This window comes from Prionailurus viverrinus, chromosome C1, assembly GCF_022837055.1.
Source record: "Prionailurus viverrinus isolate Anna chromosome C1, UM_Priviv_1.0, whole genome shotgun sequence".
In the NCBI taxonomy this organism is placed as follows: domain Eukaryota; kingdom Metazoa; phylum Chordata; class Mammalia; order Carnivora; family Felidae; genus Prionailurus; species Prionailurus viverrinus.
This window is the reverse complement of record NC_062568.1, coordinates 204,998,031-205,069,071: the sequence shown is the minus strand read 5'-3', so window position 1 is coordinate 205,069,071 and position 71,041 is coordinate 204,998,031. Positions and strand designations below refer to the sequence as shown.

General features: G+C 51.8%; 1 protein-coding gene across 1 annotated transcript; it reads right to left on the bottom strand.

Moving 5' to 3' along the window:
* Positions 1-22,125: 22,125 nt before the first annotated feature.
* Positions 22,126-57,380, bottom strand: LRRC38 (leucine rich repeat containing 38). Its single transcript, XM_047872066.1, has 2 exons — positions 56,720-57,380; positions 22,126-23,732 (listed from the first exon to the last, which is right to left on the bottom strand). The coding sequence occupies exons 1-2, from the start codon at positions 57,378-57,380 to the stop codon at positions 23,476-23,478; spliced, it is 918 nt and encodes a 305-aa protein (XP_047728022.1). The 3' UTR covers positions 22,126-23,475.
* Between the last annotated feature and the right edge of the window lie 13,661 nt (positions 57,381-71,041).

The window sequence follows — 71,041 nt, the reverse complement described above, 5'->3', positions numbered from 1 at the left end:
GAGCCGTCAGCCCAGAGCCTGACGCGGGGCTCGAACTCATGGACCGCGAGATCGTGACCTGGCTGAAGTCGGACGCTTAACCGACTGTGCCACCCGGGCGCCCCTCCCCATCTTTCCAATGAGCTTAAGTCCCTGAGGATTCAGTGAGAGTGTGTGTGGTCAATTCTTACTATTTCTGGCAGCTATGTTCCATAAAGTCTACAAAATGTTGAACTGGTAAATACTGAATCATTGCCCCGAGGGGAAATACAGGGTTAGGTTCCTTGAGACTTCTGGCCACAACTTTTTTGCCAACTTATCAGTACAAAACCTTGTTTTACATCTGTCACTTTCCAAAGACATCTTAGTTGATAGATATTGTAGATCCATAACATTGACCTCATGGCCTACCCAGGCCAGAACAAAGCGTATGCAACATACATATTTTCTGTGAGGTTCATCCCAAACCCTCGCATTTAGGAACACCGGATGGCACTTCAACATACACTTGAGAGCCATTTTAAACTGCAAAATCACCAACAAAATGTGCAAAAATGCAAAAAATGTGGCAGTCAGTAGACTGTGCAAGGGTTGAGGTGTGAGAGCTTGAAACGAGAGGGTAGAGCATCCCCCCATCAGACGTCAGCTGGGAACCCGCGCGTCGGGTGACTCAAACTTTTGACCACTCCGGGCACAGGCAGGTCTGTGAATGACTACAAAAGTGCTGTAAGCCCTGATTCGGGGGTTTCAAATAAATTTTAGCAAGCGGAAAACTTGGAAATATAGATCAACTGAACCTGCGCATTCCCTGCTTAGAACTGCGGTCCCAGGTGACACCTGAGGCAGAAGTTGGTGGGGGGTGGGGTCAGGGAACTTTCCAGTTGCCTCCGATACCTATTCTCCCTTTCTTCCCTGGGGAATAAGACAACATTTTAGCTGGTCATGTGACACTCCCCCCAACCCCCCCACCTCTCATTTCCCAGCTTCCCTTAAAATAGTTATGGCCTGGTGACCAGGTTCAAACCAGTAAGAAATAAGCAGAAGTGTGTGGAACTTCTGACAAGTCCCCTTAGGAGGCAGTGGCGTGTTCTTCCCTCCTCCTTTTCCTCCTTCTTGTTGGCTAGGATGCTCAAGTGATGGCTGGAGCTCAAGCAGGCATCTTGGACCATGAGGTGGAAGTCAGGTGCTGCTGCTGGCCGGGAAGGAGCTGGGATTCCTGGGATTGTGGAATGGCCAGACGATGCTCAACTGACCGGCCACCTGATCCGACACAGAAATAAGCCACTCTCTTGTTCAAGCTCCTGTTACTTGTTTGTTGTTGCTGTTTGCCTGTTTGTTGTCATATACAGCCCAGCCCAGTCCCGAACCTAATCCTAAGTGACACAGGAAAGTTGTCATGCCTCACCATTGGCCAGCTCTATAACTTTAACGTGGTCCCTTCTCCTCTCTGTGCCTCAGTACGTCCGCAAAATGGCAGGGGAAGAAATTGGTAGAAATGAAGCAAATTTCTCATTTTAAAACTCTCCAATTCTAATCAGTCTGAAATATATGCACGCATGGGGTCATTTTCCTAAGGTAGGTAGACGTGGAGACGGGGTTCTCGTGGAGACGCCCCAGCAATGCTGCCCAGTGCCAGTCAGCAATGGAGAAGATGCTTAGTGAGCGTTTGATGAACAAATGACCAGACCCTGTTCCGGGAGGGAGTGCCAGCTTGTGGTTGCGAAGTCCCTAATAGGCTTTCCAATCAGTCAGAAGAGTGGGAGCCTTGTCATGGCCAAAGGGAGCCACTATTGCTCATTTTTTTTAATGTTTTTTTTTTTTTTTTTTTTTTTTTTTTTTTTTTAGCGAGAGAAAGAGAGAGAGACAGACAGTGTTCTTTCAAGACTTGGTGCACACGTTTTGGAGAGGTAAGCTGGCTGCTATTTCTGCGGGGACCGTGGGACCATCAGGAACGGGGTTTGAGGGTCGCTCTGCCTAGGAGATACAAAAGTGCTCCTTGTTTTTGTTTGTTTCTGTCTTTTTCTTTCTTTCTTCTTTTTTCAAACATATTTTGTTTCTTTTCTAGGACAGGGGCTGTACCCTGCTGTCTCTCTGATTACCCACTGTACTATTTATACTCCTCACCCAGAATCCTAGCAGAAAGGAGGGCAGCCTGGCAGCAGATCGACCCTGAGATTTCGATTGATTCTTTCTGAGTTTGCAACACTGAGGTGGGATTCTGTTTTCAGAGCCCTCGGGTGCTCAGGGTGATGGGCATGCTGGCCGCTCCCTGAGCAGGGTCTGCTGTTGGGGAGGTCACTCAGCGTCGTGGAGGGTCCCTGGAATACTGGAGTCTCAAATTTCTCTCTCTTCTTCTTTTTTTAAAGCTTATTTATTTTTGAGGGAGGGGGAGGGGCAGAGAGAGGGGGGACAGAGGATCCAAAGCAGGCTCTGTGCTGTTAGCACAGAGCCCGATGTGGGGCTCAAACTCACGAACAGTGAGATCACGACCTGAGCCGAAAGCAGACGCTCAACCGACTGAGCCACCCAGGCGCCCCAAAAGTTCTCTCTTTCTATAAATTAAAAACTAAGACAGATTTTTCAGACTTAGAGGCAGTTACCACCCATGGAAAAAAACCCAGGCATCTAGTACACAGGCAAGAAAGTACTAGAAGAGTGTGCTGGGTCCCAAAGCCCAGGAGAGAAGATGTGGAAGTTAGCCAGGTAATAGTTCCCAAGGGATCTGGTGTCTGTTTTTTTTTTTTAATGTTTATTTGTTTTTTGAGAGAGAGAGACAGAGCATGAGTGGGGGAGAGACAGAGAGAGGGAGACACAGAATCTGAAACAGGCTCCAGGGTCTGAGCTGTCAGCACAGAGCCCGACGTGGAGCTTGAACCCACAAACCGCAGGATTATGACCTAAGCCGAAGTCGGACGCTTAACCGACTGAGCCACCCAGGCGCCCCTGGTGTCTGTTCACCCACTAAAGAAACTGAGGCCAGAGACACTGAGTGTCCTGCTTAAGATCAAAGGGTGTTCAGGACAACTCATCAACCAAAGGCATGACCTCTGGTACATGCAACAACACGAATCAGTCTCCAAATGGACATGCTGGGCGAAGGGGCAACCCAACCAAAAAGAATTCCTAGGCTCTGGCTCTGAGAGCCGTCTTGCCCAACCATAGACCCCAATACTTAAAACCAGAAATAGCCGAGACAGCTTTACTCACGCTCTAACTAAAGTCCGTTGTTCTTATCTCTTATCCCACTTTCTTAAGGCGTTGACGTGTTTTGCAACGACGGGAATATTCCAGTCCAGATGCCAGAAAAGCCCTGATAGCAACAGAATGCCTGGAAGATCACACCCCACACGCCCCCTTCCCTGCCCACCATCCGGTGCCCCTGCCTGTGATCACGCCCTCTCTTCCTCCTCTCTCGCATGTACCCCCCTGAACCTCTGCCTAGAAAATGCTAAATGTCCCTCTTGTAGGCAGAGAGGTTGCTTGTTAAGGCTCGAGCCTGCCACCACCCCCAGCTGCCTGTACCTGAAGTAAATGTCTCCTTTTCTCGTCTCTTGAGTTACTGGCTTCTTTTGTGATGTCTTTCCAGCACTAATGTTGGCAAAGTCAGCCAGGAGCTGTGCCCTCGATTCGTCCAGCCCCTTCGGGATGGCCGCGGCAGTGCGCCAGGACTTACCTGCCCATTTCCTGAGTTAGAGGCTGTGATCGATGGATTGGTAATGGTTCTATTTATTACAACTTTAGAAAATGCAAATTAGTCTCTGGGGACAAAGCAGATCATGGTTGTCTGGGCATGGGGAGGGGCGGTGAGACGGAGGAAGGCCACGTTCACGATCTTGATCATGGTGATGCTTTCATGGGGATGGATAAGAACTTTTCAAATTATATTCTTTTTTAATTAAAAAAATTAAATAATGTTTAATGTTTAAAATAATGTTTAGTGTTTTTATTTTATATTTGGGAGAGAGAGAGAGAGAGAGAGACAGAGCATGAGCAGGGGAGGGGCAGAGAAAGAGAGGGAAACAGAATCCAAAGCAGGCTCCAGGCTCTGAGCTGTCAGTGCAGAGCCCGACGGGGGGCTCGAAGCCATGAACAGTGAGATCATGACCTGAGCCGAAGTCAGACACTCAACCGACTGAGCCACCCAGGCACTCCTCAAATTATATTCTTAAGTTTGTTTCATGTTTATTTATTTATTAGAGAGAGAAAGAGCATGCATGTGTGCCCACAAGCAGGGGAAGGCCAGAGAGAGAGAGAGGGAGAGGGAAAGAATCCCAAGCAGGCTCTGCACTGTCAGCACAGAGCCTGATGTGGGGCTTGAACTCAAGAACCACGAGATCATGACCTGAGCCGAAATCAAGAGTTGGACACTCAACCGACTGAGCCACTCAGGCGCCTGTCTAATTATATTCTTTAAATGTGCAGTTTATTACATGTCAATCGTACTTGAATAAAGCTGCTTACAAAAAACTCTGCCCCCATCCCCCCCCAATCACATTCGGATGGCAGATCTAAAATTTGATTTATCCAATCTCTTGACACTTAGGGCTTTCTGGCCAGGATGTCTTTCTCTTCTTAAGTCACTATATATTCATGTGCCACAAAGAATGGCAATTACCACAAAATTTAATGGTTTAAAGCAGCATAAAATACCCATTTATCATCTCTGGGTTTCTAGGAGTCTGCGCATGGTTCAGCCGGGTCCTCTGCTCAGGGGTCTCTTGAGGCTGCAGTCGAGGGGCGTCCAGGGCTGGGGTCTCAGGTGAGGCTTAGGGTCCTAATCCAAGCTCCTGTGGCAGAATTCATTCCCATGCTTCCTCCAGGCCAGCGGGAGAGTCTCTGTCTTCAAGATGCTCCTTTAAAGGCACGCCCAGGGCACTCTCCCGTGTGATCAACCCAAAGTCAACATCTGCAAAATCCCATCACCTTTAGTCTTGAGATGCCACCTAATGGCAGGACTGAAATCCCATCATTTTTTCGGTTCCACCCACACTCAAAGGGAGGGGATGGACAAGGGTCTGCACACGAGGGGGTAGGAATCTTGGGGGCCATCTGAGAGTCCTGCCTCCCTGTAATATCTCTGTCCAGCAATGCACAAGAAAACCAGTAAATAAGATGTACAGACAGGCTTTGGAGGGAAGGGCAGAGCAGCTTGGAGTCATGATCTAGTGGCCCCCTCAACCCCCTGCTTGTTTTCTACTTCCTTCTTGGTTCAGTGTTTTCATGAGCTATTGTATTAAAGAACACCCCCATCATTTGGGGGCCCCACTGTGCACAGCTGGCTTGGAGTAGCCCTTGGAACTTCCATTTAGACAGGAGATAAGAAGCCCGGGTGAGCAGGTCAGAGCTGGAACAGCACTGGAGATCATAATTCTGGGAACAACGGATATAAATGTCAAATTTTGAGGAAGCCAGGGATGTGGCTGGGGCTTTAAAATAAGGAGACTTTTTAGCTACTCTGACTGGTGTGAGTTGGTATCTGAGTGTGGTTTTGATTCGTATTTCCCTGATGAGGAGTGACGTTGAGCATCTTTTCATGTGCCTGTTGGCCATCTGGATGTCTTCTTTAGAGAAGTGTCTATTCGTGTTTTCTGCCCATTTCTTCACTGGATTATTTGTTTCTCAGTGTGGAGTTTGGTGAGTTCTTTATAGATTTTGGATACTAGTCCTTTGTCTGATATCAGGAGACTATAGATGCTGCAGAGGATGTGGAGAAACAGGAACCCTCTTGCACTGTTGGTGGGAATGCAAACTGGTACAGCCACTCTGGAAAACAGTGTGGAGGTTCCTCAAAAAAGTAAAAATAGATCTACCCTGTGACCCAGCAATAGCACTGCTAGGAATTTACCCAAGGGATTCAGGAGTGCTGATGCAGAGGGGCACTTGTACCCCAATGTTTATAGCAGCACTTTCAACAATAGCCAAATTATGGAAAGAGCCTAAATGTCCATCAACTGATGAATGGATAAAGAAATTGTGGTTTATGTACACAATGGAATACTACTTGGCAATGAGAAAGAATGAAATATGGCCTTTTGTAGCAACGTGGATGGAACTGGAGGTTATTATGCTAAGTGAAATAAGTCATACAGAGAAAGACAGATACCATATGTTTTCACTCTTATGTGGATCCTGAGAAACTTAACAGAAGACTATGGGGAGGGGAAGGGGGAAAAAAAAGTTAGAAAAGGAGAGATCCAAACTGTAAGAGGCTCTTAAAAACTGAGAATAAACTGAGGGTTGATGGGGAGTGGGAGGGAGGGGAGGGTGGGCACCTGCTGGGATGAGCACTGGGTGTTGTATGGAAACCAATTTGACAATAAATTTCATTAAAAAAATAAAATAAAATAAAATAAAATAAAATAAAATAAGGAGCCTTGTGTTTGGAGCCAGAGGGATATAAGATCAAGGAGTTCTGTTTGGGGTCAAACAGGTGGAGAATAGGAGTGGGCAGGGGCTACATGCTGACCTCAATAAAATATATTTTACCCTGCCCTAGTTTCAATGTCGTTGAAATCCATGTAACATAAAACTAACCTTTTAAAGTGTATAATCCAGGGGCGCCTGGGTGGCTCAGTTGGTTAAGTGTCCAACTTCAACTCAGGTCATGATCTCACGGTTCATGAGTTTGAGCCCCGCGTCGGGCTCTGTGCTGACAGCTCAGAGCCTGAAGCCTGCTTAGGATTCTGTGTCTCCTTCTCTCTCTGCCCCTGCCCTGCTCACGCTCTGTCTCTGTCTCCATCTCTCAAAAAGTGAATAAACATTAAAAAAAAAAAAAGTACATAATCCAGTGGCATTCAGTACATTCACAGTCTGCACGACCATCACTTCTTTCAAGTCCCCAAACATTTTCTTCACCCCCGTATGCATTCTTGGGCTGCTGTGTCATGCTGGGACAGGGTGGGAATCCGCCCAAACTAAGGGATGTGGGCCCACCCCCCAGCGATGGGGAAGGCGCAGTCCGCATAACACTTTCGAATTGGATGCCACCTCAGGGTTTGAAAATGACAGTTTCAACTACCTTTTTGAGTAACTGATTTTAGAAAAGCAATCTGCCAGCCGAAGGCTGTGGACTTGTATAAACCCCTCCTGGGAGGATCATATTTACTTGGATTTAGAGACTCAGGTTATGAGAAAAGAAAAGAGAGAGCAACGGGAAGGACTTATGAGTCATATTCTTTGTTCGGTCTTTCATCCCAAGATGGTTTGAAGAAGCATCGCCGTCACTCACGAGGATTCAGTAAAATTAAGAATATGCCTAGAGAAAGGCTGAGATTTCCTTCCCAAATCCTCATCCAGAGCCTTATGTATGCCTGTCTCCTTTTGGTTAATCTGAGAAAATCCTCCTCTTACACAAGACAAAATCCCTGGGCTCCATATATCAGAGCGCTTGGAAGCTGCTGGTTCAATGTCAGAGCCTGGCTTACAAAGCTGGTGCGGCTTACAGCGATGGCCGGCCAGCCCGCCATAGTCCAGACAGGCCCTGACCATGAGGGCCCATCAGTGCTAGTAGTACCCATCTGCTAGATGAGCCTCCTGCTCCCTCAGCACCCCCATTGCCAAGAGCATCCCCCCCACCCGCCCGATTATTGTCGGATGGCTTGCTGTAAGCTGGAGAGACATCAGAAAGCCTGGAGGTTTAGCAATTGTCAGGATCCTTCCTGTGTTGTGGAATGTTACTGGCGCCACCACGCCCTTACTCAAGAACTTTCAGTGGCTCCCTAGGTCACAACATGGTGGGCCCAAACTACTCTGTCTGGCTGTCAAGGGCTCTATTAGGACGTAAAGTGACTGCTTACAAAGGACCATCTTTTGAGGGCTGCTGAATATTCCTATCTCTGGGGCTTTCACCCACTCTGCTCCCCTTTAGAAGGACCCTCTGGACCCCACCACTCAGCTGGGAGCTAAGGAAAATGCTGTGCCCCTGATGTGGTTTGGTTATGAACCTCTCTCCCAGGGGCAGTGGCTTGCCTCCCCATCCCCGCCCCCGGCCAACATTCCTACTTTCTGCTGGTTTCCCAAGCCCTTCAGTCCCTCCTAGGTCCCAGAATCTCCCTAGATCTTCCAGGAGCTTCTGTTGACAGCAGCAGTGACAGAGGGACTCAGAAGGGACTGCTTCTATTTAAAGATAGCTGCGGGGGGGGGGGGGGGTGCTGCCTGGGTGGCTTAGTGAGTTTAGCATCCGAGTCTTGGTTTCTGCTCAGGTCAAGATCTTGCAATGTGTGGGTTCGAGCCCCATGTCAGGGTCTGCACTGAGAGCACGGACCCTGTTTGGGATTCTCTCTCCCTTTCTCTATGTCCTCCCATCTCAAAATAAATAAATAAACTAAAAAAAAAAAAAAGATAGAGGTGGAGAGGGGACACGGTTACGAAGGGGGGTGGGGCAAAGCAAAATGAATGTGTCCGCAGAGATAGAATTAGAATTGAGAGTAGTTTTCCTTCCCCTCACTTAAAATCAGAATAATGGTAATAATAACAATAAAGTTTAAAAAAAGAGGAAGTATATTTAGACACTGTATGCAAATATAACTGGAAAATATCATGCAAAAGGCTTTTTTAAAGTATAAAAGGGTTTGTGTGGAGTCCAATCCATGGTTTGATGGATGGCCGTGACATTTCAAGGTTCATGGGCATAGATCTTGAACCAGGGAGCGGGGAGGGGGTGATGTTGCCTACCAGGAGACATTTGGCAGAGTCTGGAGATATTTCTGATTGTCCCAACTGGGGAAGGGTTTACGGGCATCTGGGGGTGGAGACCGGGGCTGTCACTCAGAGGCCTAATGCACAGGACGGCCCCCTTGACAGACAATGATTGGGTCCAAATGTCAATAGTGCAGAGGCTGAGAAATTTGCCCTCGAACCATGATTTCCGTGCTCACCTGGTCAACAGATGTCCCTGAGGCATTTTTAAATAAGAAGCATCCCAACCTGGGCACAATGAACCAGAGATTCCAGGAATGGGGCCTGACCAAAGTTTCCAAATCTTCCAGAGGTGATGGGGTCCACACCCATGCTTCTCCTTGTCCAACATGGGGTAGACCAAGCAGAAGGGCCTTGGCCCCGATGGGTGGTGGAGTCGGGGGCCAATTTCCTGCTTCCTGGTGCAGGCTATTCTGACTACCTGCAAAAGTCAGGGGGATGGTCACGCCCTCCCTCCCGCCACTGTCAGAAAACCCATGTGCACTATTTGGCAGAGAGGCCTGTCCTGGGTCGTGTCTGTCGGAAGCCGAGGCCGAGACCAAGGATCTGCGGCACGTGTGATTGAGTGAGTGAGAGTCCTCGGAAGACACCACTAAGGAGTGAAGGAAACAAAAGAAACCAGGGGAAGAAACGGTATGAGGCTGGTTTCAGAAGGCTGGCTTTGGCTGGTCCTGCAGGGACCCCCAGAGCATGACTGGTCTCCCAGGGCCTGTCCCACCTTGGGACAAAGGAGAGCGGTTTGGAATCCCTGATACCTCCCCCATCAGTCACTGGGGGAATGGGGGACTCTGGGCAGGGCCAGTGGTGTGTTGTTGCCTGCTCCCATCAGTGGTTGAGACCAACTCTATGCATCTCTTCCCAGCTCCAAGTTCAGTGACATCACCTTGGTGGCTTGAAATCCACCCAGGGGGGCGGTTATATTTACACCCCAGGAATCGGCCAATGCTCCACTCAGGAACGTTTTTCTGTGAGCCGTTGTGAGCCAGCACACCACTTCGGGGAGGGCGGGGCAACTCCCGGGTGGTGGCTTCAACCACCCAAGGCCAAATGCCAGAGAAGGTTCCAGAAGGTTCCAGAAGGAACAGAAGGTTCCTAACCTTCTGTCAGGCGCAGTCCCTGCGGGAGTGCCAGGAGGGGCAAAGCCTAACCGGAAACTGCATCCCAGCTGCTTGGGCTTCCAGAGACACGCATGCATGCCCCACACCCCTGCCCCAGACGTTTCAGTGAAGGCCAATCTGCCTTTATCAAGTGACTCAGCTGCCCTGTTGGGAGGCAAATGTACATCTTTCTAAGTCAGGGATTGTGATTTTGAGCGAACATTGGCTCCCGCTCCCAAAGTGGAGCTGCATCCCAGCAAAAGGTGATGCCATCTGCCGAGAGCAGAGAGCCGCAGGGAAGGAAGAGCCCGTCAGAGTCTGGACAGCCTCCCTTTCACAGGACCCTTGGCCGCACCAGCCTGCTCCTCGCCCCAGCCCTGCCCTCCTGGACACAGTCCACCTGCACCCGGCTTGGGTCAGAGCGAGTGTTCTGAGAGCATTTCTTCCTCTCCCCAGGGCGCTGACCTCCCTTTCAGAGTGTGGTTCAGTTCAGAGCGCGGTTTAGGACCACGCTCTGCACCCAAAGACGGGCTGTGATGATGAGGACAGAAAATGCTGTGGCTGGAAGGTTCTCCAGCTCAGCCTCTTTGAGCACTTTTTATGGGGAGGAACCTGGGACATGAGCCGCCGTCAGCTACCTGCCCCGGTGAAGGGGTTTCTCCCTGGCGATGCAGAAAAGAGCGGGGTGAAGGGTAGAAACATCAGAGCCCCTGGGTTTGCCGTGTTCTCACGGACTCGTGAGGGTCTCTCAGCAGCACACAGTGCCGCTCTGCACGCAAAGCCAGATGTAGACAGCGGGGACCGGAGGGACGGGAAGAGAAGCTGCGTGCCACTTCATGCCCATGGGGATGGCTATACGCAAAAAGACAGGCAATAACAAGCGTCGTCAAGGACGTGGAGAAATTGGAACCCTGGTACGTCGCTGGGGGGATGGAAAGTGGTGCAGTCACTTCGGAGAACAGGCAGGTCCTCAAAAAGTTAAAGAGTTACCATGTGACCCCGCCATTGCACCCCCATGTATACACCCCAAAGAATCGAAAACATTTGTTCACTAAAAAACCCCTAAACCCCACCTGTGCACATGAGTGTTCACAGCAGCATTATCCACGGTACCCAAAGAGGGAAGCAATCCCAACGTCTGTCCCCCGATGAATGGATGAGCCAAGGGCCAAGTAGCCCCCCGGTGGAATATTATCCAGCCACGAAAAGGGAGCACCCAGGGGCGCCTGCGTGGCTCAGTCGGTCAAGCGTCTGACTTCAGCTCAGGTCATGATCTCACGGTTCATGAGTTCAAGCCCCACATCGGGCTCTGTGCTGACAGCTCGGAGCCTGGAGCCTGCTTCGGATTCTGTGTCTCCCTCTCTCTCTCTCTGCCCCTCCCCACTCACACTCTGTCTCTCTCTCCTTCAAAATAAATAAACATTAAAAAATTAAAAAAAGGGGCGCCTGGGTGGCGCAGTCGGTTGGGCGTCCGACTTCAGCCAGGTCACGATCTCGCGGTCCGTGAGTTCGAGCCCTGCGTCAGGCTCTGGGCTGATGGCTCAGAGCCTGGAGCCTGTTTCCGATTCTGTGTCTCCTTCTCTCTCTGCCCCTCCCCGGTTCATGCTCTGTCTCTCTCTGTCCCAAAAATAAATAAACGTTGAAAAAAAAAAATTAAAAAAAAGAAAGAAAGAAAGAAAGAAAAGGGAGCACTGATACGAACCCATGCCACAACAGGGGTGACCCTCGAAAACAGGATGCTGAGTGACAGAAGCCAGATACCAGAGGCCACATTTGCGTGATTCCATTACATGAAATGTCCAGAATGGGCTAATCCACAGACATGGGAAGTAGATGAGTGGTTCCAGGGGTGAGGGAGGGTGAATGGGAGTGGCTGCTCATAGGTATGGGGCTTCTTTCTGTGTGATGGAATGTTCCAGAATTAGAGAGTAGTAACCCCTGTACCACATTGCAAGTGCACTCAAACCACTGACTGTCCACTTCAAAGGGGGACTGGGTGGTATGTCCTATCTCGATTTTTGTGTTTTTTTAAATGTATTTATTTATTTAGTTAGTTAATGTTTATTTATTTTTGAGAGAGAGTGAGAGAAAGACATACGCGAACGGGAGACAGGTGGAAAGAGAGGAAGACACAGAATCCTCAGGCTCTGAGCTGTCAGCACAGAGCTCGACACAAGGCTTGAACTCACCGACTATGAGATCAGGACCCAAGCTGAAGTCAGACGCTTAACCCACTGAGCCACCCAGGTGCCTCGCTTTTTTTTAAATATTTTTAAAATTTATTTTATTTTATTTACTTTAGTTTTGACAAGTTTATTTATTTTGAAATACAGAGATAGAACGTGCATGAACAGAGAAGAAGCAGAGAGAGAGAGAGACAGAGAGAGAGAGAGGGAGAGAATCCCAAGTAGGGTCTGTACTGTCAGCTCAGAGCCCAACTCAGGGCTCGATCCCACGACCCTGTGATCACGACTTGAGCTGATATCAAGAGTCGGAGGTTTAACGGACTGAGCCACCCAGGCACCCCTCAGGTTTTGTTTTTAATAAGAAGGAAGCCATTGGGGCTGCAGCAGGGAGGGCTGGGCAGGGCGGGCTGGGCGAAGCTCACTGGGAGAGGGAAGGAGGTGGGGTGTGTGCAGCCTCAGGCAGTGCCCCCAGGCTCTCCCAGGGCCAGGCCAGGCACCAAAGACCTCACCCCTCCCATCTCCAGCCCCCTAAGCCTCTTCTGATTTCTCCCTTTTTCTCTGCCTAGAAAATTCTCCCCCACCTCCTTGCCCTAGACCCACCCCCTCAGCTTGGCTAACTACTGCTCAGCTTTCTAGTTTCAGATTAAACCTCCCCTCCACGGTGTCAAAGATAAATACAGCGGGACCCTGACGGTAGGGGAAGGTGGAGTTTTCTTCTGACCTGCCAGAGTTGACTGTGCATTTTAAAGGGACAGTGAGGAAGGAGGTGAGCGGGGTGGGGGGCTGCTCAGAAAAACTACAAAGGGTGGTCAGTGTACCTGAGATGAGGCCAGCCGCGTTTGCCAGCTTGGCAGTTACAGAAGTGAGGATCCTGTGCTCCCCGCACAGGGACTGGGAGCCGGGGGCCCTCCCTTCCTAATGGTTACATTTCAAAGGAATGGCTCCCAGGCCCCAGAGAAAAACTCCTGAGTTATAGGACAGATGCATAATCTCAAAGGGACAGAGGAAGCACCCTTAACTGAAAGCCCTTTTGAGTAAATGCTCTAAGAGAGGGAAGTTGGGCGCATTGTCCTGTGTTGGCTAGCACAGTGAATTCTGATAGGCACTTGATAGGGGGCTGGGGTCCTCCTAGGGACACAGCCATATGCTGTTAGAAGGCCTGCTGGAAGTCGCTCATGTCCTAGAGCAGGAGTTTGGGCACAGTCCTTAGCTCTAGCCGCGGACCCTTCTCCTGGTCCCTCACCCTGGGCTGGCCTCTGCCCTGGGCTCTTCGGGTACCTGCACTTCCTGGCAGGGTAACGCGTTACCTCTATCGTGATCGTTGCTTTACTTGTTTTCTCTGCTACGACAGTGCTTGAAGTCAGAGACCGTGTTTGTTCTGTTTGCTGATAGAGGACGGTGCCTGGATCCACGTCAACACTCAGATACTGAGTGAATGCATGAATGAGTGAATGAGCCAGTCCCAAGTGAGAAGCATCTAGGACCAGGAAGATTGATGCAGGGTGGGGGAGAATGAGGAGGAAGTGTGGACCCACACAACCTCCCCGAACCGGTTTGAGGGGCATCTACACCTTGCTTGGGCTTCTGTGCTGTGTGGGCTGGGGGGCTCCGGGCGAGGGAGTCAGAGTGGGGACCAGAAATCATCCCAGCACTTAATCCCACGCTGAAGAGAGCTCTCCCCCCACCTCTCTCTTGCCTTCACACTTATTTCTCCCAGCAAGCAATCAGGCACTTTAGAAGATTCAGGATTAGCAAGAGAATAAGCTTTTAGAGGGAGCGCATTAAAGGGACAGACTGACCTCCACTGTGAGCAAATGGTTGGAAAAATCGAATAACCTGACTGGTGCACAGTCTCCTCCCTCTAGAGGCAGGTGGTGGACAAGGACAGGTGAAGAACATCCCCCTCTCGCCATCGGTGGGTTTTAAGCCTTTCTTGCAGGGAAAGCCTGTCCAAGTAATTAACGGAAGTAATTAGGGGTCAGATGGTCATGGATGGAGATCACTCAGTACCCTGCCGCTGATGCCAAGGCTGGCAGGGCCAAGGAGAGGAGAGTAAGGGGGAGGAGGGCTTGGGGAGGAGAGGAGGGGGGAGGAGGTGGCCCCACAGCCTAACAGGACTCGGCAATCTGACAGTCTGACCAGGGCTTGTTTTCCTGGGGCTCAGACAAAAGGCGAGGTGCAAAGTCTGGGGGTTGTATCCGTAATCAGCAGCCCACACTGGGGCAGAGGGGAAGGCTCCTGAGCTACAGCAAAGGTGGGCAACTGCTAAGGAGGGAAACACAACAAGTGGTCCCCAATGTGGTTATAGCCCTGGGCTCGGAACTCTGCCCCCCTCAAGGTGAAGAGGCATTCTCCTTTAACACACTCAATATGTCTTGTCAATCCTTTCTTGGTTGTATTCCTCGCACATTATGTGTGGCTTTCAAGTCCTTGGAAAGGGTAGAAACTTTTCTATCCACCCATCCATTCATCTACATGCCCAACCATCCATCTACCCATTTATCCATCCATCCATCCCTCCATCCATCAATCCATCCATCCATCCATCCATCCACCCATCTATCCATCCATCCATCCACCTGCCTACCCGTCCATCCACCAATTCATCCCTCCATCCTTCCATCCATCCCTCCATCCATCCATCCAGGTATCCATCCACCCATCCATCCATCCATCCCTCCATCCATCCAACCATCCATCCATCCATCCAGGTATCCATCCACCCATCTATCCATCCATCCATCCACCTGCCTACCCGTCCATCCACCAATTCATCCATCTATCCGTCCATCTATCTACCCATCCACCCACCCATCCAACCACTTCACAAATAGTTACCACTGAGGCTCTGTGGAGCCCATGACAGATCCGGGCTCTGGTCCTACAGGATAAACAAGACAAGGATCGACCTTGCTCTTGCAGTTTACCATCAAGAGAGGAGGAGACAGAGCAAACAAACAAGGAAACAAAACCCAAGATGCCCACACAGCAATGAGCGCTCTGGAGAGAAGGAAACAGAGTGAGGTGCATTAGAGGTGGGCAGGGGACGGTTCTTTAGCTGAGATGGACGGGGAAGGCCTCACTGAGAAGGTGATCTTTGGGCTGTGACCAGAAGGAAGGAGCAAAGATGTGGAGGAAGAGCATCCCAAGTGGAAGGGACAGCCAGTTGCAAGGGCTCTCAGGCTGGAGCAAGCAAGGCTTGCATGCCCTAGGGCTGCAGGCTTGAGCACTGGGGACAGGAGCAGGCTGGCAAAGGCTGGGACCACTCACAGCAGTGTCACACAGACCAAGGGTCAGCTGCACGAACAGGGGCCCAGCTCAGTCACCCTACAAAGAGTCAGGTGGAATGTGAGTACAATTCACATACCAGAATATTTTATTACTCTGTTTCGACGCTCCAGTATTACCACTCCCAAATACTCTGTTGGAACCATCTTGGTTGCTGTGGGTCAAGTGTAATAGGCTGCGTTGGACTCCAACCGGGACTCTGCTCTCCCTCCTTACCCCCTTGTACTTCCTTAAGGGAAGCTCCTAGTGTGGCTTCTTCAGATGGAGAAGAGTGTGTGTTCCTCAGTCATGTGACAGTGGAGGGCTCCTTTCTGCCAGGCCTGCTCAAGGTGTTTAGTGATGGGGACCTGTTGCGTCTGACCTCATGGAGTTTACACTACCACGGGAATCTTTGGGGGCAGAGGGCTCCATGGGGCTGGGGGAGACGTCCATGGTGCCAGCTTGGAGCCCTGTGGTGGGAACATCTTGCCCTGCATTTCTTGTGCTCCCAGGCAGCTTTGCAAGGGTGTGGAGAGCCCATGGCTTTTCCCGTCTCAGCAGATCCCTGCAACCTCCCCTACCAATCAGGAAGGAATGGAGGTGCTGAATGCCACCAATGTCCGTATCCCTTCCTGTCCCACCTGAGCCTCATCTGGCTTGTTGCCACCGAAGCTGGCTTGTCGCCATGGCTATGGATGGTGGTGTCCCTGCCTGGGAAATCTATTTGTTCGTGTCGATAAACCTGAGTGGAGGAGGGCCTGATGAGAGGGAGGTTTTGGTGTTCAGGGAGGAAACCCAAGAAATGGAGAAATTAGAAGGATCTTAGAAGGTCTGCTTCTAAGCCTAGCCTAGAGACTAGTCTGACCCCAAGGAGGGGGCATTGTCCCCATTTCCATGAGAAACACACTGAGGCTCTGTGGGGTAAGTGAGGGTTAAAAGGAAGGTGGCCCGTGACAGCACCTCCAGGGATGGTGGTGTGGGACTAAACACGTGGGCAGGGCACCGGTCATGGGGTAAGGGTCCCCCAAGGAGCCCCAGCAGGGCTCATGGAGGCCACACTGTCCAGGACAAAGGTAAACCTTCAGCAGACACAATGGATGCTCAGTGGATGCCAGTTCAAGGTGGGTTTTAAGCCTGAGAGAGACTCTCCATCCCCGGAAATACTTAGAGTCTGTGGGGTGGGGAGTGGGCAGGGCAGTACTTTCACAGACTTGCAGTCAGGCAGGGATCCAGCACGACAACACAATTTGAACGAATCTTCACGTGGCGCCATTTGTATTCTGGCGAGTGGACCCCCGGGGATGCTCAGGTTTCGCATGTAAGAGCCGCCTCTGACATTTATGCAGACTCTGTGAGCACCAAAACTCATCGAGGACAGCCAGGCCACTAGCAGTGGGGCTGGGGACTGATTATAAAATGGTGACAAGGACAACTGAGCTCCTTCATTATGTGTCAGAGGTCTTCAGATTGCTCGCCTTTGGCTCCTGTTATCTGATGCTGGGATCCTGGCTATGATTCTCTGGTTCTCTTGAGACGGTCCCCTCTACTATGCACCTGTGAGCGCTCAAGGAGACACCACCGGGATTCTGAAGAAATGGGGGTGGACCTGCATGCCAGGTGCTGGGTGGGACGTCCCTCCCATTGTTTCATTGTTGTGGCTCAAGAGGGTCCATGGCATGGCCAAGGGCACTTGGCTACAAGGACGGAGCAGAGAGGCACTCCATTGGAGAGCTAACCTTCCACGCCCAAGGGCTCTTTTGGAGACTGGTAGACCTATGGTTACTTCACTCTGATTATTCAGTTAGAGGCTTGGATAGGGATGGTGGTATCATACTGAGTAGCACACCCTAAAAGAATGATTCTTGGAAAACCAATTCTGAGCTTAGATACCAGCAAAACTCCAGACAGCAAATGAGTTCTTAATGAACGGTCCCAAACACAGGTATGAGGTTTTACCAAAAAGCACGTCGTATTTTTTGCCAAGGCCAAAATATAACAACTCGCACCCTGGAAACGTGTGTTTTCCAAAAATGGATCACATTTGCAAATAGCAGAAAAGTGTTCTTTTTCATTTTTAAAAAGTCTTTTCCGTGGAAAAACAATTTCAAGTTTGGATGTGTGTTCATTAGCCTGGAGTCTTAAAGAACAAAGCTACCTTGTTGACTGCAGGCACATGAAACCCACAGGGGTCTGCTTTGGGGTGGTTTTACCATACAGGGTTCAATAGACCATTTTTGCAAATAATAAATTACTTAACCCTCAAGGCTACTGGGAGCCACTGAAAAGGAGTTTATGGCCAAGGCCCAGGGCTGGTGGCTGGCTCAGCTGGTGGTGGCGGGATGTTAAGGAGACTTAGAGACTTGATATGCTCCGGGGTCCAGTTAAATTTAATAGCGTTAGAAAAAAACACCCGCCCCCAGCCGCTGTTGGAACCTAGAATTCGTGTCTGTAACTTTGGCCATCTGAGCCTATAGGGACATGGCAGGGAGTGGGAGGAAGGAAGAGGAGGAGGGGGAGAAGGGGGTGGCTGAAGCATGGACGTTCAATGCAAACCTTCTCTGTGGGTGGTGAACGCAACTGGTGTGCGTGCATTTTTCATGCTTTCTGTACAAAGGCTGGTGTGGGTCAGCTCTGCAGAGCAGAAGCAGTGTTGGCCCCTAGGGCCACAACCGGGGCTTGTGGCTGCCCTTTGGTTGCTGCTGTGGTACCCAGGCCCTCCTGTAAGAATCCATGAAGCCAGGACAAGAGTAAAAATACCCTTCACATACCCACATCGGAACCGTTGTACGTCATAAATGAAGATGAACTGATAGAGAAGTGTTCCACCCAGCTACCTTGGCAGAATTACCTTCTTAATGCTTGGAAAACCGGCTTCAAATGATTCTTGCATTCCTAGAAATCTGCACCAGAATGTGGCATGTGGGGAGAGCTGAGCTATCTAAGACCTCCCCCGTTCTCTTCTATCCTGTGCCTCCGGGGGTCTTGTGCACACTTACATGGACACTCCAGCTTGCACAGCCAACCTCTGTTCACACACCCTGCCAACCTCTACTTCCTGGCCACTCGGTCCATCCTGGCAGAGGGATGGTGGGTGCAGATCATTTGACATCGTTTGTGCGGGGAATTCTGGGGTCCTGTGTTTCCAGAGAATGTTCTAGAAGAGGGCATTGGTTTTGAGTGAGTATGTACCCTGTCCCCTACAGATCCTTCACTCCAGGGGGAAGAGCTCAGAGTAAGGCAGGGATAGGACCCTCTAAAGCGCTGGGGCCCCAGGCCTGGGGTCAAGGGCTGTACTGGGGGTACCCGCTGTCATCATCATAAGGTGAATTCATCTGTGATGCCTGCCAGAATCCTGGTCATCAGACATCAAGGAGAGCAAGACAATGAGACAAGATGTCTTGGTGGTTTTGACTCTCCGGAAGGGGTATGAGACATTAGATTTGAGACTCCAAATAAATTCATCCTGGTTGCACCCAGCAAGGGCAGCCACTCTTCCTGGGGCCCAGCACACCGCTCCGAGAAGAGCGCCACCCCGGGCTGTCCCCGTCAAGCCGGCTCCCACTGGCCTGAGAAGGGCATGCAGTTGGGTGGAGAGAGAGTGAGCGGTGGCCGGCGCCCTGTGGCCAAACTCCACTCCCTCACGGGCTGTGTCCTGCCAGGCCGGTTACTCCCAGGCCCAAACCAGTTCTCTCAACGGCCACACAGAGGCGATGGGTCTGTAAAAGGGGAAGTGATAATGGTACCTGTGTGTGATGGTTTGCTTCCTGGGTCAAGTTGGCTGGTGCTCAGATGTGCAGTCAAGCGTTACGCTGGATGTTTCTACAAGGGTATTTTTAGCTGAGATTATTTAAACCGGTAGACTCTGGGGAAAGCAAATCACCCAGTCATGATGTGGCCTCGTGGACTCAGTTCCATTAAGTGGAACTAAAAGGGGATTATACAGAGGACGGTGTCCAAACTTGAACTGCAAGATTGGCTCTTCCCTGGGTCTCCAGCCTGCCAGCCTGCTCCATAGATTTTGCACTTGTGAGCCTCCACCATCACACGGACCAATTCCTTAGAATAAATCTCTTTCTCTGTCTATACGCATCCTATTGGTTCTATTTCTTGGGGAAACCCGGATGAATACACTGCCTTACAGGGGTTGTGAGTCGCCTAATGGGCCTCGTCCAGCATCTAGCATAGAAGGTTCTCAATGCACACGAACTATGATCGTAACCAGGAGCACAGGCCTCCAAGCCCAAATATGAATCTGGTCTAGCTCTGCCAGGTCCTGTCACCTACCCACCTTCTCTGAGCCTCAGTTTCCCTCATCTATAAACTTGGGATAGTAGCAGCTCTCCCCTGGAGTTATAAAGAGGTTTGAAAAGAGCTTATGTTGGTGGTGTTCCTGGTATGGCGCATGGAATTCTTTTGTTTGGTCTTTTAATCAACATGCATATTGGTTGTGCCACCGCTGTGTGCCAGGCACGGCTCTGGGGACACGGACAGCCCGAATCCCGGCTCTTGGGGAGCTCCTGTTCCAGTCCAGAGAGGTAGACTATAACCACGTAAACAGGTGGAACAATGTCACATCATGGGTACGTGCTGTGCAGAAAGTTGCACGAGGTACTGTGCTACTCTGAGGAGGTGACATCTGAGACACAATGACACTGGTGGTGATCTGACAGGGGGTATTTTTGGTGCAGGAGGCCCTCAGTCGGTATGTAGCCTTGTCCTTGTTGCTGTTAGTTATAACCTGAGACCCCACAGCCAGCCAGAGATCACTGAGTCACTGCCTCTTGCTTGTGCCACTGTCACTTCTTGAAAGGCATTTTCCCAGTGGAGCCGGGGCTCCCGGTCAGTATATATTTTCTTGGGCTTGGATGTCCCTCCCGTCCCCAACGTCCTGAGCGTTTCACAGGCTTTATGTCCGGGCAGTGATGGTTTCAGCTGGTAATATTTTAAAGCCCTTCTTCCCCAGAGTCATGTTCCTTCCAAAACTCTGGGGTGCAGCCAGCAGAAGTGGGGGTTGATCTGTGCCCAACGAGCCCTTGGCTGTCCCTCCCCCACTCACTCGTTCATTCAGGAAATAACCATGGGCCCCTGTGCCATGCAGGGCTTGTGCCTTCTAAGGAAACAGCTGACTCTGTTGGCCACGAGGGGTGAAATAGACTCATTAAGTCTCATTAAGACTCATTAAGTCCCACTGGAACCCATCAGACCAAGGCCGTGGTACTAATTTCACAGCCCCGGGCACCAATTCCCCAGGATTCTGGGAGAAACAAGTTGTAACTTTGGCAGGGGCCCAGTTGGATCCAGGGCCTTTAGCGGTGTCCCTGGTAGGGTGCTTGTGGGGGTGGGGACCGGACCCTGTGACAACAGACAGCAATTCTGACCCCACACAAATCTCAGTGAGTCCGCGGCCAGGCTGGGGAGGTGCTGACGTTAGACTGTTTTGTGCCTCACACTCTCAGCCTCCGAGCCTGTGACACACACCTCTGCCATGGTCTTTTCCCTGTTCTCAGGTAGCCCGGTGTCAGTAGAGTCCCCTCCCCTGACTGAGCACCTTCTCCGTGAGCCTTCATTCACAGGAAGGTGCACATGATGGCTGGAACCTGGAATTCACGCAGCACCTAACGTTCATGATGACTGCCTTCAGGCTGCTCATACAGTTTTCTCCAGGGAAGTGGTACCTGGGCTGAGGGGGAGCCCACAGAGGTGGCTCCTTCTGGCACTGGGGTGCAACGGAGCGTGTGAAAGATGCTGCCCGCCTGCCCAGTGACTCTGTGACAAGACAGCTCCTGAGCTAGTGGTCTCCCCTGGGGCCAACAATGCTGGGGGCCAGACAGGGGCCCGAGTCTCCTCCAGTGGGAAGGGGGAAGAGGAGTAGAGAGATAGAAGAAGAGAAGAGAGGGAGGGAAGGAGGCAGGATTCAGCTTGAAGCTACCCAATGAGACCTTCCCTGATGTGAGGGTTAGTTTCATGCATCAACTTGCCTGGGTCGGGGGTGCCTGGATATGTGGTGAAACATTATTAAGGGTATGACCTTAAAGATGTCTCTGGATGAGAATAGCATTGTATCTGTAGACACTGTAAAGCACAATGTCATCCCCAGTGTGGGCGGGCAGCATCCAATCCATTGGGGGTCTGAATAGAACAAAAAGGTGAAGGAAGGGAGAATTACCCCTGCCCCCCCCCCCCCCCACACAAGCCCCAGCTTTCTCTGTCTGCCTGACTGCTTGAGCTGAGTCCTCTCCTGACCTTGGACTAGAACGGAGACCAGTGGCTCTGTCAGTTCTCAGACCTTTGGACTCAGACTGGAACTACACCACTGTTTTCCCTTGGGTCTCCAGCTGGCCAGCAGTAGATACTGGGACTTTGCAACTTCCATATAATGTGAGTCAATTCCTTATAATCTAGATGGATGGATGGATGGATGGATGGTTGAATGGATGGATGAGTGGATGGACAAACAGTAATAGATATATAGAATACATATCCCCTGTGGGTTCTGTTTCTCTGGAGAGCCCTGGCTAATATACCCATTTACCCATTCTTGTATAGCTTCTACCATTACTCTGTTGCAGGACCTCATTTCTTTCTTTCACGGTGCCTATCACCACCTTAATTACAGTTCTGTCTACCTGCTTGTTTTATGCTTCCCCCGCAAGAACAGAGGCCAAGAGAGGGGCGCCTGGGTGGCTCAGTCAGTTGAGCATCCAACTCTCGGTTTTGGCTCAGGTCGTGATCCGGCAGTTTGCAGGATCGAGCCCTGAATCGGGCTCTGCCCTGAGAGCACAGAGCCTACTTGGGATTCTCTCTCTCCCTCTCTCTCTGCCCCTCCTCATCTCTCTCTCTCAAAATAAATAAATAAACTTAAAAACAAAGAGGCCAAGCGAGCAGGGGCCCTGTCTTCTTAGCACACACCCACGCTGCCCAGACCAGTGCCTGGCCCTTAGCAAGCGACAGTGGGTCTTTGTGGAGGCAGAGATGGGAGGGAGCAATGGAGGATAGAGCACATAAGGAATATATTAGGAGAAACAGTGGAGAGGTGGTTCCCAGAAACACCCAGGGCTTCTCTCAGGCTCCCTCAAAGTCTCAGTCCCCAGCAGAGTCCAATGCTGCTGACACCGTCGCCCTACATTAACCCGCCAGGCACATGACGTGGCTTCATATTATCTCTGAACCCAGCGCTGTCTTCCACATCCAGGAAAACACGGCCTGTCACAAACTATGCTCCAAGGAAATGTAACACACACCCTAAGGCCACTGATGGAGGTTTCTCAGAGGCCAAATCTCTGGTGGTTTTTTTGTTTGTTTGTTTGTTTGTTTGTTTTGTTTTTTTAGCATTTTCTTGGTCCAGCACAACTTGCTTTGTGGAATCCTGGCCTCGGGGGAAAGTTTACCACAAGTTCTGGAGGTGACAAGTCTGGACCCGTGCCAGCACAGAGACCAGCCAGGCATTAGCTGGCTGAGGAGGGATTCCAGTGGTGGGGGGGCTGGGGAAGGGGCCAGGGAAGGGAGACAAGTGGCTGTGTTTCAGGGGAAGGAGTGATGGGGCACAGAGGCCATGGAGACTGTATACAAGACGGACCCTTCTTCCTCTACAAGTTGCTTCCTCTCGGGCTAAGGACAGGGTGTGAGCTCTGTCAGGAAAAGTCTTCCTCACCTGCTCACCAAATTACAGCAACAAATGCCCTTTGGCCAGATCTTAGCTTTTCCCTCGGTGCCACTTTAGCCAAATGGGGATCTGTCCTGTGGACCTCTAGAGGCTGCCGAAGCCCTGTACGGCAGAAGTCCACTCCAGGGACAGGGCCCTGGACGTGACTCCCTGTCTGAGCGGCTGCATCCCGGGACGAAGAGGCTGCTGCTCAGTGTCCCAAGCCAGGCCAGAGAACAGATGCACAAGCCAGCTCGGTGGTCAGAGCTGCAAGTGTCTGCTCCCCCCGGCTTGGGGTTCAGGGTCAGCGGGGAAGCCTCTCTCTACCCCATTCTCGAACCTCAAGCCAAGAAGCAGGTCCCTCCAGAATCCTTCCTGGGCTCGTCCACCCCTAAGGTCTTAAACTCTGAGATGGGAGGTCCCAGCGGGCACCCGGGGTGTGTGGCCAGGTGCGCAGCCAGGTGCACGGCCAGGTGCACGGCCGGGGGCAGGTGCTGCTCTGGGCACCGCGGGTTGACTGCTTCCCACTTCCAGCTTCCCCTCTTCCCGCTAGGCTTGGAGGGGAGCCCCGCCTGGGCTCTGGCAATCCAGGAAGGGAGGGGGCGGCTCAGTCGTCCTCATCCTCGTCCTCCTCGTCTTCGGTGTCCTTGTTGGGGGCACATCTCTGGAAGCACTGCACCACGGTGGCCAGGAAGAAGCTGGAGATGATGGCAGCGATGGACACTGCCACGCCCGAGAAGATGATGATGAACAGGTCCGTGAGCGACAGGCTGAACCTACACTCGCTGAAGCTGGCCTCGGACAGCTCGTGCAGGAATATCCTCCTGTTCCCCAGGGGCAGAGAGCACTGGATTTCCTCACGGCCTGTGAAAGAGGCAGGGGGAGGGGTGAGAGAGAGGTCTGCAGGGTTGCCTAGAAGTTGGCAAGGCGAGTGCTTACCGAGTGCAGAGCAGGAGTGTTCCCCCAGAACGGAAGAGGGGAGGGGATTGATTGTATAAGGTTTTTTTTTTGTTTTTTAAAGTCCCAGAGTAACCACCATGAGAAAATCCGAACGCCTTGGTCTCCCCTGCCCTGCTCTTAAGGTGTGGAACTCTAGGTTTTGAACCACTCAGATGGTGACAGAAGGGGAGATCCAAGGTCAGGGCCTCTGTAGACCTTCATCCAGACCTGGGTACTATGTGGCCTTGGGGGTGGCGGGTGGAGGAGGGGCCAGTGCAGGGGGAGGGGAAGGGGGGGTGACAGTGCCCATCCATACAATACGCTCCAGTGGGCAACGTCACTGCCCCAATCTTCTCCGTCATTGTCCTCAGGGCACAAACAGGGTTAGCACAGCACTACCCCAGAAGGGTTTTCCTGCGACAGGAGTGGGGAAAATAGGCTATATGTGAAGGAGACCTTCAAACAGCAGGTACTGAAGCTTCTGCGAGGCCTCCGTGTTTTTCACAACCACCTGAAGAGTGCTTTAAGATGTGAGTTCCCCTGGGGAGTTTGAGAGCTTCCGGGACATCCACTCCAGCTGTGCCCAGAGGAGCCCTTGTTAACCTCTGGGTTATATATAGAGGGCCCCCTTAAGATTTCACTGGAAGAGTGTTTGGCTCATTTAAAAAGGAGTTTCATACCCTCCAGTCCAGAAAAACAAGGCATCTGAGTACGTGTGAGAAAGTGCTTTAAAACAATAACCATGAATGGGGCGCCTGGGTGGCTCAGTCGGTTAAGCGTCCGACTTTGGATTTCAGCTTAGGTCATGATCCCAGGGATCAAGCCCCACGTCAGGCTCTGTGCTGAGCATGGAGCCTGCTTAAGATTCTCTCTCTCTCTCCCTCTGCCCATCTCCCTCACTCACATGCCTTCTCTCTCTCTCTCAAATAAATTAATTAAAAAAACACAATAACCATAAATGCTAACTAGAACTTACCATGGGCCAGATGCTGTTCTAAGCACTTCACATACAATAAGAATCCTCATCATGCCATCAGGGGAAGAGGGAGAGACAGCTATGAGGATTGCAGGTGGGTGAATTCTACACCCTCTGTTGACTCAGTAAGCCCAAAGGAAAACTTGCCCAAGGCATGATAATCTGAGCACCATAAGGATGGGTCTCCAGATACTCGTTTATTCATTCAACACACATTTATTGAGCGCTTTATCCTGTGCCAAGGGATTGGTGATAAACAAGGCCAAAAAAAAAAAAGGCCCCTACACTCAAAGAGTATCAATTCTAGAAGACAGACACTCATTCATGCATTCAAAAAACGTTTATTGAGTATCTACTATATACTTGGCCCTGGGGATACAGCAGTGAACAAAACCTAATGCAGCTTAGGTTTAGACAGTTAGTGAGTAGATCAAGAAACACATAAATGTTAAGATGACACACTAGCATGAGAGGATGAGTGTCTGGGACAGAGGACCGTCTTTAGATGGGTGTTCACGGGGTACTATTTTAGTGAAGATCTAAAGAATGAGATGGAACCAGTCATGAAAGACCAGTCTAGGCAGAGGAGACAGGAAGTTGGCAAAGAGTTTGGTGTTTGGGGAACACCACGTAGCCAGGGGCAGAAGAGTGAGCAAAGGGGCATTTAGTATGAGCTGAGGTGGGAGAGGTGAGCACGGCTGAAGATGAAGCCCCTAGCTCACCAGGGTCTCCAAATGAGTATCATGAACAGAGGCCCCACCTGTACCACCAACCTGGACCGAATTGTATCCCCCTGAAATTTAGATGTTGAAGACCTAACCCTCAATGTGTCTGTAATTAGAGATAATAATGAGAGATAATTCAGGTTAAATGAGATCAGAAGGGCGTGGCCCTAATCTCATAGGACTGGTGTCCTCATAAGAAGAGGAAGAGACAGGGGGTGCGTGGGTGGCTCAGTCAGTTAAGTGTCCGACTTCAGCTCAGGTTATGATCTCACAGTACATGAGTTCAAGCTCCACATTGGGCTCTGTGCTTCAGATTCTGTGTCTCCCTCTCTCTCTGCCCCTCCATTGCTTGTGCTCTGTTTCTCTCTCTCAAAAATAAATAAACATTAAAAATTTAAAAAAAAGAGAGAAGAGGAAGAGACATGGGTCACCTGGGTGGCTCAGTCAGTTGAATGTTCAACTCTTGATTTCGACTCAGGCCATGATCTCAAGGTTGTGGAATCAAGCCCCACATCAGGCTCTGCACTGAGCGTGGAGCCTGCTTAAGATTCTCTCTTTCTCCCTCTGCCCCCACTCCCATGCTTGTGCATGTGTGCTCTCTCTCTAAAATAAATAATTTTTACAAATTAAAAAAAAAAGTAGAGGAAGAGATCTCGCTCTCTCACAGATCTCACTCACTCTCTCTCTCTGCATGTGCACGGAGGTAAGGCCATGTGAGAACTCTGCAAAAAGGTGGCCACCTACGTGTCAGGAAGAGAGGCTTCACCTGAAACTGACCATGCCAGCACCTTGATCTGGGACCTCCAGACTCCAGAACTGTGAGAAAATACATTTCTGTTATTTAAGTCACCCAGTCTGGGGTATTCTCTTGTGGCAGCCCTAGAAAACTACTACAAACTCTCACTGGACATGAACAAAAGATAAAGACTCATGTGAGTAGTCAGCCAGAAAAGACTGTTTGTTACCAAGGGTAATCTACACATCCTGACTGATACACAATATGAACTATATACAAAGTCGAGTTACTACCATGATTTCACAAACTTCAGGTACAAGAAAGTGCTTAATATTAAAATCCATAAAGAGATCAGATCATCTGTTTCTGATCTGGAAGAGGGGAGAAAAATAAAGCAGTAGAAACTAGGACTCATACTGCACTTACTATGTGCAAACACTCTTCTAACTGTTACGTACATACTGACTTTTAATTCTTGCAACAAGTTCATGAGGTAGGTGGTACCATTATGCCTGTTCTATGGATGAAAAAAACTGAAGCATCAAGAGTTTTCACAGCTTGCTTTTAGCAACACACCTTCCTGGAAATGTGAGGACACCATTGCGGTGAGGACACTGCAGGACACTTACCTTTGGCTTCCTTTCAACTTTCAGGAAAACCTTCAACTCCTCTCTTTTTCAGTGCCTCCAGGTTTCAGAAAGCTGGCCCTCAACCCATCTCCTGAATTGTCTGAAAGTCAGAATGATCTTTTCACATCTCACTAATTAACTGGCTTCTGTACTGCAAAGAGCAGCTTGCTAATTGCACGGCAACCCAGTGACCACCCTTTGGGTCTTTATTTGCATATCTTTCCTTCCCCAGCTCAGAAACAGAGGCTTCCTCCCTCCTTGGGTCTTGGCCCACCTTTTCTGTAATGTACAGCCAACCCACTGGGGCTGATGCTCTCCTCCCCATGGGAGCCGTTGCCTGGCAACCAGCCTTACAGCACCTCCTCTCCCTGATTCAATGCCGACCTTATATCCCCAAGGGATTAGCTGGACAAAACTCTGTGTCTTTCTCCAGGTATGCTTGACTAGTTTTTGACTTTCTTTTTCTGAAAGAAGCCAAAGTTGGTTTTTTTTTACCATATGAAATTTATTGTCAAATTGGTTTCCATACAACACCCAGTGCTCATCCCAAAAGGTGCCCTCCTCAATACCCATCACCCACCCCCCCATCCCTCCCACCCCCATCAACCCTCAGTTCGTTCTCAGTTTTTAAGAGTCTCTTATGCTTTGGCAGAAGCCAAAGTTTTGTTTACTTCTTATGAGCATTTTAAATGCATTTGAACAGAATAGGAGAACTTGAAGACAGAGTTATATTGGGGTTCCCTTGTAGACAGTTTTCTTCAATGGAAAAGTGGGAAAAATTCACTGACCTGCCTCTTCTAAACACCTCTTCCCCTGAGCCAAAGATGTTATGAACATAAACAAGGTAGACGCGAATGGACTCCGTGAAACACAGACAGTTTCTAACTCTAAGATAATACAGTAAAACCCTGGATTGCGAGTAACTTGTTAGAGTGCTCCGCAAGATGGGCAACATTTCTAGTAAATTTTAACCTCATAAATGAGCAATGTCTTGCAATACAAGTCGTATGGGACATGATCATCATGTCACATGATCACGACTGAACCAATGGTTCTTGAAATTTGTTTTGATATACAAGTGCTTTGGATTACAAGCGTATTTCCAGAACGAATTCTGCTCGCAAATCGAGGTTTTACCGTATTTGTAATCTTCAAACCAGCAACGGGTCACTGTTATCTAGAGCAACTTTCCAGCAGTCCCTGTCTTCAATAAGCCGTATTCACTGGAAAACAACCACAACAGAACAACACCAGCCCACAGCACCTGCTGTTTAAGCCCACCCTTGGCCTGCCAAGACTCCTTGAGTCAATTCTGGTTTCTACGATGTTTTTTGTGCCTTGAGATTAAGCTTGGCATTTTTACAAAGTGACCCTTTTAGAAAATGTCATCTCACATTTCTCTGCGGCTGGAAGAAACAGGCTTGTTTGCCAAATGTCACATGCAAACTCACCAGGGGTGAGGGACTCTGGAACCACAATTGATGGAGCTAGCACGATAAGATACACTGTCTTCATGGGTTTTCGTAGCTCAGGAAAGGCAGAGGAATAAAAAAAGTCAAAGAGCGTTAGCTGGGCAGACAAGGCCCAGGAGAGGGGGCAGGGCATTGCTGCCAGAGAGAGCGTTCTGGAGACGCGTTCTAGGCAGGCTGCAAACTCAGGAGTCACGGTAATCTGATTTTGGGGGTCCCGTCCCCTCTTCTCCCCTGCAGGATCTTACTCTAGACCAGAGCTTCTCACCCTTGACACTATTGATATGTTGCATCAGATCATTGTTGTTGGGGGGCACCTGGGTGGCTCCGTCGGTTAAGCGTCGGACTTCGGCCTAGGTCACGATCTTGTGGTTTGTGAGTTCGAGCCCCGCAATGGGCTCCATGCTGACAGCTCAGAGCCTGGAGCCCTGTTTCAGATTCTGTGTCTCCCTCTCTCTCTGCCCCTCCCCTGCTCATACTCTGTCTCTGTCTCTTTCTCTCAAAAATAAACATTAAAAAATTTAAAAAATATATATATATACACTTGTTGTAGGAGAGCTATCCCACATGGTACAGGACGTTTATGAGCATTCCTGCCCTCTACCCACTAGATGCTGGTAGCACCCCACCCAGTATGACAATCACAAATGTCTCCCAACAGTGCCACATGTCCCCTGGGTGGGGGGACTAAAGTCCCTCTGGTTGAGAACTTCAGGTGGAAGTGCCTGGAAAAGTAAGTTACCTTCTAAGGCAGGGCTATTATTCGTTGCTGAGCTTAGTTATTAAATGGCTTTCTTTGATTCGGGCATGAAACAAAACAAGCAAAGCTTTACGCTAGAGGCTATGAAGCACACACCAAGAAGAAGAAGAAGAAGAAGAGGAAGAAGAAGAAGAAGAAGAAGAAGAAAAAGAAGAAGAAGAAGAAGAAAGAAAGGAAAAGAGGAAGGAAGGAAAGGAGGAAAGGTGGGAGGGAAAGAAGGAAGAAGAGAAAGACACAGATCAGGCCTCAAGGACTTTAGGTCTAACAGGAGGGTCACCAGGACAGGGTGAGTGGAAAGGCGGGTGGGCATGGGCACATGAGGGAAGGGAAGGAGTCGCTGGGATGTCCCTACTTGATTTGGAACGTTCTCCCTCCTTTCCTGACCCGCATCTCTTCAGCTGTCCGAGTTAAGAAGAGCAGATAAAAGCCAGCACAGATACAGCACTGTGTGTATGCTAGGTGATGCAACTGGGGTTTTACACCTGTCAGCCTAGTTAACCCTCATGCCAACCCAATGAGGGACCTGCTGTAATTATCCTCATTTTACAGATGATGCAACTGAGGCACAGAGACATCAAGTGACTTGCCCAAGACCACACAGCCAGGGAACGACAGAGCTGAGAGTGGCCCCAGCCAGTCTGGCTCAAGTCCACACTCTGACCACTACCCTGCCACACCCACTCTCCCAGGGCTGCACAGTCCCACCCAGCAACTCAGAACAAGTTCCCTTTGGGCAGGTTGTCTCTTAAAGAGACTCTCTAGAACTCTCCAGCAACCCTCCTGTTCCCACGCCCTGACCTAGACAGACTGGAGAAGTCTCCCTCGTCAGGAGATGGGTTCTGAAATGCAGACGTGGAGGGACAGCCTCTCGTGAGTCTCAGAACAGACCCCCGGCTCATGGTCATGAGCATGAAATAAAGGGATATCTGAAAAGCTCCTAACATGGCGCCTGGCCACCATTTGTGCTTGAAAAAAAGTGTTAGTTTTGTTCAGATTTTCAAGGTTTCAAATTGTGCCCACACCTGACTCCAGATATCTGAGGAGGGTGCTTGCATTAGTCAGGGTTCTCCAGAGACAGTTAATAGGGTGTGTGTGTGTGTGTGTGTGTGTGTGTGTAAAGGGATTTATTATAAGGAATTGGCCCCCATGATTATGGAAGGTGACAAATTCCCAAATCCACAGCCAAGAAGCTGGAGACCCAGGAGAACCAAGGGTGTAGTTCTAGTCTGAATACTGGCTCAACATTCAGGAAGAGACGATGTTTCAGTTCAAGTCAGAAGGCAAGAAAGAAAGAACTGATGCCCCAGCTTGAGGCCGTCAGGCAGGAGGAGCTCCCCCTTATTCACAGGAGGGGAGGGCCAGTGGTTTTGTTCTAATCAACTGATTAGATGAGGCCCACCCACCTTGGGGAGGACCCTCTGCTGTACCCACTTTCCTGGTTCAAATGTTCGTTTCATCCAAAAACACGCTCCTGGGCACACCCAGTAATGTCTGCCCAAATATCTAGGCCCATCACGGTGCTCTCTGTGCTTTTCCTCAGCAACAAGAGAGAAGACATTTTTCTCGTCATATTAGTCTGAGGTGGAAATTGAAACGAAATTGTCTTCTGTCCTCTACTTGCTTGGAATAGCTGCCAAGAGGCGGAAATGGCTCGGGGTTTAGCAGTGAGGAGAACGGACGATCTGCACGCCCAGAATCATTCTCCGTCTACAGAGGGGGTGGCGGCTTCTCCTCCTTCATCTTCGCTCCAACCTTCTCCTCCTCCTCCTCCCTCTCTCCTCCTCTTTCTTCCCCTTTGTACTTTTCATTGTGGCCAACTCGACACGACACAAAGCTTACCGTTTTGTTTATAAGTACACAATTCAGTGCCATTACGTATACCCGTGATGTTGTACAATCATCACTACTCTCTGTTTCCAGCACTTTCTCATCACCCAAACTCCGTGTCCAAGAAACAATAACTCTCCCTTTCCCCCGCTCTGTCTCCCTCATCCTACTGTCTCTATGAACTCGCCTACTCATATATGTGAAATCATACGATATTTGTCCTTGTGTGACTGGCTTCTTTCACCAAACATAAGGTTTTTAAGGTCCCTCCATGTGGTAGCACGTATCAGAATTTCCTTATTTTTTAAGCGGAATGGTCTTCCCTTGCAAGGATACACCACATTTGTTTGTCCATCCATCTGTTGATGGACACGGGGTTGTTTCCACCTTGTGGCTACTGTAAATACTTCTGCTGTGAACATCGGCATATAAAAAGCTGTTGGGAGTCTCTGCTCTGTTCCTTGGGATATATACTCAGAAGTAGAATGGCTCGATCATTTGGTGATTCTACGTTTAACTCTTCGGGGAACCGCCATGCTGCGTTCCACAATGGTGGCACTATGTTACATTCCCACCAGCGGTGCACGAAGGTTCCCATTTCTCCACGTCCTTGCCCACGCTTGTTATGTGACATTAAAATAATAATAATGGCCATCCTAGTGGGTGTAAAGTCTTATCTCATTTTTTGTGGGTGTGATTTTGTTCTGCATTCCTCTAACGACTAGTGACGTTGAGCATCCTTTCAGGTACTTATTGGGTTGCTCCTTCTTTTTAAATGAAGGCCGTGGTCTCCTAAAGAGACTCTATGTGATATTTCATCAGGGATTAGCAGCCGTAGCGCAAAGGGCTAGTCCCAAGGGAGTCAACACTGGAGGGTAGGGCTGGGAGAGCCCAGGGGAGACCCACTGGGCCGATTTCTTAAAAGAGAAAATAGGCATAACCTCCCATTCAGTATAATTCACCTACACCTTCCTGAGCTCTCACCCATGCCCTCAGTCGGAAGGACATGTGTGCCCGTGTGGGGGTATCATGTGTTGGGCACCTACTGTGTTAAGAGCATACCCCTTAACACATGTCATTCATTGCTGACTTCCCTCTGGGAGGTGAGCGGGAATATGCCCAGGGCATAGCCGAGGAAACGGGGCTCAGAAATTGTTGGCAATCCTCCTATTAAGTGATGGAGCCAGAATTCGAGCTACACTCGGTTTTATTCCGAAGCCCGTGTTTTTTCCAACTGCCTCCGTTGTCTGTAGTCCTGAAGAAAGTGAGTTCCCGGGCCCCAGGACATTAATAATCCAACAAAGGAACCAGAACTAAAAAACATGAAGCCACTGGAAAGGAAGATAATATACAGTTGGAGAATCTGCAGGGCTTCACAAATTGAAGAATGAAGAGACAGGGTGTCTGGAAGGTCTCGTGTGTTCTCATCAATATTTATGGAACGAGTGAATACCTTGGAGTTTGAGGGATTATTAGAGCGGAATGCGAAAGGCCTTGCACACAAGAGGCGCGGGTGGAATCTGAAAGTGTGGGTGGGTGTTAGAGGCACCTCAGGACTAGGATGGAGCCCCCGAGATACGGTATCTTCCCAAAGGACTGTCTCTTGGCAGATGTCGGGCTGTGTGTGCAGTCACCGCAGACTCATTGCCAGGAATTGAGAATTTGGATTAAGAGATAAAAATGGCAGCCTATGAAGGGCGCCTGGGTGGCTCAGTCAGTTAACCGTCTGACTGACGGTTCAGGTCATGATCTTGCGATTCGAGAGTTCGAGCCCCACATCGGGCTCTGTGCTGACAGCCAGAGTCTGGAAACTGCTTCGGATTCTGTGTCTCCCTCTCTCTCTGCCCCTCTCCTGCTCACGCTCTGTCTCTCTCAAAAAATAAATAAACATTATAAAAAAATTTTTTTAATGGCAACCATGAGCCCCACTCAGGCTGCATTTTCTTTTTCTTGTCAATGCGAAGGTGGTGGTCTTTTAAGAATCTAAAAAAAAAGGGGCACCTGGGTGGCTCAGTCGGTTAAGCGTCCGACTTCAGCTCAGGTCACGATCTCACGGTCCATGAATTCGAGCCCCACTTCGGGTTCTGGGCTGATGGCTCAGAGCCTGGAGCCTGCTTCCGATTCTGTGTCTCCCTCTCTCTCTGCCCCTCCCCCGTTCATGCTCTGTCTCTCTCTGTCTCAAAAATAAATAAACCTTAAAAAAAATGTTAAAAAAAAAAGAATCTAAAAAAACCAAAACACCACAATTTAAATCAGGAGACCAAGCGGCATAGTCATATGGACACAACTGTCAGGCTGCCATAATGAGACAGGACACATGCCGTGAGCCTCTTCACTCATTCGTGTCACCCGGCTGGTCCTCGTGCAAGCATCTGAGTGCCCCCGGGGTAGTGGGCTTCTGTCCCATGTCCCATGTCCCAGAGGTGGCCCTGGAATGAAAGGCATGACCAGAGGTTGAGGCAAAGACCGTGTGCCCGTGACAAAGATCTCTCGAGAGCCTATGGTCCAGAGCTGTGGTCCTCAGACTTTTGGATCTTATATGCTGGTAAAAAGAAAAAATAATAAGAAACGGAGAGACTGACATAGGACGGCAGCTTATAATTCTGCCCTGTGAGGACATGAAAAACACACTATCATCATCAACAACATCGTCGTTGTCATATCTTATTTTATTTTTTACATTTATTTATTTTTGACAGAGAGAGAGAGTACGAGCAGGGGAGGGGCAGAGAGAGGAAGACACAGAATCCGAAGCAGGCTCCAGGCTCAGAGCTGTCAGCGCAGAGCCCGATGCAGGGCTCGAACTCATGGACCGCGAGATCATGACCCGAGCTGAAGTCGGACGCTTAACTGACCGAGCCACCCAGGAGCCCCGACATCAACATTTTATAAGAGAAACCTTTGTACGCCATTGAAGTTAGGAAGGGTGGGATAAAAGGAAACAGCAGTAAATACTTTGAGCCTTAAGAACAACTCACCGCAACGCCCGCATTGTTCTCATTTTGCGAAGGGTCTGTGCGTGCCTGGACATGTGACCACGGTTCCAGGGCCGCCTTTGGGAAGCACCATCTACTACGCTCCAGGGCCATATTCCACACGCTCCATTTCTCCTGGACAAGTGCTGGGCGATCGCTTCCTTATTCTTCGAGAGCAGAGGTCCACAAACCACAGCCCAGGGCCACACCCCCCTTCTTCCGCCCCTCCCATATGTGTTTGTGAGTAAAGTCCTATTGGAGCACAGCCAGGCCCACAGGTTTACACATCATCCAGGGCGGCTTTGCACTACAATGGCAAATCTGAGGACTTACAAGAGACTGTATGTCTCGCGAGGCCTAAAATATTTACCATCTGGCCCTTTCAGAGGAGGTTTGCCAGTTCCTGTTCAAAACTCAGTGCAGGAAACGCCTCCTGTGGGAAGCCTGCCGTGAATGCTACCTGTGTTCCCCCTTCCCCTCTCCTCCCTGCCCGCCCCCATGTCTCCTCCACGGGGTAGGGGGGCTGTGCTTACCATGTCTGCACCCACAGCTCCCAGCTTCGAGCTGGCACACAATATACGAATGTCACAAAAACCAAGAAAATCCAGAACAGGTCAGAAATGTCTAGGTGGGAAGGATCCTAGCGTGTGATGCCTTGCCAGGGTCCCGAAAGGTGGGCTGCGGGTCGGTAAGGGAGGACCGGTCTCTCAAGAAAGCCAATCAGCAGCCACTCACTTGTTTGTGACAAGGCCACAGAGCTATCCGTCAAACATGGGGTTTGTTTGGTGGACAAAATCTCTCAAAGCTGGGCTCTGGAAACAGTAACCCATCAGGCTCTTAGTGGCAAAACTGTTGGGAGTGACCAATTTTTATGACTCCTCAACCTTCTTCAATGACATGCATCCCAGATGTGAACTCTTCCTACTCATCCCAGGTAGTTAGCCGTGTAACAGACACTACCTCCGCAAGAACACCCGTGACAGCGGATGGGCTCAGCGGATAACACCCTTCCCGCCCTGAGTCTAGAACTGCGTGGATGACGTGGGATCCCGAGGAAGGAGACTAGACAATCGGTCCCGTTAACTGCGGGGGCCTCGGAGCTGCCCTGATGTTTTTGCTCTACAGGCTGCCCCAATCCTCCCTTCAGCAGTTTCGAAGTGTCTTGTGCAGAAAAGCACTCATCCCATCATTCTTCTGCTCGACACATTTCCCTCCCAAGCCTCTTCGTCTGTCTCAAAGTGACAGCCACGATCCTTACTGCCACGCCCCCAAACTTGTCACTGCACCTTGCCTGCCATCCCTCAAACACCCCAAGCACAGGTGACCTCAGGGCCTTTGCACCTGCTCCCTGCGTCTGGCCCACTCCTTCACTTTCTTTGGGCCTCTGCTCAGATGGCGCTTTATCAGAGACGCTCCCCCTACTCCACCCCCGCCATGATCATTCTCGAGCCGCCCCCCGACGTGGCTTTAGTTTTCTCTACAGCACTCCGCACCGCGTGACCTATGACGTATGTATATACTTGTTTATTTTCTGCTTCCCTGCCCCTCCCCACTCCAATGTCATCTCTGTGAGGTCAGGCTTTTGGTTTTGTTCCCTCCTGGATCCCCAGTAACTAGAACTCTCAAAACATATTTTTGAATGAATATATGAATAGAGATAGGATTGGAGAATGTGGCTTAGCTGTACAGCCACGAAGACTTTCCTAAACCATCTCCTGTGACAGACCGTCCCACCTGGTGTCCGACTGTGCTGGACAAGCACAGACCCTTCCCCTGCAGGACAAAAGTCCTTCTCCCCAAATTCAGCAGCAGATAATTCTCCGTTCCCTACGATGAAAGAGAAGCTGTGTTTCTCCCACGCTTCTCCCTCTCGAAGGCTGGAAATTCTCAGCACTCTCTGGGCACGGATGGCGTGGGAACAAAGAGCCCCCACAAATAGTGGGGCCAGATCAGCTAACCCCCTGGAGGAACCCCAATGCCTGGTGCTCTTCTAAGCACTCTGCACTGTCTACGCTGCTTTAATCCACAAAACAAACTCTGGGGCAGCACTGTGACGACTGGTTCGCAGGTAAGGAGACAGAACAGTTGTGTTACCTGCTTAAGGTCATGCAGCTAAGAAACAGTAGAGCCAGGATTTGGCATCAGGCAGTCTGACTCCAGGGTCTGTGCGGTCAGCTGTGACCCTCCCCCCCGTTGCCTTCAAAGCGCTCCCACAAAGTTCTTGCAGGGGATACTAAGCCCCAGTGGGTCATATAATTATGCCAAGGCTGCTCGGTAAAAGTGCAAACCCAATCTGGAATCCATGCCACCTCCAGAGGCGGCCCCAGCCCAGGGTTCTCAGTGGAAAGAACACACAAAGTCATGCTCAAGGATCTGGGTGCTGTATTTGTCTCCTAGGGCTGCCCTGACGACTTACCACAAACTGGGTGGCTTTTTTTTTTTTTTTTTTAAGTTTATCCATTCATTCTGAGAAAGAAAGCATGGAGAGGAGGGGCAGAGAGACAGAATCCCAAGCAGGCTCTGAGCCGTCAGCACAGAGCCCGCTGTGGGGCTTGAACTCATGAACCGGGAGATCATGACCTGAGCTGAAACCAAGAGTTGGACACTTAACTGACTGAGCCGTGCAGGTGCCCCCAGACTGGGTGTCTTCAAACAAGTTTACTCCCTCACAGCTCTGGAGGCCAGAGTCTGTAAATGAAGCCACAAGGCCAGGCTCCCTCTGAAGGCACAAGGGGAGAAGAGGTCCTGGCCTTCTCTGGTTCTGCTGGCTCCAGAACTTCTCCGCTTTACGATGGCATCGCTCCACCTTCTGCCTCTGTCTGTCAAACCTCCCTCTCATAAAAACACACCTGGCGGGGGGTGCCTGGCTCAGTCGGTTAAGCATCTGACGTCGGCTCAGGTCACAATCATAGTTCATGAGTTCAAGCCCCGCGTCGGGCTCTGTGCTGACGGCTCAGAGCCTGGACCCTGCTTCGGATTCTGTGTCTCCCTCTCTCTCTGCCCCTCCCCTGCTCCCGCACACATGTTCTCTCTCTCGCTCGCTCTCAAAAAAAATGAATAAACCTTAAAAAAATAAAAAAAGAAACACCTGTCATTGGATTTTAGGGCCCATCCTAAATCCAGGATGATCTCGTCTTGAGACCCTTGACTACATTGGCCAAGACTCTTTTATCAAATAAGGTCCCATTCACAGGTTCCAGGCTTTAGGACTTGGACATATCTTTGGGGGGACACAATGCAACACACTCCAGGTGTCTTATATGGGAGACAGTCCTCTCCTGCCCTTTGGCTTCTCCTCCTCTGTGTCTCCTTATTTGGAGGCTGCTCCCAGGTTTCATTCTGGGCAATCACCTCTCACCCCCCTGGGGCTTCTTAAAATGCACTCTTTTCTGAGCTTGCTTTCCGGGCTTCCCTTCTATTGTGTGAACTCCCCGACATCCCTGCAGTGAGTCCCTTCCTCGCCTATGTCAGCCAGAGGTTGGCTTCTGCTGCTTACAGTCAAGAGGCCCCACAAGTGGACTGCACGAAAACGGAGTTCAAGGGTGAGCTAAACGCCCAGGCTGTCAGCCTCTGCTTCCCCGGCTGTAAATCAGCTGGCTCTCCGCAGCTGTCCTACAAAAGCATGTGCTCCGTGGCCGCCGGGTCCTGAGGGGGTGGAGATGTTTCGGTGCAGCTCCCACCCCCTCCTGGGGAGACGACACAGCGGAAGGGCCCCGCTGATGGGAGGTTGAGCTCCTACCTCTGTCTTGCTAGGGGGTTCCCTCCCATCCACATCCACCGTCCGCCGAAACAAACTGGGGTCCAGCTCATTCCGGCCGAGGCCAGAAGGACCCCACCACTCCTTCCTTTTAGAAACATTTCTTCCTTCTCCACGGGGCGCACTCCAAAGGGACATGCCTCCTTCCTCGTGCAGGGTGGCCAGCGCCCCGCCCGCTGCCGCTCTGTCCCCTTGACTGATGACTTCTCCCAGCAGCTGACACCGGAGCTGGAGAGGGTGAAGAGCTGCCACTCTCCCAAAATAGATGGTGACACAGCGGATGATAGATTGAGATTAATCTCTTGCCCCTTGCCAACAAACAGGCCTGCGGCCAGAGGATCTCTTGGGGCCCTTCCCCTGATCCGGCCTCCCGGGAACTGCCTAATCCAGATCAGCGATAGGCTGTCCGAAGCACTTTTTGTCATCAAAAATATTTTTTTGTTTTCCCAACTCCACTTACGCAAAGCCCGTGTATACACTGAGAGAAGAGAAATAAACAAAAAGAAGCAAGATAAAAGGACCCATAAATACATGTTTAACACACTGGCTTATACCTTTCTAGATTTTTTCTGTGCGTACGTGTACATAAATCGTCCAAGTAGGAATCTACTCAGCCACTCTGTTGGATAACCATACTGGGAACCTCTTTCCATTCGACCCGTATAATTACCAAACATCATAAGTAACGGTTGCGGGCACTGTGTTATGTAGACGAGTCATAATTTACTTACACAATCCTAGAACACTCTTCCAGAGTGACTTCTTCCTAGAAGCAATCTGCTATGGGCATCGATGTACACATTCTTAATTATCTCCCTGCGATAACATTCCCACAGGTTGAAGATTGTCCACTGAACTTGTGCCAGTGATGGGATTTTGTCACTTTTTCGTCTTGGCCAATCTCATAAGCCATAACAGAGCACAATTATTGATTTAATTTACATTCCTCTGATTACTAGAAGAGCTAAATGTTGTATCATGTGCTCACTGACCATTTGGAGTGGCTCTTTTGTGAACTGCCTGCCCAGGACCTGTACTAAAAACTTCACGAGTCTTATCAAGGGGTGAGAAGGCCCTGGGGCCAAGGAGGGTTGGGGAGAGAGTGCAGCTGATTGTCTCCACCCAGCCCACTGCCAGAGCTCCAACTCCCAGGGAAGGGGCCTCCGCTCCCACCCTCCGGGAGGAAGGACCAACCCCTGGGCATCCGTCCCACTGCGCTTGGCCAGCGCTCACCCTCCTATCACTTTTCTCTCCTGCTCTCTGGAATAAGAAGACTCAGTTTGGGCTGGTGAAATCCTGCCAGGCCCTGCCTGCCAGCCTCCCGGAACTCCAAACCCAAAGGATCAGGAGACAGAATCACCCTTGTGTTCTTTCACATGCTCAGCCAGACTTCCAGCCAGGGCTTCCTGATTTCACAGCAGCATAGAAGGTTAGATCCAAACGCATCTGTGAGTCTACACCCCCCCACGTCTCCCCTTTATTTTACAGATGAGAGGTCCAATGAAGTTAGACACCCTGTCTAAGGTCACATGGAGGCTGGATGGAGCCCAGGTTCCCTAACTCCTAGTTTTGTGCTCTTTCCAAGCACCCAGCTCTTAGTTTACTATGAGCACCCGAAGTTGTGGGTACCATGGCCCTTGCTGTAGGCTCTTGGTGTCCTCTTGGTGAGGAAGACGTCTCAGCGAGGCCTCCCTGCGTGGACTGCAAGGGAGTGGGGCGCTGGGAACGGCAGCTCTAATTTCCCGTAGTGCTGGCCTTTGTTCCCCACCGTAACTTTCATTAAATATGGGCTGCTGCATCAGGGGAAATTCCCAACTGTCCTCCCTGTCTCGGCCGCAGACACTCTGTCTGATCAAGCAATCAGCTCATTTCTACCAGGGGAAGATGCACCGGCAGCGTGGGGTCAAGGGCTCCTGCGCGGTCCTGGCCCCACGGAGCATGTTCCGTAGAATGGGCAGCAGAGTGCAGTCGGTCCGGTGCCAGGGTTGTGACTCCAGCCTGACTGGCAGCCCTGGACCTCAGGACACCCACATCGGTCACTGCACATGCACAGAAGATCGACAGACGCACAGTGCAGTTTTCCCAGCCTGTCCTCCTCCTGGTAAGAAAGGAGCAGAGATGATCACCGAGGGCTGAAAATCTTATTCTCTGGGGAGGCAGGCGCTCACTTCCACTGCCACCACCCGCACCACCATCACTGCCATCGTCTCGACTATCACCATTACTATTTCTCCCACCCGTCCCGTGGCCTCCATCCCACCATGATGTCTCCCACCCGTCCCAGCCACCATGGTGATGTCACCGCCTGTCCCGTGTCCACCACCTCCACCATTTCTACCACTCTCATCACTGCCACCTCAGTAGCAAACACTACTTGCTAGGGCTAGGGATACTCACCTGTGTCTAGTTGTTATCGATGATCTAGTTAAAGAGAACATTCTGGCAGGCTCCTCTGTGTGGGGAAGTCTAAGACTGGCCCCCTGAGGCTGGTACCTCCCATACTTATGAGGATCAATGTTCCACGTTGCCATGGAGTACTCAGGGACACCCACTGTGGCTCCCTCCCTGGACCTGTCCTTTGGAGTTCTCATTGCCCCAAGGAAATCTCTAACAGTGGGCCCACTGGCCAGGTGGGTACAGTGATGTGTTGAGTGTGTTGGGGGTAAATGTGGGGCATGCATGGGAAGCGGGCCCCTTCCAATTACACTGTTGAGATGACATTCGATAGGGAAGTCATATTTATTGCAACTCCTACTGTTTACCAGGAACTACGGTGGGTTCACCATTATCAACTCACTTAATTCTCTTCCTCAACAGCCCTTTGGACCAGTGCTTCTCACAACGGGGGGTGATTTTGCCCCTCAGCAGGCATTTGGTGGTATCTGGAGGTATCACCACCTTCTATCACCAGAACTCATGTCAGCCTGCAAAACTGAAACCTTGTCCCCATTAAACACTAATTCCCCATTCCCCTGACCCTAGTCCCTAGCACCCTCCATTCAGTTTCTGTCTCTATGAATTTAATTCCTGTACGGTGCCTCACATAAGTGGAAGTTAGAGCGATTTTGTCCTTTTGTAACTGGCTTGTTTCACTTGGTGTAGTGTCCCCAGGGTTCATCCCTATCACAACAGGTGCCAGAATGTCCTTCTTTTAAGGCTGATTGATATCCCATTATAAGGACAAACCACATTTTGCTTGTCTATTCATCTATCGATGGACACTTGGGTTGCTTCTACCTTTTGGTTGTTGTGAATAATACCGCCATGGACTTGAATGCACAAATGTGAGGTATGTTTTAGATGCAGAGACCAGGGCTCAGAGAAGCTGTGTGGCTTTCCCGAAGTCACACAACTTGTCTGTGAGGGCCTGGACTTAAAGGCAGGCCTGGCCGTCACCAAAGCCCATTCTCTTTCCGTCACACCATGGTGTCCTCAGGACCGTGTGGGCTCACGCACACAGTGGTCATTTCTGGAACTTCCCTGGGCCGCTATCGGGCGGACAATTTCATCCCAGTTGCAAAACTCGCCTTCATGTCTCCCCATCTCCGCTCACCGGTGCCACCTTCCCTCTCTGTCTAGGCCCCATCCATCCTTCGCTCTCAGCATGTGAGACCTGCCTCTCTCTGGAGCTCCCCGGTGGCTGCTTACAACGGTCACCCCAGGACAGCTGCCCGCGACCTGCTGGCGTTGATGCCTCAACCGTCTGTGAAACCAACACAGCAATTCTGGTTTTCTTGGGAAGTCAGGAATCAGATTGGATTTTTTTGTTATATTTATGAATCTGCCAGCAGCTAGGTGGCCAAGGGTAGACCTGGGGTCCCCGAAACAGACACCTCCCCTTGCAGTTTTCAGTAGATCCCAGCACTGTGACAACTGGTGTCACTGGGGCCAGAGTTGTGCGTGTTTGGAAGTGACTGCGGGGTCAGGGGTCGGCAGGGGCTGGGGCTGGGGGGTGTCATTAGAAACAACCTGTGCAGGCAGAGAGGCCATCACCTTTACTGACCCTCCACTTTCACAGGTGGGGAAACAGACCCAGAGAGGCGCAGTTAATTCCCTGCGGTAGACAGAAGAATGCCCCCAAAATGCCCGTGCCCTAATCCCCGGAGTCTGTGACTATGTTACCTCATACGCAAAAGGGACTTTCAAGATGTGTGATTAAGGTCTTGAGATGGGGAGAAAATCCTGATTATCCAGGCGGGCCCAATGTCGTCACCAGATTCCTTGTAAGACGGAGGCGGGAGGGCCGACCTCAGGGAGGAGATGTGACAGAGGTCACAGTGATGTGGCCCACGAGCCAAGAGTGTGGGGCAGCCTGTTAAAGCTGGGAAAGGCCAAAGAAGCACAGCCATCTCAGGCTGTAAGACCTGATGTGTTTTTTTAATATTTATTTACTGATTTTGAGAGGGATAGACGGAGGGAGGGAGAGAGGAAGCTGGAGAAGGGCAGAGAGAGAGGGAGACAGAGAATCCCAAGCAGGCTCCACACTGTCAGCACAGAGCCCAAGATGGGGCTTGAACTCCCAAACCGTGGGATCATGACTTGAGCCAAAACCAAGAGCCCGACGCTTAACCGATAGAGCCCCTCAGGTGCCCCCATGGGACCTGTTTTGGACTGTAGACCTACAGAACTGTAAGATTATAGATCTGTGGTATCCTAAGACACTGATTTTGTGGTAGTCTGTTACAGGAAATGAACACAAAACCAACACAGCCCCCAAGATCATACAGTGAGTCAGTGGCAGAGCCCTGCCTGGGAGCCAACTCTGAGTCCTGAGCACCTGCAGCGACACTGCATATTGGTGGTTCGGCGTGAGCCTCCGGACCTGGGTCCCTGGGGAGGCGACACATGGGTGTTGATTTACAGCTGATAGTGATAACAGCTGGTGTTTATAATGGGCTTTCAGTGTATCAGGCACTGTGCTAAGCCCATTACAAGGGTTCTCTCTTTGACCCTCATGAGAGAGTCATGAATATTATTATTGTCCATATTTTATACATGAGAAAACGGAAGCCGAGAGAGGTGAAGTGATCGGCCCAGGCTCACCCAGCTAGTAAATACAGGAGCGGGGTTCAAATGGTGGGGGCTCTCGATGCAAAGCCTGAGTTCTCAGTCATGGTGCCACATCCCCATCTGGTGAGTGATGAGCGATATGAGACAAGAGCACCAGCCCGGAACTGGGGGGCCTTGACCTTTGTCTGCTATTCACTAGTTTGCTGTGTGGCTTTGGGCACGCCACTTGTTCTCTCTGAGCCATGTTTTCCTAACCGAAAATGAAGAAAGATACACCAGAAAACTCTATAATCTAAGCTTGTTGAGTTTTCTAGAATGTTCCCTCCAAGAGAGCAAAGTCACTGCCATGTCCTTCACTTGGCGCTGAATTTGTTTTCACAGATGTTTGGTCTGCTCTGGTTTCTGCTAAGACATTCAGGTCCTCTTTGGATTCAGGCCAGGTTCTGAATCTGGAAAGCTCACTGACTAAGTGGGGTTCTGAGCTCAACACAGAGGCTCTGGACCCGAGAGGATGGGCTCGTAGAGAAGGTACCCTGGTTTCTGACATGAGATTTGAGAAGCTGTACAGTGACCGCTGACAAGGATCCTGGAGCCATACCTCCACTCTGGCTGGTGTCCTGGGCCAAGTTACATTAACCTGCCTGTGCCTTGGCTTTCTCATCTGTAAAAGGGGGTGATGCCAGCTGGAAACATTCTCCCTGGAAGACACTAACAGACTCGGAGCTATGCCACCCACTGCAGTAGCCACTGGCCACATGTCGAGCAGTTGATACACGGCCAGTCTGCAGGAGATGTGCTGTAGGTGTGAAATACACCCCAGATTTTGAAGCCTTAGTGTGAAAAAAGCAACGGGAAAATATCTCATGAGTGACTTTTCTACTGATTCCAGGCTGAAAAAAAATAACATTCCGGATATGCTGGATTAAATAAAATATTAAAATTAACTTCACCTGCTCATTTGTGGCTCACTTTGTCTTTTCACTGGGTGGAGCTACCATAGGGTGCTTAGCTCAGTGCCGGGGACACAGTAAGACACAAAATAAGCCACGGGGGGCAGCCTGCTCAAGGCAGGGGGCAGGGACAACCCCCAGAGAAATAAACAAGAGGCCGATTTGCACCTTGAGGGCTTATGTCCCCAACATGCAAACAGAGTGAAGCAATTTGCTTTGACGTCATAAAATCGTCCTAAAATCTGACGGCTGGACACCATTTTGGAGGCTATTCAACCCCAGCTCCTGGGGGTTTGCTGGTAATCCTTGGCGATCCTTGGCCTGTGGACCTTGACCTCTGCCTTCATCATTACATGCCTTCTCCCTTCCAGCCTGTGTCCAAATTTCCCCTCTTCATGAGGGCATCATTCGTGTTCATCCTTTAGGGCCCACCCTCCTGACCTTACCCTGACTAGATACATCTTCAATGACCCTTGGATTAATCACGTTTCTGACATCTTAGGGCCTTGCTGCCTGGGGAGCGACGGCCCCTCCAAGGGTTAGCCAATTCCTAGAGACAGAAAGTCAACAACCAGCTCAACAGCACACCTTTGATATGCAAACTGACTGGTCCACACCCCCACCCACCTTTTCCTGTCAGACTCTTGTGGTCTGGAACACTGTCTTGGGCCCTGGATGACGCCAGGGCCAGGGACCTGATGACTGGGGACCACCCCTAAAGCGCCCAGCCTGCCCCAATTCTTCAAACAAGCCAACCCCAAACCTGCCAGCCCGTCTACCCTGCCCCTTCCTCCTGCAAAAAACACACTAAAGATTCTTGCCTGCACCTTCCCGTTACCCTTTCTGCCCCTTGACCATCCCTGGTGCCTCCCAGGGCGGTCCTGCATGGCATCCACACTTCCTCTTTGTAGAGATCTGTGAGTGCTAAGCGTCCTCCTTCGTGACGGTCATTTCTGTGTCTGCAGGTCTTACCGGGCCTAATTAAAACAAATCCCAGCGACATTTAAAACAACCCCATCTCAGGGCACCTGGGTGGCTCCGTGGGTTAAGCGTCCGACTTCGGCTCAGGTCATGATCTCATGGTGTGTGAGTTCGAGCCCCGCGTCAGGCTCTGTGCCGACAGCTTGGAGCCTGCTTCCGACCCTATCTCCAAATAAAGTCATAGTCTGAGTTACTGAGGGTCAGGACTTGCACGCCTGATTTGGGGGAAACATAATTTAGCCCACAGTATTCTCTTTCTCTTTCCATTCCTTGCGGAAGAATCTGCAAGGCCTCCTCAAGTCAGGGTCCCAGCAGGCGAGTATGGCCCACCCGCATGGGTTATTGGACGGGAATCTAACCGAGGGGCTGTTTACAAAGGTGTGGACTGGCCTCCGGAAGTCAGCAAGGGGCAGTGAGGTAGCCAGGGCTCTGCCAGGGGGACGGGGCGGCCTTACCTGACAGGATAAAGGGATAACCTGGCGAGGCAGGAGAGCTGCGGCTAACGCAGATGTGTGCACCTGTCACGTGCTGTATTAAAAATAAAGGTAAGGTGGGGGAGGGGGAACATAATACTTCCCCACTGCACCAACAGGGAAAAGCACACAGAGGAAAAGGAATAAATTCAAAACTCTAGGACATTCTGGAAAAGGCCAGATGATAGAGACAGTAAAAAAACAAAACAAAAAAAATAGTGTTTCCCAGACAGGGGTTCCGGAGGGAGGGGAGAGGAATAAATCCATGCAGCACAGGACGTTTTTAGGACAGTGAAATTCCCTGTGTGATACCACGATGGTGGGTACATGACATTATCCATTTGTCCAAACCCATAGGATGTACATCACAAAGAGTGAACCTGGTGTAAGCTATGGACTTTAGTTAATAATAATGTAATAGTATCATCAGTTCCTCTATTGTGACAAATGGGCCAGACTAATGCAAGGTGTCAGTAATAGGGAACTGAGCCGGAGGGGGTTTATGGGAACTCTCTGTATCATCTGCTTTATTTTCCATAAACCTGTAACTGCTCTAAAAAAGTCTATTAATTATTTCTTAAAATAAAACAAAACAACTCTTTCACCCAGAGAAAAATCACCAGTGGCACTTGGCTGCCTCCCTTTTCCACTCATTTTCCCGTGGGACCTGGTTCTTTGTCCCGGCCTCCCCGGGGGCTCCCCACAAGCTTCCCCAGCCTCCCCGCCCCTGCACTGGCTGGGCAATCTTTTCTCTCCGCACGACCCCCTCCCTCTGCTCCCGTCCCCACCAACGAACATTAGAGCTGAGGCTTTTCCATCATCCAGCAGTTTCTGTGACCTGGAACGTCCGCCCTCTCTCCTGTGTCCCATCAAGGGGGTACAGAGCATTGGCCGCTGGTCGCTGTTCTGTGGTTCTGTCTAGGGGGCCGAAGACCTAGAAACCATTGTCTTGTCATTATACTGTGTTGACAATGGCCCTTCTCTTTCGCAAATGCTCCCCAATTTTCTTCTAAAGCTTTTTCATGTCAGTATTTCCCTGATGACCCGGGGGGCGGGGGGGAGGGTGGAAGGACAGACGAAGAAACCAAAGCCCAGAAGAGTTAGCGACCTGCCCAAGTCAAGGGGGTGGCATTGGGGGCAGGATGTCCTCACCTCGGCTCTAAGCTCCCAGCCCCTCAGCGTGACCGTGGGCAACTTTCATTTCTGATGCAGACAATCATTTGTGGTGGTTGTGTTTAAAAACAGATATTGTCTCGTTGGCATCTTGTGAAAAAGCAAGGCTATCCTGATAACTTGGAGGGGGGGTATTTTTTAAAATTTTTATTTGTTTATTTTTGGGAGAGAGAGCACAAGTGGGGGGGGGGGGAGCAGAGAGAGAGAGAGAGCCAGAGACAGAGAATCCCAAGCACGCTTTGCACTGTCAATGCAGAGCCCGACACGGGGTTCGAACTCATAAACTGTGAGATCGTGACCTGAGCTGAAATCAAGAGTCAGACACTTAACCGACCGCAGCACCCAAGCGCCCCTAACTTTGGGGGGTCTTTTCTTGATATCGAGAGGGAGAAGAGGGGAAAATACTCTTGTACCTCCTTATTTAAAAGACAGCTGCTGGCGGGTAGGACCTGTGGCAAGGGAACCCATCCCAGAGATTCTTGCTAGGAGCTGGGGTCCCTTTGGACCCCTCATCCTGTGACCTGGACGAGGCTGACTCAGGAGGGAACAGAATCAGCCAGAATCAGAGCAAGAAGGAGTCCTCACTGCCATCTAGCCCGGGGGCCAAAGACTGGAAGTCAGTTGGAGGAACACAGCCACCAGCTTGTTTGGGGAGTTCCAGTGGGTGCTCTAAATTATCTTTCATGCACGGGTTCTCTGGTTCTGCTCCGGCCCCACCTTCTCCAGTGACTCCCACCTGCTACCCCGAGGGGCCTCTGAGGCGATCTAGGGTCCCACTGACAGCTACAGATGCAGCCAGGACCGGGACCCTAATTCCTGCCTCTTTGGTTTGGGTTCACCTCTAAGGATCTTCCCTTTAATCCCGAGGGGTCTGATGCTCCCTCAAGGTCCTGACCCTTGCCCTTGGCATTTATGCCACGACCAGCCCAGAGGATGGGGGTCATGGGGCACCAGGGGCTCTTCACTCTGCAGCCTCTGAAGCGGACAGGCCAGGCTGAGAGCTACTGGGAGGATGTGCTGTAAAAACACAGTGTCCACCTGCGTGGGTCACCAGACACTTGGGATTTGACCAGCCATGCTGAAACCCAGTGGGATTTGTAAGGCTGTGTGCATATCTGGTCTGTGCATCAGCATTTCTATGATCTGCATAAAGAGAAAAAAAAATAGCTCCTATGTGTGGTGGTGAAGGAAATTGCACTTTGAGCTTCTTCATATGATGTCACTCGAGGTCAAAGGGCAGATGCCATCACCTGTATTTGACCGAGGGGACACTGGGACCCAGAGCATCAGGGGATTTATCTGCCATCAGACAGTTAAGTGGAAGCACGGCCACGGTCACAGATGCCTCATGGTGGCTGCCCAGCCCCCCACGCCCTGGCAGCCCCTGGTACAATGTCACCGCGGCTGTACCCCCAGCCGACTGGACTGAGAGGGACAGCTCCCAAACGGAGCCAGACACAGCCTCCTACGGGGACCTGGAAATCGGGACCAACAGAACACAGTCTCTCCCGCCCCCCGCTGGCCTCTTGAATGGAGCGGTCTGCTTTTGCCACGTGGGTGAGGAAGTAGAGAGCCTGTCAGCACGTGGAGGGGAGAATAAGGAAGTGTGGGAGGCAGACATGAGCGGGACAGAGGCCCTGTGCTCCCTGTGGCCTCCCAGGTCTCAGCCACAGCACTTCCTGGGGCCCGACGGCCTGGGACCCAGGCTTGCCGGTGACACCCCACATCCTCACCAGAACCCCTTCTGTTTGCTCCAGATGGAATCGGCTTCCGGTTCAGCTGAGACCAATGGCCTTGGTGACACAAACTCTGTCCACCGGCCGCTCACCTGCACCTTGCACAGCAGAGAATACCAGGGCACTAGTCGCCCCAGGACCCCCAGATGGCTGCCCCTTCGTCCTGCCAGCGGTGCCCCAGCAGAGAGGCGGGCACAGCTGCACCCCCCTCCTCCTTCACAGTGGAGAGCCCGAAGCTCAGGGGCCGATGGGGTCTGACCGGGATCACACAGATCTGGTACACGAACCCGCAGAACCTCCCTTCCAGGCCTCTGCCTTTGCTGAAAGATGCTCTGGATAGCCTTTGCCGACCACAGTCGGAGAGGGCTATGTGCTGAGGACAGAAGCCAAGGCCAGTGATCTCTGTGACAGAGGCCTTGGGTGCGTCTGCTCGCATATGCCACGGCCCCACCGAGCCCCTTCTGCGCTGGGCGTGGCCCCAGGTGCTGGGGACACAGCAGCGAGCATGCTGTTCTCTGGGAGCTCGTGTGTCTGCAGGGACACGAGATATCTCGTGGACAAGGTAGCGTGGACCTCGTGGGTGCTCTGACATAAACGCAACAGAGCTGGGCTGGGGGTGGTGCAGGACTACCTAGGCAGGGGGGACAGGGGAGGTCTCGGAGGCGGGGGCGTCCGCCTGGGGACCTGAAGGTGAGGGAGATACAGCCATCTGAGGAGGAAATGTCCTAGCGGGAGACACAGCAGTAAGTTCAGGGTCCTGGTTGGACAGTGACACTTGGCGTGTTCCAGGGACAGCTGGGGGTCGGTGTGGCTAGGGTGGGGTGGGAAGGGACGGGGGAGCAGGTGGGGGTAGGTCTTCTGGGGCATGGGAGGGAGCTGGCTTGTTCTAAGCACAGGGGAAGCCATCGTCCAAACATGCCACATCCTGTACCAGCCTCTGAGGGTTCAAGGAGGAAAAAGACGTATCTCGTGTCCTCCGAACAGGCCACTCCTGTGACCTGGCAGTCTCAAGCAGTGGTCACAGAGACAGTACAGGATCCAATGAGGTCACACAGGAAAGGCTCCCAACCCAGCCTCGGGGGCCAGAGGGCTGGAGGCTGCGAGGCTAAGTAGGAACCAGAGACATAAAGAAGTAAAGGTGGGGGAGGGGAGGGAGGGCGGGAGGGTAGGATCGGCGACCTGTGACGGCTGCGGCAGAGCCCTGAGGGCAGGAGCCCAGGACAGCTCCCCAGGACCTGGGTCATGCACCCTGCGGTGGGCCTGTAACGCCCACGTTCAGGACAAACGTGCTATTCTGCAAATTGCGTCCCTTTCGGGTCCTCACGACAACTCACATAGGTCTGTGGAGGTCCTGCTGTGCTATCACTGACACAGCCAGCCCGAAGGTGACGAGGCCTGCCAAGCCCTCCCTTCCACACCACATCCAACACCACGAGATTCTGGGATAGCGGAAACTGGACGGGCCACTGGCTGGAAGGCTCACTCTTTGGGTATGTGAGTCAGCTGGCAGCCAGCTAACGGCAATCGGGGCCTCTCCGAAAAAAAATCCCCAACTGTGTCCCCCAGGGCTGCCCTAGTTGGACAGGAAGGTAGGTCCGCCGTCCTACGTTGCCCAGCGATGAGGCTGCCCTTTGAGTTAACTGACAGAACGGCACAACCAATGTGACATTTCCAGAGAGATCCCGTGTTTGGGACGAAGCGGCAGGCCTCGGCCGGGCTCTCCTGGGAGCCAACAAGACAGGGCGAGGTGGCCTTGTGTCACGTTTTCGGCTCACTCTCCACCGGGACTGCAGACCCCGGTGCCCGTGAAAGCTGACGCTCGGCCCTGGATGCCGGTGGTGACGGGAGAGGTGTCACCCCGTGACTCTACTCTAAATAAGAGATGAGTTAAGAATACACCCGCTGGTCACAGGACATGCACAGACCCGTCAAAGGCACGAGGGAGACCACCTGCCTAAAGGGAAGAAGATCTCAGTCAACCTCCGCCAGGAACGTGGTTCTCAGGTGTATAAACATACCCAAAACATCCGCTCGAATGGGCAGATTAAAGAAAGAAGATATCCCTGTTTTGTCTGCTGGGAAACAGGTTTAAAAATAATAACACATCACGCTGGGAAAGACGTGGCAAGACAGGTCTTCCCTGCCTGCCAATGGTGCCACCTCCCTAGGGTGCCATTAGGCAAAAAACGTATCCAGACCAAAAACGTATGGTTTAACCAAAAAACGTATGGTTAAAACAACCACAGACTTTCACCCTGCATTTCCGCTTCAAAGAATTTGCACCGAAGAAATGAAATACCAAGAAGCATCCACAAGCTTTACATGTGTGGGATGTTTAGATCAGCACTGTTTATATACCAAAAAAAAAAAAAAAAAAAAGATAAAAAGAAATAAATCACATTTCTAACAACAGGAGACAGGTTCAACGAATAGATCCATCAAATGATGTATTCTGTGGCCATTAAAGGTTACATTTTCGGGGCACCTGGGTGGTTCAGTCAGTTAAACGTCCGACTCTTGGTTTTGGCTCCGGTCATGATCTCACGGTTTGTGAGTTCAAGCCCCGCATTGGGCTCTGTGCTGACAGGGCAGGGCCTGCTTGGGATCCTCTCTCTCTGCCCCTCCCCAGCTTGTGTGCGCTTTCTCTCTCTCTCTCTCTCTCTGTCTCTTTCTCTCTCAAAATAAATAAACTTAAAAAAAAAGTTACATCTTCTAAATCTTTTTTTTTTTCACGTTTATTTAGTTTTGAGAGGCAGAACGTGAGCGGGGAGGGGCAGAGAGAGAGGATCTGAAGTGGGTAGGCTCTGAGCTGTCAGCACAGAGCCAGATGCAGGGCTTGAACTCACGAACCGTGAGATCATGACCTGAGCTGAATTCAGACGCTTAACCGAGCCACCCACATGCCCCAGGTTACATTGTCAAAGTACTGTCATGACAGGAAACTCTCACAACCCAATAAGAGAAAAAAACCATCAGTAATAAGATCTATAATACCACAGCAATTAGTTTAAAACTATGTATGTGTGCGGGGCGCCTGGGTGGCTCAGTCGGTTAAGCGTCCAACTTCAGCCAGGTCACGATCTCACGGTCCATGAGTTCGAGCCCCGCGTCAGGCTCTGGGCTGATGGCTCAGAGCCTGGAGCCTGTTTCCGATTCTGTGTCTCCCTCTCTCTGACCCTCCCCCATTCATGCTCTGTCTCTGTCTCAAAAATAAATAAACGTTAAAAAAAAAAATTTTTAAAAAACAAACAAACAAAAAAACTATGTATGTGCATAAGAATACGACCGGAATAAAATACAGCAAAACTTTAGTAGTGGTGGGATTTCGGGTGGTTTCTATTTCCTTCACGATACTCATCTATATTCCCCACGTATACAAGGAGGCTGTTATATTATAATTGGGAAAATCAAACTGCTTTTATTTCTAAAGAAAAAGAAATACAGTCACCTTGGAGTCACCTGCAGCCTCGAATTACCTCCAGCAAAGCGTCAGTTGTCGTCCCTTTCGCTGAAACACTGTTTACTTTGTCAGTATGACAAGACGTCCCCACTCGTCTGACCAAGGCAGGCCCTCATTATGTCTGACATGAGAAAAGGAAGTAGGTTACCGGCAAGTGGGGGCAGCTCCCCCAGCGAGCAGTGAGTCGGGGCTGGAAGGAGGGGTTAGTCATGTCACTCGTCCAGGACCTTGCCTGTCACAACACCCCTTCCTAGAGAGGGCTCGGGGACCCCCAGGAGCTGAGCCCCCCAAACGCTTGGATACTCCAGGCACTATAGTGGACCTTCTCTAGGAGGCTGCCCACGCAGGGGACCAGGGTTACAGACCCAAAGCATGACCTGTGGCCCCTCTGTCCCCCTTCCCACCCCCAGCCCTTCCTTCCCTCCCTATAGCTGCCTGTGTCAAGGCCTTGGGGTACAAGATAAACTCAGATCGCTTCGCTGGGACCGGGGGCTGTGACCTGCCGGCCACGTGCACCGTGGTTAGAGACGGTGAAAGAAGATGTCTAGGCAATTTGGCCTCCACCTGGGACCCGCATGTGCCCTTGAGGCACTCTGGGGCGTGGTGAGGGTTGTGGACAGTCTGCGGGCTCCATGCACCTCTGAAGTGGAGCACAGACACAGCCCCTTGCCTGTCCCTAGGGTTTCTCAAACCCAGCAGCCTTTCCTCCCTGTGGCTCCCAGATCTAGGCTGGGGACAGGTGAGGCGTCCTGGGAGCCCCGAGTCCTGAGTGCTCTGCCCCCACCCTACGACACAGAGACCACAGCCCCCTAGATTCCAGCAGAGGACTCTCTAGAGGGACCTGGCCTCCCCTCACCTCAACTTCCTGATCCTTAATGAGGACAAGATCCCTCTTCCTTGAAACCATCGAATTTTAGAGTTGGAAGGAGCCTTAAAGTCCGCCTACCCACTCCTTTGTTCACAAAAGAAAAAATCTGAGATACTGGCACATAGCTAATGAGCTGCTTACTGACCCAAGACAAGACCTTGGGTTTCTAGAGATGCAGAGGCCCTCCAGGGCTCCTCCTACCTGCAGGGGCCTCCGTGTATACTGAAAGCCCCAGGGCAAGGGGTTAAAAATGCAGACCTTGGGCCCCTACCTGCAGCGGCCTACTCAGTAGGCCTGGGGGCCCAAGAATCTCCTTTTCAACCAAGCTCCCTTGTGTCTTCATTCCCAATCCATCTCACTGGGCTGCTAAAGAGACCAGGTGCTGGGCCAGCACGAACCTTTAGAGCTCAAGGGTGTTACCTTGCTGCTCCCTCTTTCCAGACACTCCCACCCTCTCCCTCTCTACCCCGCGGCTCGCCTGAGTGGTTGCTGAGGACTCTTGCTTCCAGGTCTGGAGTCCTTTCTACCTAAAGAGGGATGGTCACTGTCCCCTTGGCAACACACTGTCCCAACCTGCCCGGAACCCACTGTCTCACCAGACCAGGTGCGGGATCTGGGGCTGGAAGGTCCGCCAGCTGTCACCCAGGGCAATCAGAGACGGGGAGGGGGGGGGGAGGGGGGAGGGGGTTGGGGATATTCTCGCCCTCCTCCCTGATCGCTGCCCACCAGAAAGAATGAGGTGTAGGGTCAGGCACTCCTGAGTACAAACTCATCTCAGCCACTAACCACATGACCACAAACCGCCTCTTTGCATCTTGTTGGGTAAACTGTGGGCAAAGGCACCTGCTGGGCCCAGTTGTATTAAAGGGGGTGGCACTCGTAAACTACAAAGTGACGCACACCGCAAGGTCAGGCCAGTTATGTGGAGCCAGGGTGGCTCAGTTATGCTGAATTTCAGAAAACAACAAATAACTTTGTGTGTAAGTATATCCCAGGGGCTGCGTGAGGCATACTTATACTAAAATATTATGCATTATTTATCTGAAGTTCAGAGTTAATTAGGCATCCTGGGGGAGGTGTCCCTTGGTTGTTTGTTTAGGTTTGTCAGCTTTGTTTGTTTTGTTGCTAAGTTGGCTGATGGGCATTCCAGCAGGCATTCGGTCTCCTCTTCCTTCAGACCCAGCCCTAGCCCGGCAGTCCCTCCTAAGGTCCCAGCCCCAGCCCTAAGCCCCAAAGGAGCCTGGATGGAGGGGACCCGTCATCCCCAACACGTCCCTTCCTCCCAGCTGTGGTGTGGTCTGTGAGGGGAGCTCTCCCATCAGCACAGCGGCCGCACGAGAGGTTCGCCTGGCAGATGAATGTATTTTTGTAAATGTCTGAGCCTGTCAAGGTCACTTGCTCTGCTCCTTTCTGCTTCTCTGGGGGAGGGGACAGGGAGGCGAGGAAAAGGCAATGAGGACAGGATCCCTTTGCTCCTGCCTTTGAACCCCCTCCCCCTGGGGGAGGCAGGGCACTTGTCTAGAAAACCCTGCAGCTTGGACTGACTCCACGAAGCCCGATTTTCCTCGGCAGGAAGTGGGTGGCCACATCGTGGCAGGGGGCTGGAAGCCTTGAGGTCCCCGTGTGCCCCCCCAGCTGTTGTTAATTCTCGGTGCCCTCACCTCTCCGGGCCTTCCTGTTAAAACAGGATAATAACAACAGCACTAACACTTCCACAGGATTGCTGGGTGCCGGGCACTGTTCTTGGTGTTTCATAAACCAAACCTCTTTAATCCTCCCAATAACCCCAGGAGGTGGGTGCTAGGCATCATGTCCATTTCACAGAGGAGGAAACCAAGGCCACCCAACTAGCAAGAAGTCGAGGCAGGATTTGGGCCCAGTCTGGTTCCTCAGCCACGCTGCCCTGAGCCTCTGCGAAGACGCAAGGCGGGAGGAGGAGGGACGGGGCGGCTGGCTTCCAGAGAGCACCCTTGCTGTGCTAAGCACCGCTGCGCCCTCGCCAGAACCGACCTTCTTCAAACCTCACCGCAAACGACGCGGGGGACACTCTTACTGCATTCTGAAGGCAGAGGCAAGGGAAACTGAGGCTCAGAGAGAAACGTGAGTCAAAATCGGAACTCAGCTCTCTTGCGTCGAGGCCCCGGGCTAGTTCCCTCGCCACGCACCCCGCTGTGGTTCGCGGTTCTCGGGACGCCGCTCTGGCCACGCTCACGGCAGCCCCCACGGAGACCACGCGCTCCCTCCTCGCTGCCTCTGTCCTCTCCCCGCTGAACCAGACCGACCGTCAGCCAGGGCCCGGACTCTGCTCCTTGCTCTGAACCTGTCCATCCTTTCCCCCGGCCACACATCCCCATCTGGTGTCCCTTTTCTTCCCTCTATCACAGACCCTGGGAGGAATAGCACCTTGCTGTCTCACTGCTCTCTACTTTCGCCCACATTATCCGGTTTTGATCCGGACGACCACGCGGTCAGATGGGCCACCCTGCATTATCCGTGTCCCAATTTCACATGGGAGGAAGACAGGGCTCAAAAAAGTTAAGGGACCTGGCCAGACTCACCCGGTGTTTTACACCGGGACTCAAACCTGTGTGTTCTGACTCTACATCCAGGGTTCTGTCGACACCTCAGGGGTCAATCAAAGCCCTTTCTTTCTTTTTCTTTCTTTCTTTCTTTCTTTCTTTCTTTCTTTCTTTCTATGTTTACTTATTTTTTGAGAAACACAGAGAATGAGAGCATGAGCAGGGGAAGGGAGGAGAGAGAGAGGGAGACACAGAATCTGAAGCAGGCTCCAGGCTCCGAGCTGTCAGCACAGAGCCCGACGCGAGGCTCAAACCCACGAACTGCGAGATCATGACCTGAGCCGAAGTCGAACACTCAACCGACCGAGCCACCCAGGTGGCCCTCAAGCAAAGCCCTTTAGAGATGAGGAGTCTGAAACCCAGACAGGGTATGAGCCCTGTGCGAGGTCACAGCCATCCGTGGCAGAAGTGAGACTGAAATCTAGAGCCTCCAACTCTATAACACCTTGCCCTCATGCAAGTGGAACCAATGATGCCAACTCAACTACTAACAGGGCTTAGGGAGGCCAACTCCACCCAAAAGCAAAGGCAGGAGCGGTGAGAACCAGTGCGTACCGCCATCCCACAATGACGTTTTTATCTGGACATTCCGGTCTCCCGGAGGTGGGGAGGTGCGGAGAACCAGGCAGCTGAGTGAAGGCAGGTCAGATCTGCTTAGGACTTGCTCACGTGGCAGAGCCGGCCTGGGCTGAAAACGCCAGCTCAGGGGCCTGCGTCTGCAGGGGAGTGATTGCCCCCGACGCCTGGGGGCCGTGCTTAGGAAAGTCTGGAGTGAATAAGGGATCACAGGAATTCAGGGCATAGACGAGCAACGTCCTTGAAATCGCAAGAAATGGAAAAAAGATACACCAAAGCGAAACCCGCATCTATGTCACCTATTCTAACGTGTGACTTACAGCTCTGGGTCCCACTGTGCCAAAGCCTTGGGGGCAAGGTGGGAGGCTTCGCAAGGTCACTGCTAGGACTGATGCTTACATGCTCGCCAGTGGAACACTGGAATCCACTGAGGGTAGGGACATTCTGCCTGCTCCCCATCCTGGGGCTCATCTCTGTGGATGCCGGGGTCCCCTCTTCTCAGCTCTGCCTCGCTTCAGGGCCCCTTAACTTCTGTGCCCGCTGTGTCCCCATCTGCCAGAGGGGTCCGTATGCCCATGTCGCCACTGGAAAAGCACGCCAGGAAAGGAAAGGGGGCACCGGCCTGCAAGGTTTTTATTCCGCTATTTCACATCTGGGCTGCAAAGCCCCAGAACTGCAAATCTTTACTGCATCACTGGCTGTTAAGCAGGCTGCCATCACTCCTCACCAGAAAGACCTCTCATCCCTCTCAGACACCAGAGCTGAGAAACAGACCTGCTCAGGCTCTGGAGGCTGCCGGAGAGCCCTCAGAATTGGCTGGATCCTTCCACTTTCAGCGTGGCGAAGACGGCACCCAGCTCTTTCCCACACGGGAGGGCGTCTTGCCCTTAGGAGGGGCCCCTAAATAATCTGTACCCACCAGGACTAGGACCCAAAGCCCAATGAGTCCATCTCGGACGTGGGTAACAGAGGGATGGTAGGTCCCTAACTTTGGAAAGTGAGTTGTTGGAGAAACAGGTGTAGAAGCATGGCATCCGGGCCCAGAAACCCCAGAGAGTCCAGATGCGAGCCGGCCCACCCGCTGTCCCCGGCAGACCTCCGGGCAACGTTCAGGCTGGGAACCTGCCTGCACCACACTCCTGGGGCAGTTGCTCTGAAGCACCCAGTCCCGCCTCGTCCGGGCCGGACCCGAGGCCGCCTGCTCCCTCCCCGTCACCCCCAGCCCAGGGTACGGTCCCGCCTGCAGGCTCACCTTTGGGCAGCTTGGACGCGTTCTCCTGGATCCAGGAGAAGAGGTGGGCGAAGTCGCAGTCGCAGAGCCAGGGGTTGCCGTCCAGACGCAGGGTGCGCAGCGCGGGCAGCGCGGCCAGGGTGGCCACGTTGAGGCTGCGCAGGTTGTTGTCGTTGAGCTCCAGCACCTGCAGCGACTCCAGCGTCTCGAAGGCGGCCTCGTGCACGCCCGTCAGGTTGTTGTTGGCCAGGCTCAGCTTGACCAGCCTCCCGGCCGAGCGGAAGGCGCCGGCGCCCAGCTGGGTCAGGTTGTTGTAGCTGAGGTCGAGGAAGGCCAGCTTGGCCGAGCCGCTGAACGTGCCCTCCTCCAGCGAGCGCAGCGAGTTGTTCCTGAAGTCCAGGTAGACCAGGTCGCCGTAGAAAATGAAGAAGTCCTCGGGGATGTGCTGGATGCGGTTGCCGGCCACCAGCAGCTTGCGCACGTCCAGGGGGAAAGGGTCGGGCACGCTGGGCAGCCCGCGGTCGCGGCAGTCCACGGTGTGCGGGTCGGTGCAGGCGCAGCCCGCGGGGCACGCGTGCCCGGGCCGGAGCAGTAGCAGCAGGAGGAGGCTGCGGACGCCCAGCGCGGCGGCGGCGGCGGCGGGGGCGCCGGAGGGGGCGCGGGGGACGGCGGGGGGGCGCATGGCCGGGGGGGACCCGCGCGAGCCGCGGCTACGCGGACGTGGCTCTCGGGGCGAGCCCTCCCGGCGCGGGGCGGTGCGCGGGGCCCCGGGCGGCCGGGCGCTGGGAGCTGGAGGGCGGCCGGGGCGGGGAGGGCGTGCGCCCGGGCGCGCGGGGGCGACCGAGCGCGACGCGGACGGACTGGGGGAGTCCGGGGCGGCGGGGACGCACAGGGGAGAGTCGGGGAGGGAGGGGCGAGGACTCGCGAAGGACTTACCCGGACAGGAAATTAACCCGCTGGAAAATCCCAGGGAGAGGCGGGAGCCATAGAGGTTGCCGAGGGGACTTCGCCGAAGCGGCCCCACCCGGGGCCGCTTGTTTTCTGAGACCCGGCAATAAGACCTGTCGCTGGGACTTGCCAGGAGCGCGCTCGACGACTAAGTTCGGTTACGGAGCGCCCCCCACCCTGGCGATTTCCAGAGGGCGTGTGGGGGGCGTGCGCCCACCTGGTGCCTTAGCGCGCTCCCCGGGCGCCAGGCCGGTTGCCAAAGGGAAAGCGGCCTGGGTCCCTCTGGCTCTGCGCCCCGGGGGCAGTCCCCGAGGGCTCTGGGGGGCCAAGCCAGGAGCTGCTGACCTAGGGTTGGGCGGGGCTCCAGAGTGGCTCGTTTTCCTGCCTCACTCCGCCCACCCGCACTCGACCCATCTCAGGGAGGCACTCGGGGTCAGTGAGGCGGGCAGCTGCCTGCCCCACCCCCCTCCCCCCCTCGCTGTGGCCCAAAAGGAAGCCAGGGCCAGTCAGCGCTTTCCATGCTGGCCGGAGCTTGTCGGGAACTGGAATCCCCCTTGGCACGATCCGACCTGGCTGCTGGTCTGCCCGAGGCCCAGCGGAGAGGCACTGTGGCCTGGGGTCAGAGACCTGGCTCCCCAGGGGTGTGGCCTCAGTTCCAGTGCCTCCGCCTCTCTGGACCCCGCGTAAAATTGGAGAAGGTGATAGGTATGATACTGGCAGGAGATTTCCCTCCTGGGGAAACTACTCCCCCAGCAAACTCTTTTCCCCACCCCCGCTCATTTCAGAAATGTTGGAGATGTCCCCACAGAACCAGCCAGAGATTGTCTTGCTGTTGGCTCTCTTGATCCAAATACGCTGGAATTGATAAGCTCCCACTGAACCAAAATAACCCAGGGAACAGCTGTTGGGCAACAGGCCCCCGGAGACCCTGCCCTGGTCCCTGGCCCAACACAGACTGGTGGAGGCTCAGATTCTAAAACTGTAAGAGCTAAGCCTCAGCCTTTTTCCAAAGGTACATGCAGTCTTGATGCCTTCCGATGGATCAAAAACCTGAGCCTCTGGGGCTGAGCCACCAGCTCAACAGATGACAAGTGTTTGCAGAAGACCAGGGCGTGGTGGCGGGTGGGGGTGGAGGGTGGGGAGCGGTCATGGATAAGAGTTCCAGGGAACAGCTCTTGGGGCCCTGCAGCTCTTTTCTCTGCTTGTACTCCAGGCCACCATTCCAGACCTCCCGAATCCTCTGTGCCCTGCTTTCCCAGGGTCCCCCGCTTGCCTTTATCATCCCCAGGTGCAGGGGTTCAGCCCCCGCTCTGGCATCATCCCCTTGAAGAGGCAGGTGCAGGGAGAAATAATCCGAATCCTCCTAGAGTGGGTGAGAGTACCCCAGACTGCATAAATGAGGTAGTATTTTAATGTCAGACAAAGCACAGGCCGGTGGCAGAATAGACAAGTCCCCCTGTTGCAACTCTCCGGGAACACCCTGCACCGATCTGTTACCTCCTCCCCCTTTCCAGTCTCAGGCTTGGTTCCGGCTGCTCACTGCAGTCCCCAGGAGAACCCGTTTGTCACCGGGCTAAGCCCTCAGCGTCCTTGCTTTGGGACACCTGCATTTGGTGGCGGCCACCTTGCGAGTGTGTCTCAGTGTGTGCCAGCCATTCCTACCAAAGTAGTGTGGTTGCTGGAAGCCTGGCCTGGGAGTCAGGCTCCTGGCCCCGGTCCTGGCCCCACCACGAGCCACAGAAACTTTCACGGGCCCCTTGATGTCTCTAGGGAAGTACTTCTTCACCTGGGGTCCTTGGGCCCTTTGATGGTGAACTCTTTTCAGAGTTTTGTAAAACTCTGGTGAGAACTGGACCTTTACCTGTGAAGAGGTCACCCGGAGCCAATGCTGGAATTCTTGGTGATGAACTTGACGGTAGCCCTAGTTCTTTTGTGCAGAGCAGAAACTGGCACTCATGGATGACTTTGATGAATGAAAACAGAGATGCATTCCTACTTAATAAATGCAGAGTATTTACTTAGCAAGGGCTTGCAAAACGGAGATGCAGGGTGGTAGGTAACGTAACAAAAGGGGCTCCCGGTAATGAAAAATGTTGAGAAATACCCCCCTACCTGGCCTGGATTTCCTCATCGTGAAACCAGGGAGAAAATAATTTCCCTCTCCTCTTCCACAGACTATGTAAGGCCCACGTGGGGAAATACCGGGAGGGGACGTGATCTGAAGCATATTTAGGGGAACGCTACATTAAAAAGAGGCCGTAAGTCTCACTATGGCAGAACTCTTTGCTTCTTGCTTTGAGTGTTCCCCCAAAGTCCCTCGAATCTAAATCTAAGCCTTTTTCATTAATGTCAGTGGGAGAAGACTCTGTTGGGGTTTGTGGGGGGCAGGGAGGGGCCCCTAATGTCCCAGGACTCCTATGCCTTGGGGAAATGCAAACTTTGCCACCTCTGATTTTCCCCAGGCAAAGAAAACATAGCTGTGACCTCAGCAAGGTCACACGGTGAGTCAGTGATAGCTGCTGGAAATAGAACACAGGCATCCAGACTCCCCAGCTGCTCTGCTCACCCTGCTCCTGCCCCAGGAAGGGGGCCTCTTGCAACCTGAGGGAAAATGTTGCAGGTGACAGGGACAGACCTTCAGAGACTGTCAGCCAGCTCCTTCTTTGTGATTCCTATTCAAGAGGTGGCAAATACCCAAGGTATTCTGATGTGTTCAAAACCTGATGTCATGCCTTCCCCAACTAGCCAAGCAGAGTTCCCCACTCCTCCTGTGCTCCCGGAGCCCTCCCCGCCTTGTTTTATAAGTGCCCCATATCTGTCTCCCCGTGAGGTTGGGTCTTGGGAAGCTATGTGGACAATGACCCCCCCCCCAGGAAATTTCCTATGTGGGGGCCTGCTCCCCGTAAACAGAAACAATCCGGTCATGAGGTTTTCTCCCTTTGGTTGGCAGACAGACCTCTAAATGAGCCAAAATCCCAGGCCCTAAATTGTAAGCAAGATGATGCCAGTATGGTATGTGCAGGAGTCTGAGTTTAGGAGCGGATGCTAGGTTTGAATGATGAGTGTGGCTGGTGTTTGGTGATGTCATTTGGGTTACTGGTGGGTGTTGCCTCTGATGAGCGCCTGGCTGACCTGGGAAGGAGGCGTAAGGACACCCCAAGGGCCCCGGGAAAGGAGATACACCCTGGCCCTGTGCCTGGGACAGCCTGACTCCATGGAGCCAGCTCCCTGGCCCATGGACACTGTGACTCTGTCCCCCCAACTAACTGGCCAACCCCGAGCTCTTCCATATCCCCCCCCCCACCCTTTCTCACGCTATCCACTGCCTGCGCTGGTAAGGGCTGGACCCTTTCTTGGGGTGACTGCTCTGTCTCCTAACCACTAGGTCAGGGCTGACGAGAGCTCTGATGAGCCTGGACCCACTTAGAAGAAGATCTCCTGCCCCTAGTTTCATCCCTCGAGCCAGGAAACGAATCTTCAATCGGCCTAAATGAGAGGCAGTAAGGTGGTAGTGGTTTCGAACGCGGGTTTGGAGTCGGACAGACCTGGATCAAATCCTGGCCCTCCCACTCATTGGCTCTGTCACCTTGGGCAAGTTGCTTAACTTCCCGAAGCCTCGGGTTTCCCATTCCCTCAGGTTACATGGGGTAACCCTGGTGCCTGCTTCACTGGGTTGTTATGGGGATGAAGTGAGGTATCTGTCAAGTGCTTGGCCACCGGGCCGTCACAACAAATGGCAGCCACATAATCATCTCTCATTTCACCCACAGAGGTGGTGTTCTTCAGGTGAAGAACGTGTTTGCCTCTCTGGAACGTATTTGTTTGGAACGCCCTAAAACTTGACGGTGGGTTTTCAGAACTCTCCCTTCCCTCTACCGTATTCCCCACTCCAACCGTAGACCTTCTGAGACATACACGCACGCACACACATGCACGCGCACGCACGCGCACGCACGCACCAGGGGGCGCTGAATGACTTTGCCAGCGCAGTTCCAGGTGAGCGGTTCTCCAACCACACCCCCGCTTCGCTGGCTTGGTTGGTCTGAGCGTGGGCGGACTAATCAGACCGAGGACATGGGGGTCAGTCCCTCAGCCCGGCACGAGGAGACATCTGTGCTGTGCTCCCGGCCGGTGCTCCTGATGCTCGCTAGCCGTCCAGCGAACGTGTGACCTTGGGGAGGGCCCGAGGAGGATGAGGATTCTCTTTCCCAGGGGGAGAGGAAACGCAGAGCGTGCGTCCCAGGAGTCAAAGGCACCCTCATCCTGCCATGTGACTGCAAGCTCACGAGTCATGCTCAGTTCCTCTGTGTTTGTCCCCAGCCCCTCCTATCGGTTGGTGAGGCATCCTTGGCTGACCTTCTCTGCCTCTCCACTGTTACCTCCTTAGTCCAAACCAGCATCATCTCACACAGAAGCCCCCACTGGCCTCCCTGCTTCCATTCTTGCCCAACCCCTGCCCACACTGCACGTACTCAAGAAAGTCAACGTGATCCTTTGAAAATATACATCAGATCACGTCATCTCCCTGCTTAGACACCTCCAGTGGCCTTCTGTGTGTGGCCAACAGACTTTTTTTTTTTTAACATTTATTTATTTTTGAGACAGAGACAGACAGAGCATGAACGGGGGAGGGTCAGAGAGAGGGAGACACAGAATCTGAAACAGGCTCCAGGCTCTCAGCTGTCAGCTCAGAGCCCGACGCGGGGCTCGAACTCACGGACCGCGAGATCATGACCTGAGCCGAAGTTGGCCGCTCAACCGACTGAGCCACCCAGGCACCCCGAGGCCAACAGACTTCTAACACGACCTCCCCGGTGATGCCCCCTGCTGATATTCTTTGACTGGGGGCAAGGCCCACGACTTACTTCTAATGAGTAGGATATGGCCAAGGTGACAGATGCCGTTTCTAAGATTAGGTTACAAGAGACGGTCGCTTCCGTCTTGCTGTCAGACTCTCTCTCTCTCTGCTGCCTCTTTGGCTTGTGCGCTTTGATGAAGCAAGCTGCTACATTGGAGTGGCCTGCATAGTAAAGAAGTGAGGATGGTTCCAGACCAGCAGCCTGTGACGAACTGAATCTTACCAACAACCACATGGGCAGCAAGCCACCACACGAGCCCAGCCAACAGTTTGATGGCTGACTGTAAGAGACCCTGAAGTAGAGGGCACAGTGAGGGCATCCCAGATTCCTGACCCACAGGCACTGGGAGGTAAAAATAAAGCGTGTTTTGTTTTAAAGTGCTACTTCTTGGGGTAACTTGTTACACAGCAATAGCTAGCTAATACACTGTGGTACTTGGCATAAAATCCTACCAGACCCTGTGCAGTCTGGCCCCACACGCCTCTCCCACGCCATTTGGGGACCACTCCCCCTCTGGCTCCCCACCCTCTAGCCACTCTGATCCTTTGTGCTTCCAATTCATCTGTACACTCTGTCTGGAACAATTTCCTCCCAGCTTTTTAGCATGGCTGGTGCCATTTGGTCATCAGGCTTCCTCAGCTCAACTGTCACCTCCTTGGACTGGCTTTCACTGGCCTCACTTTCTCCCCAGTTACTCTCCATGCTACCATCTTGTTTCACCTACTTCCAAGCTTTTATTACCACCTGACATTACCTAGCTTGCTTGTTACTTTACTCACCTTCTGCCACTAAATGGAATACCTGGCCATTATGTAGACCCAGTTCCTAGACTCAGCCCCAGAGCATAATAGGCCCGGAAGAAATGTTTAATCAAGTTCATTGCTACCTGCAGGTGATGCTTCTCAACTAGCCTACCAGTTTATCAATAGCTTCCAGTGGTGTCTCACCTGAAGATGTCCATCCACCTCTTCCGGGGAGCAAGGACTGTCATCGCTCCAAAACTGGCCTCAGCTCTGGTCTCATGGAGGGAAAGGCAACTGTGTGTGTAGCACATAGTGCTCCAGTGACACCCCTAAAGTAGTCTGGGATTTGGGGGCTCCTCCAAATACATTTCTAGTTCCTCTCCACTCCATCAAAAGCACGCAGCACCCGCAAATGGCTTTGTCACACCCACCTTCAAGCCTTCGCACACACCTTCTTTCTGTCTTGCCTCTCACCAGCTTCCCAGTTTGGCTCAAAGAAACTTGGCCTCTTCCAGGGAGTCCTTCCAGAATTGCCCCAGACAATTCCCTGGTCCCCTTATTCTCCATCCTGGGAGAATAGGTGCCGTGCTAGTTGTGGGGATACAAAGACAGAACAGGCACATGCTTTAGGAGCCATGGCTTAGGAAGCAGCCATGAGAAGAAATAACCACAATTTGGTTAGAGCTTAGGACTTACATGCCCGTCTGTAAAACTCCAATTCATACTGTTTTATTAAGTGCACTGAACAAGGGCAGTAAAAGTTGGGTAGAGTCAGAGCTAAAAGCATCGGTTCTTGGGCCAGTCACCCAGTATTCAAATCCTAGTTCACCAGGATGAAGCTGTATCTCATCTGCAAGTAATCTTGCGAAGCCTCAGTTGCTACATCTGTAAAATGGGGACTCGTAGTAGCCACTTCGTAGGGTTATTGGGAGGATTAAATGAGATAATGTACAAGTCAGCATGTGGCACAACATCTCAAAAGTAGCAATGTCCCGACACTGTCGTCCGTTTGGACACTTCCCGCAACAAACGTCTGTTGCCTGCCTAATAGTCACAAGAAAGGCACTGACCTGGGTCCTAGAGGGACAGAGATGGAGTAGACAACCTCTATTCTCAGATGACTCACAGTCCCCTTGAGGAGACGGGACACACGGGAGCAGCAGGCAGCAAGCCATTCAAGGACTCGCTGTATAATATAACCACCACACAAATCTCATGGGTTCGTAAGTATCACAGGCATTTGGAGGCGTCAGGGATGCCCGGGCTGGCATGAGTGGGGAAAGGCACATCTTGACACTGTTGGCCATATTTCCCAAATCAGATCTTGGAGCACATGGCCTTGTAGCTTCATGCTTCTGTACCCTGGCGCACAGCATTCCCTCTGCCGGCCCACCTGGCAGACTCCTGCTCACCCTGGAAGACACCATGCATTTTTCCAGGTGGCCTTGACCTTCCCAGGTGCGGCCAAATCTTCTCTATTTTCCACCTCTTGCTCTCCAGGCTTCTATTATTGTTTCTTGCATGCGGCATGGCAGTTATTGATGACGTACTTGTCTCCCCTGCTGGATGGTTAGTGAGCTCTGGTGTGAGAAGAAAGAGGTCCTTGGGAGCAAGGACACAGCAGAGAAATGTCCTTGTGAGCAAAGATCGTGTCTTTGCCATCTTTGAATCTTGGAACCCAGCATAGGGCTCTGCCTGGGGCAGGTGCCCAATGTCTTTGCTGAATGAATCAATGAGTGCACATATGTATGAATGAATGATTCTGCCATATGGAAGTATTTGAAGCTTTCCAAAGCTTTGAAGCAAAGCTTGAGCGGTTCGTGAGTTCGAGCCCCGCGTCGGGCTCTGCGCTGACCGCTCGGAGTCTGGAGCCTGCTTCGGATTCTGTGTCTCCCTCTCTCTTTGCCCCTACCCAGCTCACACTCTGTCTCTGTCTGTCTCTCTCAAAAATAAATAAGCATAAATAAAGATCTATATAAAACAAAGCAAAGTTCAAGAGGTATGGGTTTCTGTAATGATGCCACAGAACTATTTGTTCAACTCCACAAGGCCTGCAGACTGCTCCGTGGCCCTGTGGCTTCTGCCCCTTGCCTACATCTTCCTTCACAGTAATAAGCACGGTGGTCCCAAACACTCTCATGAACCACTTGTCAGACTGCAAAGCCCCTTCCACCCATAATCGCAGATAGTCCTTAAAGCACTTGGGTGACCAGGCCAGGGGTCATTGTGTCTGTTTAACGGAAACCAAGACTCGGAGGGCTCAGCTCTGCACAGCTGGCGAGCTCTTTCAAACCAGGAACGAGGTTCCTGTGCTCCATTTGTGGCTCCCGTGTCCTCAAGCGGGGTCTGTGGTAACGAACGCGGGGCTGCAGAGTGGAGGCACTGATTGGAGGCAGGCCCTCGGAGCCTGGCATTTTAAAGTTTATTTTGGACGAGCCACACATCTCTGATTGCACAGCAGTATTTAAGCTGTCCTCGCTAGCCTCTCCTGCCCTCCCCCCACCTTACCGCACACAGCCCTGCGCGTGCCCCACGTGCACACCTCCACGTGCGTGCACGCACCTCTCTCCTTCCAGGTGTGTCGGAATTTCTGAGAGGGCAGATGGGAACAAATAGTGTAGAGCCACCCGACTTCTTTCTAGCAAATGCGGGGGCACACCGGAGGCTATTTTTATGGGAATTTGTATGTGATTTGCATAAATCTGCATGTATTTTCCAAAGCCATCACTCCCCAAGTTCAGGAAGCAAGCCATTAATGGGTGAATATACTTCATTGGTGCCAGCCACTGGCAAAAGTAGACACATCTGCTCTCCTAGCTGCTTTGGCTCATTTTTTCCCTGAGATTTCCTCTCATTTGACATGAAATCATTTTCAATATAACTGAAGACCTCCAAGGGTGCTGAGAACATGACATTTTTACAATAATAATTAATAATAATGGTATCTAACATGGAGGGCTTGCTATATGTTAAGCACTGCTCTGTGGGCTGTAACTGTATTATCTTAATCTTGCTGATAATCCGAATGTTGGGTCCCATAACTATCCCTACTTTACAGGTGGGAAACTGAGGTCCACAGGGTTAGGGTAACATGGCTTCTCCCGGTTCAAACTTGGACATCTGGCTTCATTTATTTATACAGCAAATTTGAGCTCGAACATCTACTATGGGCCAGGCAGTGGAAACACTGCAGTGAACAACAAAAAAAGACAAAGTCCCAGCTATCCCAGAGCATCAGCGTGCATTAGTTAGGGGAAGGCTGGGTTGCTGTAACAAAGAGATCTGGAGATGTATTAAATCAAGGAACAAAGAAGTAGATTCCTCTCTCAAGTAGTAATTCAAGGCGTGTTTCCCAGATTGGGGGGGGGAGGGGCAGCCCTGCCCCTCATGGTCACTGGAGACAACCCAGGTTCCTTCCAAGCCATTGCTCTGCTCAGCACCTGGGACACTGTCTTCACCTGGTTGGAGGGAGCTTGGCTGCTACCATGTCTGTGTAGTGGGCAGGAATGTGGAAGGGAGCACCAAGGGACTACCACCAGCGTGCTAAAGCCTAGGCCTGGGGGTAGAGGCAACCGTCATTCTTGTTTTCTTTTCTGTGACCGAAACTTAGTCCCGTGGCCACATTCAACCTCAAGAGGGGCTGGGGAGCGGGATCTGGCCAGAGACCAAAGAGGATGGACCAGAGGATCTGGGTAGGCAAACAGCCACTGTTGCCACAGCATAACATTCATCAAGCAAATCACTAAATTGGATGATGTCCCAGAGTGATAAGGACAAGGAAGAAAAACAAGACAGGGGAAGGGGCTGGAGGGTGATGAGGACAGATTTTTAGACAGTCATGAGCTCTTAATCACAGTTCTGAACTGACCCCCCAACCACACCCATGGTCACAGTGATGGTCCTGAAGGCTTAGGAGAGCCCCAGGCACTTCCTGAGCCAAGTGAGGTCAACTTGTGTCCAGCTGAGTAACCAGAGGCTCTGGCCAAGCAGCATCTATTGGACTTGGCCTTCATGGAGGCTCTCATGCTCGTTTTCAAGGGATTTTTATTTACTGGTCCTTTTACTCTCATTTAAAAAATGCCTTCAGGCGGCGAGGGCAAATGTTGTCATTCCCCTTTGACAACGGGGGAAGGAGAAGCTTGAGAGTGTTCAGTTCAGTTAAAGAATAAACCGCGTTGAGCTCCTGTGTGCCAAGACCCTGGGATAAAGAGGCAAATGGGAGGTAGTTCCCCCAGATCCCGTGACACGGAGCTTAGTGTCGTATACAGGCCGCCTGCAAGCAAATAATTTGTGAGCCAGGCCATGACCTTGGTGCCTGGGTGGCTCAGTCGGTTAAGTGTCTGACTTCAGCTCAGGTCATGATCTCACAGTTCATGAGTTTGAGCCCTGCGTTGGGCTTGGTGCTGACAGTTCGCAGCCTGGAGCCTGCTTCAGATGCCATGTCTCCTTCTCTCTGCCCCTCCCCCATTCTCTCTCTCTCTCTCTCTCTCTCTCTCAAAAATAAATAAACATTAAAAGAATTTTAAACATGCCCGGATCAAAATGTATACAAAATGCAGCGCACAGAGGAGGAAGGGAATGATAATTCTCCCTGGGTGGGAGGGAACAGGCAAGGTATCAACAGAAGAGGTGATGGCAGACCATGTTTTTGAAGGATGAATAGGAGTTCTTCAAGCAGATGAGGAATCTGCTCCACGTAAGAAAAATACGTTTCTGGGAGAACTGTGTATATAAAGGCAAAGAGATCTTACAGCATCCTTCCGAATTTGGCCATGAATGTTTGAGAGAGGCTCTTTAAACTTCTAAAATCAATGCTGGAAAGCAACCCAGGCCTCCTGAGTCCTAGTCCATGCTTTTATCTGACCCTCTTTAGCAGCTGTCCCAGGGTCTGGTGGCCCAATACCTGGGTGTTGTATCAGTATTTGAAAAGCTCTGGTCACACAGCTACTAGCTCCATGGATTCATCCAGCAATACTGACTGGGCGCCTTCTAAGTGGGCTTGAATATTGTGGATACAATGACATCCCTGGGATGACGTGAGCCCCACTGTGAGAGGGCTACTCGAGAGGGGGCAGTGGGGTGGCACCAGGGAGAACGCTGTATATATATTTCAGGGTCAGGACTCTGGACCTTGTTCTGAGCTCTTGCAAGGCTTTATGCTGAGAAAAGACATAACTGAGTGTGCCTTTCAGAGAGATGGTTATGAGGACAACGTTGGGCTTGGATTGGAGAGAGGTGAGACTGGAGTCAGGAGAGACAGTTCTAGAAGACTTCCACAGCAATTTAAGGGGGAGATGATGTCACCAGCACTCTTAGCAATCTACCCAAAAGAAAGGACAATCTAAGTGCACCCCAAACCATGTAGGCTACTGCTCCCAGCAGCATTATTCATAAGTGCCCCAAACTGAAAATAACCCAAATGTCCACCAACAGGAGACTGATAAAGTTTGCACGTCCACACAGTGGAATACCATTTAACAATAAAAAAGAAGGAACTAGTGATCCGTGGCACATCATGAGTGAGAGACTAGAAATCTAGAGAGACTGAAAACACATCTGCCCACGGAAAACAGTGGCAGTGGGGTCTAACACACAAGCAGGGGGAAACTTTTCATGATGGAAATGTTCTAAAGCTGGACCGTGGTGATGGTTGTACAACTCTATACGTTTATTAAAATCATTGAATTGTACACTTACAATGAGTGTAAGTTGGCGGTGTGTAAGTTATATTTTAATAACGTTATTTAAAACAAGGGTGACGATGGGGCTCTGACCTGTAGTCTGGGTAGTGGGAGATAAGAGACTGGAAATCTCTTAAGGGGCAGATGTGAGGGACAGGAGTGGAGTGGGGGGTGTGCCCACCACAGGTCCCACTGACCTGCCTTTGGAGCCCCCAAAGCCCGCTACCCTGCCTTTTCTTATCCTCACTACTCAATACCTCATCTTCAAATGGAAGACTTGAGTGAAATGGGCAGGAGTTAGTGCTGGGGGACACAATTCAGCCAAGACAACTGTGGGGAGAGGGGGGCATAGTTCTAGGGGACTTGGCCTTAACTTCAAATGGACTTCGGGCTGGTGTGCAGCTCCAGGCTGAGACCAGAGATGTCGAGACCCTGTCATGTGAATGGTCCACTATCCTTGCCTCTTCCCAGGAGGACACAGGGTGCTGGAGCTGGAGGGAGGTGAGTTTGTACCCTGGTGCCATTTACTAGCTGTGGACTAGCTGAGACGGTGAGCCTCAATCTTCTCATCCGTGAAACGGACCAACATCCTTCCTTCATATGACTGTTGTTGAGGATTAAGGAGAGGCCCGGCACATGGAAGTCCTCAGTGGGTGCCAGACTTTGACTTCCAATTTTTCGCCTACTCTTAGCAACAGCCACCACCCCCCGCAGCTGTTTTCCTAGGTCTGCTGGCAGCCATGACTTTTGGAGAGTGCCGGACATCCCTTCCATAGTCCATTCCTGCCATCCTCCAACTTCCCCTCCACTACCGCCCTCCGTCCCAACCGATTGAATATACCAGCACCTGCTTTTATGGAGGACCCACTCATTTTTGAATCTTACTCCTGGGTAAAGTTGGATTAATAAGCTTCACTCACCAGCAAATGCCTTTGCATCAAATAAGGTCCTTTTGGAGGCGCTGACCAAACGGAGTCTCCCAGGACTAACCCTTGTAGAACTGACCTCCCGCGGATCTGCAGGACATCTGCATTTAATGGCTGGGCATTTCACAGCTCTTCCTGCTTAGCACAAAGCAGAAGTCAGTAAGTGACTTTAAAAGTGTATGGTTAGGTAAAGAAAATGGTCGAGTGCATCAGAGGAGACGGCCAATACTGACAGTGGTGAGGGATGGCATGAGGTTGGGAAGCAGCAGCCAGTGCAGGGTCGTGGGGGGGGGGGGGACAGGTAACAATGAGGGGGGCAGGGCAGATTTGGGACTGGGGGGCTTCTGGCTGTCCCTCGGGGTCACTACACTTCTGATCACTGCCTACTGCACCTCTATATAAGGCTGACCCCCTCCCTGGAAGGGAGCAGGGATGAGAAAAGAAGGCAAGCATACAAGGAGACACTGAAGTTACCTGTCAATAGCCAGTTGGTAGCATTTTCTCTCTGTGGTATCTCCTCCGGGCTGCCGTCAAGGTGAGAGCCATGGCCCTGGGTCAGCCAGGCAGGTGGCTGCCGGTCCAGGGGCACTCAGTGGCTGGGGCTCTGCAGATGCACCGAGACCCCACAAACCAAGCAGGCAGCCTAGCCGGTCCCAGTCACCAGTGTGTTCCTCCAATCACACCCAGCTTCTAAGGCAGAGCCTCTGATTGGTCACGTGGCCATGTACTCGTTGGACAAATCTTTACTTCAGACCTGTTGTGCAAACATCCAGGCGCAAAGCACTGGGCTGGGAACGCAGAGAGGCATCCCACGGGGTCATTTGGGGCCTCAGGGACTTTGCGCTCCATTCAGAGATAAAATGATCGTGCTCTGTCCAACGCCTCCCCTCCCGTGTTAGAAGGGCCACCAGCCACCCTGCTGTGGTCCAGGCTGCGAGGACAGGAGGGCAGTGCGAGCACCCAGCTAAGCTTGCAGACGGTGCAGAAAACTCTGCCAGCATTTGAGTCCCAGCTCTGCCATTTGCTAGTTACATGAGGTTAGCTCAAGTTATTTAAACGGTCTGTGCTTTATTCTTCTCCTCCATAAAATGGGAATCATAGGACCCCTGTCCAAGGGTTGCGTGAGGATGAAAAGAATAATACAAGCTTAGAATAGCTCTTGATAAGTATGAGTTCTAATGCTCTA

Bases quoted from the DNA above. Each gene is read 5' to 3' on its own strand.
- LRRC38 (XM_047872066.1), bottom strand. From the start codon at position 57,380: ATGCGCCCCCCCGCCGTCCCCCGCGCCCCCTCCGGCGCCCCCGCCGCC. The intron at 23,733-56,719 runs GTGAGCCTGCAG...CCTCTTTCACAG, and splicing joins CGCGTCCAAGCTGCCCAAAG to GCCGTGAGGAAATCCAGTGC.